At 35.9% G+C, this 72,089-nt stretch overlaps 2 protein-coding genes across 3 annotated transcripts; one reads left to right on the forward strand and one right to left on the reverse strand.

Moving 5' to 3' along the window:
- Positions 1-9,755: 9,755 nt before the first annotated feature.
- LOC110793554 (uncharacterized) lies at positions 9,756-22,015 on the forward strand. The gene is made up of 15 exons (XM_021998438.2): positions 9,756-10,112; positions 10,566-10,806; positions 12,114-12,200; positions 12,290-12,380; positions 13,395-13,461; positions 15,568-15,610; positions 16,268-16,439; positions 16,557-16,655; positions 17,577-17,639; positions 19,725-19,863; positions 20,442-20,643; positions 20,893-21,008; positions 21,149-21,188; positions 21,367-21,525; positions 21,609-22,015. The coding sequence occupies exons 1-14, from the start codon at positions 9,978-9,980 to the stop codon at positions 21,522-21,524; spliced, it is 1,653 nt and encodes a 550-aa protein (XP_021854130.1). The 5' UTR covers positions 9,756-9,977; the 3' UTR covers position 21,525; positions 21,609-22,015.
- Positions 22,016-24,069: 2,054 nt separating this feature from the next.
- On the reverse strand, positions 24,070-32,894 carry LOC110793555 (uncharacterized). Of its 2 annotated transcripts, none has more exons than XM_021998439.2 (6): positions 32,475-32,894; positions 28,658-28,849; positions 27,890-28,006; positions 27,659-27,808; positions 24,698-24,756; positions 24,070-24,434 (listed from the first exon to the last, which is right to left on the reverse strand). In XM_021998439.2, exons 1-6 carry the CDS (start codon positions 32,652-32,654, stop codon positions 24,299-24,301), a joined length of 834 nt encoding a protein of 277 aa, XP_021854131.1. In that variant the 5' UTR covers positions 32,655-32,894; the 3' UTR covers positions 24,070-24,298. The 2 variants fall into 2 exon arrangements, with proteins under 2 accessions (XP_021854131.1, XP_021854132.1); XM_021998440.2 differs by having other exon boundaries at positions 28,658-28,872; positions 32,475-32,615.
- Positions 32,895-72,089: the final 39,195 nt, after the last annotated feature.

A 72,089-nucleotide genomic window follows, 5' to 3' on the forward strand; every position in this document is an offset into this window, starting at 1 on the left:
TACCAAAGAACTGCAATACTTTATCTACTTAGTACCAATGTTAATTATATCTTAAAAGTAAATTAATTAGGATTATAGTTTTAAGATGATTTCATTATATTTTCCGTATTCTTAATGACTTGATTATGAGTATGTTCTTTTTATTGTGTATCCATAAAGTACTTTAGGGATCTACGGATTACTTTGTATAAGAGAAAACGAAACCATAATTTATACGGAGTGATACCATAATTTATACGGAGTGATAATTATCACTCCGTATAAGATTAGATTGCATCGGACACAAAAATAAGTTTAAAAAATAAAAATAATGGAATCAAACAAAATTTACAACTTCACAACCATAAGACAATCACCATACATAAACTATAACTAGTATTTCGACCCGTGTAATGCACGGTAGTAATTTGTAAAGTTTTATAAGAATTTACATAGTTATATTGCTCGACATACAATAACTTAGATATTATGAAATTTTAAATTATTTATATGCATTCGTAAATTTTTGCTTAATGTAAGTTATAAATATAAAATAAATATAACCACATTATGTACTCCCTCTATATTTATTTAAGGGACACACTTGTCTTTCGTCCGTATTTATTTAAAAGATACACTTGTCATATTTAGTAACTTATCAACTCCACCATCTAATTAATCTATCTAGTATATCCTATGTCCAACCACCCTATTAAATAAATAATTTCATAACTACACCCCACCCCCAACCCCCTAAAATGACATGGTCCCCGCTTGTTTTACTTATTAAAATATCTACCCAACCCAACTTGCTTTATTACTTTATTTCATTCAATTTCTTCTTATCTGTGTCCGACCAAGTGTATCTCTTAAATAAATACGGAGGGAGTATGTGTTAAGGTTATTACTAAGTTCATCTAACAACATTTAGTGAGAACAATCGATCAAAGGTGATGATAATGTAACATATAATCTTACGTCAATAGAAAAACAAACGGTTATTAAAATAATCATAATAAATTGACGAAAATTGATAGTTAGCCATACAAAAAATAATAGACATATAAAGTAAAACACACATTACTTTTGTAAATGTGTGATTATATATAGTTTATTGTGCAAGTGATGTAACGAAAATAGTTGTTAGTCAATTTATTTATAAGGAGTAAATTGAAGATGAGAGGCTGAGGAGTCATCCTGACAGATGTTTAGCTTCTTATGCTTTCTTTTTAGTAAGAAGTAATGTTTACTATGTTATAGTTATGAAATATTAATAACAATTTAACTTAGCTCATCAAGTTATGATTATTTATTTGTATGAATGTCTTTTAGTTTTTTTTTTAGTTTTTTTTTACGGAAGGGTAATATTTTGAGTTTTCCCTCTTTAAACACAAGGACATGTATATTAATAATGATGTCTTTTGATTTTTGTCTATTTTTTTTTTCCCTAAAAGAGAAGATTGATGATGTGAAGACACATGTCACATTATAACATATGGTTACTTGTCACATTCTAACCTATGATTTCAGTTTTTAAATACTAGTTATAGATTATATTGGTGAATTGGTGAACTAACACACGTCTATGATGAACAAAAAGAAGCAAATTGTAAAGCTATGGAAAACAAAATTGGAAAAGGCCTAAACATAATAGATAGTTCTGAGACCAATTTGATGGTCTTACTCGAGATGCATTATGTTTTTCTTTCCTGTGAAAAACTTGATTTCTCATTCAATTTATGGGTCATATGATTAAATCTCAAAAATTAGGTCTATTTATAATGTTTATATATAAAAAAAAAACCATACTAATCTTTAAAGTTTTCTGCTCTATTTAAATAAACATTTTGTTATTCCTGATGTTTATCTGATGTTTAGTATTGTATCCTTAATTTGCTTTTATCTTTTATATTAATTTAAAATAAAATTCATATTAATTTTGTGACTGGACATTAATATATATAGTCTATACCTAGGAAGACCATAGATTATTAGATGACATGTGTCATCCCCATCTTTCATCCATTAAGTTGTTCTTTTTTTACTCTTTCTTTTGTTGTTTGATATACGAAGTAGTTTACATCTACAACACCTCTTCCGTTCATTTTCCTCGTTTAACATCAATTCACTATTTGATTCATATAGCCTCTTCCACCCCTTTTGTAATACCCCATATTTTTAGGCATTTTATTAATCATTTTATGCATTTTTTTAATATATATTTTATATTAAATTATTTTAGAGGGAAAAATATTCAAATATTTTGGAGGGAAAATATTCAAATGTCTTAGAGGGAATATTACATTCAAAACTGAATTTAAATTATTATTTTTGGATTTTATTAATTCCTAATTCTATTAGGAATCAATTTTGGAGAAAAGGAGTTCTAATCATCTTAAAATTATTTTATAAATCCGAAAATTATGTTTAGTATTTTATAAAATCAGTTTTATAGTATAAGATATTTATGAGAATGTATTTCGGATTTATTTTGGAAAAATAAGATAATTTTATTTAAAATAGGAATTTAAGAGTTTTACCAATTCAAATTTTCCTAAAAATCCGAAATCTTGGAGAAAAATTCTGAAAATTTCAGGATATATTCTAAATAATGATTCAAGCCTCTGTTTAAATTTCGTGATTTATCTTTTGTATTTCTATTTTAAACAATTTTGAATCTAAACCGAATATCACCAAAATCATGACTAGATTCAGAATCCTATCATAGCTTAAACACCAACCACGGCTATACCTCTTAGGGTTCCATTCTAACTCTAACCCTAATCCTACACCTATAAATACCCCCTACTTCATTCATCATTCCCCACACCAAAAGTTGAGAGTTTTCCCAAGCCCGCTCTTAACTTCTTCTCCCTCTTTGGCTCTAAACCTTCTTACCTAAAACCCTTATACCACCGCCACGACACCCCCGTCGTGCACTCCTTTCCGCTAACGTCTACACCTTGGTGTCGTGACTTCCACACCCCAATTAGTTTCAAAGCTTTCTCTTTTTACGGTCAGTTTTTGCTATTTAAACTCTTCTAAATTAATGCCGTGATTTTTAAAAGTTTATTTTTCAACCATGAGTTCGAAATTTTGATTTATAATACTTTTATTATGCATGCATGACTCATGAATTAAATTTAATGGCATTAGATTTATTTTTATTAATTTAATTGTTCAATCAGGAATTAATTAAGGTTTTATTTATTAATTGTTAGGAACTCGTGAGTGATCTGTAGCAGGATCAAATTTATCTTTGTGTGAGGTGTTATTTAATCAAGGTACGTGTATGTGGCTAGATTATTATATAAATGAAATCTATGTATGGTTTTATTATTAACTTCAAATTATTAATTGTTTTCAAATTGAAAATTGTGAATTAGTGATTTTGAATTGTTTCTTGATTTGTGAAAATTGTTTGAGGATTTTTGAAAGGTTAAATATCTTTATTGATTTTAATATGTTGATGGATTATTTTCAAGTGGTGTTTGAAATAGTTTGTTTGGTTTTGATGAGTTATAAATCTTTATTTCAAAATACGTTGTTTTCTTTAAAAATAATTTTGATTAAATAAAAGGAGGATGATTGGTTTATCATATGGTTGGAATTGGATGGTCTCTCGTGACATTATTGTACTTTTATAAAGTCTCAAGGTGGAATGGATTTCATGAAACTTTTATGTTCATACGCATCACTTGTTATGTAAGTCGAGGGTCACTTGTTGACTATTATTTTGGTTAATACCCCAATGTATAGATTTGTGATGGAATAATACCTTGGGGGTGTGCACATTTAGGAAGGAAGGGGAGATAAGAAGAGATGTTTGATTTCCAACCAACCCAAAGAATACTTAATTGCTTTTGCAAATGTAGGGTATTTGTCTGATCCCATAATGCTCGATCACAAACAAGATATGTGTTCACATGTTGTGGTACTGTCATTTCTTGGCGTTCCATGAAACAAACTATTGTAGCTACTTCTTCTAACCATGCAAAAATATTAGCTATCCATGAGCTAGTCGTGAATGTGTATGGTTAAGGTATGTAATTCAACATATACGAGAAGATTGTAGCATATCCACCGGAAAAGAAGCCCCAACGGTTATGTATGAAGATAATGCAACATGAATTGCATAACTCAAGGAAGGATACATCAAAGGTGATAGAACAAAGCACATTTTACCTAATTCTTCTTCACCCATGAACTGCAAAAGAATGATGATGTACTTCTACAGATTCCTTCAAGTGAAAATTTGGCACACCTATTTACCAAGGCGCTTCCTACAGCTACTTTCAAGAAATTAGTTTACCATATTGGGTTGCGTTGTCTGAAAGATCTCAAGTTATGTAATCATGAGGGGGAGTAGATGCGCGCTGCAATCTTTTTCCCTTAACCATGATTTTTTCCACTGGGTTTACTGGTAAGGTTTTTAATGAGGCAACATCGTCCGCGCATTAGGAAATATTTTACTTTGAGAGAGAATTTTTTTTTTGTATAATGGACATCCAAGGGGGAGTGTTATGAAATATAACTAGTTATTGTCCCGGGCGATGCCCCGGTGATTATATGTAATTTGAGAACTAATCTTGATAAAATTTGAGTTAAATAAAAATAATTACAATAGTTTGATATTAAATACTTACATATAACATGAGATAAATATTTGTGCATAATTTATTTTTATATTTTATTTATGTAAGAGTGATTCAAACATCTTAGTAAACTAAATTTAAATTTAAAATGGAGTAGTCTTTTGTTATGTGTAATACTCTTTTTATTTATTTATCTAGGTAAACTTTCATGAACTGGCCTGTTAAAAAACGTAATTATAAATGAGCCTAAATGATAAAAAAAATTAAGTATAGTTTAGTTTCATAAGAAAATTATTAAAATGTATAATTATGGTAGGCATTAAAGTTTTAATACAAGGTATTAATACACATAACTTATATGTTTATTTATGTGAGGGTGATTCAATATAAAATTTGGTTAAACATCTTAGTAAACTAAATTTAAATTTAAAATGGAGTAGTATTTTGTTATGTGTAATACTTTTTTTTATTGCTGTAGGTAAACTTACATGAACTGGCCTCTTAAAAAACGTAATTATAAATGAACCTAAATTAAAATGTAAATGAAAAAAAAAATTAAATATAGTTTAGTTTCATAAGAAAATTATTAAAATGTATAATTATGGTAGGCATTAAAGTTTTAATACAAGGTATTAATACACATAACTTATATGTTTATTTATGTAAGGGTGATTCAATATAAAATTTTGTTAAACATCTTAGTAAACTAAATTTAAAATTAAAATGGAGTAGTATTTTGTTATGTGTAATACTTTTTTTTTATTGCTCTAGGTAAACTTACATGAACTGGCCTCTTAAAAAACGTAATTATAAATGAACCTAAATTAAAATGTAAATGAAAAAAAATATAATTAAGTATAGTTTAGTTTCATAAGAAAATTATTAAAATCTAATATACATATATAAAGGAGGCATATTTGCTGAAAGATTAGAGCGCCACCTAGGATTAATAATGGTTTCGTCCAATGAAAAATAAGATTTCTAATTTTTTTTTGAATTAAAAAAAATCAATTGCCACATAGATATTTTAATTAATTAATTATTAATATATACAACTCCATCGAAAATCAAACACTTTAATAATTAAAAAATAATCGATTGCCACTTAGATAATTAATTAGGTGCCACATAGATATTTTAATTAATTAATTAATTACTAATATATACAACTCCATCTAAAATCAAACACTCTAATAATTAAAAAATAAATCTAAAATAAAAGTCATACAAAATAAAACAATAATCTAAAATAAAACAAATAAAATTCAATTTAAAATCAAACATTAATCCAATATTAGAGCGCCACGTAGAAAAATCTAATGGTTTCGGCTAATGAAAAATAAGATTTCAAAATTAATTTTGAATTAAAAAAGTCGAGTGCCACGTAAAGAAATTATTAAGTGTCACGTAGATATTTTTTATTAATTAATTATTAATATTACGCATATACAATTTTATCCAAAAACAAACACTCTCATAATAAAAAAAAATCTAAAATGAAAATCAATGCAAATCAAAAACTAATATAATCTAATATATAAAAGTGGTATATACATAGGATTTTTATTTAAACATTAACAATTTAATAGAATTCGTTCATCGCGCGGGCTAAAATCTAGGTATATATATAAAGGAGGCATATTTGCTGAAATATTAGAGCGCCACGTAGGATTACTATTGGTTTCGGCCAATGAAAAATAAGATTTCTAATTTATTTTTGAATTAAAATAATCGAGTGGCACGTAGATATTTTTATTAATTAATTACTAATATATACAACTCAATCCAAAATCAAACACTCTAATAATTAAAAAAAATCTAAAATAAAATTCATCAAAAATCAAACACTAATCTAAACTAAAATTCAACCCAAAATCAAACACTAATCAAATTAATGCTAGAGTGCCACGTAGAAAATCTAATGGTTTCGGCCAATAAAAAATAAGATGTCGAAATTACTTATACAAAACCACACACTCTAATAATTAAAAAATACATCTAAAATGAAATTCAATCCAAAATAAAAAACTAATCTAATAAAAAAATATAAAATATAACAGTTGGTATATATAATAATTTTATTTTAACTACACAATTTAATAGAATCCGTGCATCGCACGGACTAAAATCTAGTGTATAATTATGGTAGGCATTAAAGTTTTAATACAAGGTATTAATAAACATAACTTATACGTTTTCGATTGCTTAAATATCATAAGTTGTATTATTGGATTAGTGGTTAAAGTTCTAACTTATGAACATGAAGTCATGGGTTCAAGCATTGATATTTGCATTTCTTCATCTTTTTGTAAGAAAATATTATATGTCAATGTGGCTATGCCATATCACTTGCCATCTAATGAGACATGTGGCGAGATGGCATGAAATGCCATTGAGATTTAATAATAGTATAGATATGGATGCCCGTTATACCCCGTCAATATCTCCGGAATATTTTAGGGTTCAGCGAAATAATATACTCCCTCCGTCCAGGAATACTCGAACCGATTTGACCGGCACAAAGTTTAATGTAATGTAATTGATATATTATTTAATTTGATGGTAGTTGATAGTTGAGTATTTTTTTTTATATAGATAGTGAGAAATATGTCAATTTTTAAAGGGGTAGTGGGAGATGACTCACTTTTTAAAGTTTTTTTTTTTTCTTTAGAGAGTAAGGATATAGGTGAGTCAATGGGTAAGTTTAATATCAATAAAAGTTTGCCATTTATAGAAATAATGCGAGTAATTGGGGACAACTTTATAAGAAAAGTGGTGTAAAATATTCCGGGACGGAAGGAGTACACAACACTATTCTCTCTTGTCTATTTTGTTTATTCACAACAAAAATCGATTCAAAAGGTCTTGTGCGCACAAGGTGTACAATAAATTTATTGTACACCAAGATAACTTTAAAATTTATTGTACACCAAGATAACTTTAACCCTTTTTTTTGTAACTTTAACCTAGTTTTGATTAACTTTTATATTAGTAAAAAAAATTTAATAGATAAATATTTTAAAGGGTTAAATGATTAATTTTATACATTATTAGTTATTTTGAAGAAATTAATTTTACTAAAATGAAAAAATTTACGGATTTTTCATGAAATACCCCTCAATTTTCACGAAATTCACCAAATGCCCCTCAACTTTCAGAAATTCACCAAATGCCCCTCACCTTTAATATAATGCCCAAACTACCCTTACTAATGACGCTCCGTTAGTCCGCCGTTAGTCCGCCGTTAGCCTACTTTTCTAATTCACCAAATGCCCCTACAATGTAACTTATTTCACCAAATACCCCTATTTTAAAATATAATTCACCAAATGCCCAAATGTAAAAATTACCTTTTTAAAGCCCAACGGCTAGTTTTTTGGGATTGAAAAATAGCCGTAGCTTATTGTTTTAGTATAAATAACCCTGTTCTGAGTGTTTATTTAGTCACCAAATTCTTTTGTTGTAGTTTCATCTCATTTTATGTCATGAGTTATCATTCAAAATCATCATCCACACATAATGAGTCCACATATGTTAGAGTCCCAAATAAAATCTGTTATCGTGGGAGGAAATTTGTCATTCGTAGCTCCGATACAACACTCAATCCACAAAGGGTATACTACAAGCGTGATCCAAGCAACAATGGCGAATATGCTTAATTATGATGTTTTTTATCCATACTACATATTGTTTCAGTATATCTGTCACTATATGAAGTTATTTTTGAATGGTGAATATGATAATTATGATGTTTTTGAATGGTGAATATGCTTAATCTAGTTTGATAAGTGATGTTTTTTTGTGTGTTGAATATGCTTAATCTGTTGCTGATATTTTTAGTACACTTTATTTCTGACACATCTGAAACTATTAGCAGCAGAAATGCTAGATTGATTACAATTTCATGAGGAAGCAGTTTATTTCCCAAATATGGAGTAATTAACAAGAGAAATACGCAACAAGGCAGCACAAGTAAGCATCATGAGTAGCTGCTTCAATTTGTTGTAAAGACAACATAGTAGCACCCCAACTTCCTAGAGGTGCTGCAGGACCTTTAAGCACGTACAAAAACAATTCTTTACCCGGTGTAAATAGATTCGTCAAATATTGCAATCCAAATGTTTTGAACTTTTCATTGGTCTGTTTTTTTTTATCTTGTTTAACAGTTACAACCAATTCACCCAAATCAAAAGCATTCCTGCATTGAATCCCATAATCTCTGTTCAACGCTATAAGACAGTTGTTCATTTTAAAAGCAACAAAGGTAAGCTCTTGTCTTTGGAAGAACTAGGCCAGTGAACAAATAGGTTTATTAATCCGCAACAACTGAATAATCAAGCAATTGTCGAAGAAACACAGCTTCACTATGGCAACTTTTTCAGCAAGTTGGCGTTTGACAGTAGTGTCTTTCGATGTCTAGTCCTATTATGGACATGTGGTTGTCGCTAGAGCTACGGATTTTTGACAGCAACTTCCCCAAACTATGATTAAGCTCAGTTATGGTGTAAACTAATGTTGTACTCGCATCTAATAATAAAAAGACTCTCACTTGTCTTAAAAAAATGGAGAGAGAGAACCCAACCCCAACCAAACCCCAACCCCAACCAATGGACAATTGTTAGCCGGAGAAAACCCAGAAACACCACCAACAAATTAGCACGGAGAACCTGCTTCATCAATTTCCTCCCCCGTAACACCAGCCGACAAGGACTGTTCCATCTTTTCGGTCGACATACACATGCCCAAAAACTAGCCGTTGGGCTTTAAAAAGGTAATTTTTACATTTGGGCATTTTGTGAATTATATTTTGAAATAGGGGTATTTGGTGAAATAAGTTACATTGTAGGGGCATTTGGTGAATTAGAAAAGTAGGCTAACGGCGGGCTAACGGCGGACTAACGGCGTGTCATTAGTAAGGGTAGTTTGGGTATTATATTAAAGGTGAGGGGCATTTGGTGAATTTCTGAAAGTTGAGGGGCATTTGGTGAATTTCGTGAAAATTGAGGGGTATTTCATGAAAAATCCGAAAAATTTATAATTGAAAAATAGATAACTTTTACTTATATATGCTTAACTTTTAAGCATTTTGAGTTAACTCTCCGGTGTACAATATTTATTGTACACCCATTGTAAATAAAAATTTGTGAAATCGATTTATAATTACCCGTTTTCGCGCCTTAGTCTAATTGGGCACAATTAATGATCGGAGAATTCAAGTGACAAACGGCCAAGCAATTTCCCATTACACTTCTTTCTCTCTCCTTCCTTCATCGCCACCGCCCACCAGCAGACTGCACAACCGCAAAACATCGCCGGAATAAACCCACCAGCCTGAAGATTCCCGCCGGTAATAGACTGACCGCGCATTAGATAATTGGTACGTACTAGTGCGCTATTAGAGTTATGGGAGTGATTGAAGATGGGACGGCAAAAGGGTGTTTGCCAAGCGAGGAATTGTTTGCAGTCCATTACCCTGCTTATCCTTCATCCATGTCGCGAGCCGTCGAAACCCTTGGTGGAATTGATGCAATTGCTAAGGTATTTTTTTGAATTTTGGAACCAATTACACAGAAAGACATTAATTAGGGTTCTACAAATAAATCACCTGCTTTGTTTGCTTCATAATATTACTGGACAAGATGTTTTTTAGGATTGGTTGAGATGAAAATCCAAGAATATAGCACATAGAGATTGGTTGAAGATTATGTTCGACTTTTGCAGTAAAATCTAACCGTAATTTTGTAAATCAGTGGAAAATCCGCCCCCGGGTCATCGCTGTGCTGCGTGCCTGCGTCTAGCTACACTAGGAAGGCAGGGAGTATGACAACGTAAAATACTTCTTTATGATAAAAATAGCAAACTTTTTCGTTGACTACCAAATGGGGCATGTTAGTTTTAAATATAGACTATGGAGTACTATTTAGAATTCTGCAAACATTTGAGCAACTTGATGTAATTGATGGTAAGTTTTGCTTTAATTATCATCTGCAGGCTCGAAGCTCCAAGTTAAACAAACTGGAGCTTCGCTTCCGGCCTGAAGACCCATGTTCACATCCCGCTTTTGGCCAGATTCATTCTTGTAATAATTTTCTGTTGAAAATATCCAAGGGTAATCAAAATAATAATTGCTCCAGCAGCCAATCCAAGGATTGTAGTTCCGGAAAATATGAAAACCTTAATGTACTCTCTGCTGAAATTGTTGCTCGAGTCCCGGAAGCTTATACGTTTACTGGTGAGCAGCCTATGATTTCTTTCTCTCTTTGAATCATTTTGTCTCGTTTGAGTTTTAAGACAAACAAAAATTCAATACACTGGGGCATTTATCCCGGTGGAGGGGATAATCTTCTTACGACTGAACTTTTGTGTCCATTTATGTGGAGGAGAAAATACTGAAATCTTAGTGTAAACGAGGCAAAGAAATCTCAATGTATATGTTTGTATCATTGTATGTGTATTGAATACGGATCATCTCACTAATTCACTAAGGGGGGAATGTGTAAATCTATCTTTTGATTTTGTTTTAGCATACATGAGTAGGAAAAAAAATGGAGTACTTCCTCTTTATGTAGTGAGAGAAATTGGAGTACTTATTCATTCATCCATTCACCAGGAAGGAACAAGTTAACATTTAAGCGAGTGGAGGACTAATTTTTATCCATAATAACCTTTGCTTTTGTCAAGAGACACTGAGACAGTGCCAACAATATGAAGAATAGAGGACTAAATGTTGGGATGTTAGTGGTGATGAATTTGTTACACGGAAGAAGTGGGAATACTCCAGTTCGCTGAACTTTCCCTCGATGAGCCAGAGGTGGAAACAGTATACTTCTCAGAAATATGACCTAGTCCAATGAGAATGAGACAGAGATGTTATAATATGACTTAGACATTGTGCTATGTGTGTGTCTGTGTTTATTTCTTTTTATTAATACTATGGTTATATATGACATTCTGAGCTATATTCAGTTTGCATGATTTTCTTAATCCCAGTTTCCTAGTATTTGAAGATTCACCTCCCCCCCCGCTTCCATTTCAGTGTGACACTTGGTCAATCAATATAAGGTTGTCATCCACTTTAATGGTTCCTAATTACCTTGTGACTCTGTATCTTTGCTTATCTAACTTCCTCCTGAAGTACTATAACTTCAGATTATCTCTGACTGTGCCAGCACTCTTCTCAACAGTAGAGACAGAGTTGCCTTAGGTAGAAATGTCTCAACGTATTATATGGTTCTGTTTATGACTTTTGACGATAGATTTGATAAAAAAAGTCCTTTTATAACATCTTTGAACAGTTTTATGTTATGTATATTTTTCTCATCCTTCTTGTTCTGTATATCCATAGCCACCTTGACCTTTTTATCTAAAAAAGCCACCTTGACCTTTTTATCTAAAAAAGCCACCTTGATTTTAGTAGCTGGTGAGTGTTGGACTTATCCATTAACAAATGACAAATAAGGGATGGCTTAATGGTGTTCATGGTGTCTGATTGGATAATGCAGTCATTTTTTTTTCTGATCTTTCCTTTATTTCATGCAGGGATGGTGGATTATCAGCATGTCCTTCCAGTTCATGTTGATGTTGCGCGGAGGAAAGGAAGGTGTGATGAAGTACAGGGACCATTTGGTAAAATTGTTTCCATTTTGAGCAAGGATTAAATTTCTTGTTTTTCATCAATTTATTTGTTTATTTTTCTCAAAATATACTTGTCATAGGAAAGGGAGATCTTGGTGATGCAGAAGATGAAAATCTGATGATGTTGGTACCTTCACTGTTTTCACTGAAAGATGTTCCTGAGAATATTGTGTAAGATCGTCCTACTTTCTATCAACATTCCAAATATGTATTAAAAGAGGAAGTTGAACAAAATTCTTTTGCTGTGAAGTTTCCTGTGGATGCTTGTCATGCATGAGCTAGTTCCTATGTTCTTATCATGAATGTTTTAACTCACATTGTGACAAATAGTGTAGTGATTGCCTATTTTTCAGAGCACCTTTTATTTTTATTTTGAAATATTTTAGATAAGCTAGGATATGGTTAATTTTATGACAATTTGGGACAAGATGCATGATGTATTTGCTGATTCTTTTAGTTGGATTGCCATTAAGTTTTCTTGTCATTGTCATATTCTTCTTGTAACTCTAGTATTGAAACTTCAGGATTCACTTTATGCTGTTTGGTTGCCTATGATCTGTATTCCCTTTGCCCCTTTTTGTTTGACACGGTTTCCATTTATTGATCTTGAAATTATTTCTCCAACGTGGTCCATCTTGAACACGAGTTTGATTTACAAATATATATCTTTGATTTAATGAAGGATGTAAATTCTGTAGAAATAATTGTCAGAAACTATCTACTGTATACTGACTTTCACATACAAGTACCTCATATATCATTCTACTTAAAAAACCCCACCAAATACGTTGTTTTGTAAATGCTACCAAAATATCTTCTTTGTCAGGGGGATCCACTTTTGGCCTTCCCTGGCCAAGCCACTACGCAACCATGCCCTCCCAGCCACCACGTCCACAATAAGAGTATTATTTTAGTCTCTTTCATCTTTAGAGGTTACTCCATAATTTTCTGCTCTGCACTTATATGGGGGTAAGGACAGGATCAGGGTTGTATTTGTTTTCAGCTAAAGAGTCATAAATTCATGGAGTGCTTTGAATGCAATGATACTGGTGCATTATTGTTCTGAGCTGACCATGGCAGTTTTCCATCTTATTATAATTGATGATTTTGCTGAAACTCTGAATGTTAGGGAGTTAATCAAGCCTGTTTGACCTCATTAGTTATGCCTGGTTATTTTTTTTTTAGGTTGAGGCCATCAATCACATTGATTTCCAAAAAGAAACAGGAGGGAGTTGTACAGCATCGGTGGGAGGTACTCTACTTTACTATGTTGCTCCTATTCTTTAATGATGAGAGACGTGACCAGCTGTTAGCTGTATGTGAGTTTTGTGAAGTCCTGTTTTGTTTGATCGTGACTTTTGGTTTTTCCTTTGAAAGCACAAACTAAAGAAAATTAATGTTTGGATTATGAAAGAATATCCTCCTGCAATTAGAAAAGTTCTGAAATTAAAGAGTGTCGTTTAAGTCTCTTGTTCATATGCTAATTTGCAGTCCAAGTAGGTATCATCCTGAATGGTTTAATATTGAAGCATCCGTTCAACATTAGAGTGACCACATCTATGAAGACTGGACAAGCAAGTACATGCCCGCAGCATCCAGTGTATAAAAAGCTCAAGGCAATAGGGGTCTTGCTGCGCCTAGGCGTGCCTTTGGAACACTTCGGTGCGCCTCATTGCAGTGAGGTGCACTGTATAGAGTTCAAAATATCTGACTGAATAGCGTCGTTGATGCGCCTCAGGTGCGCCTCATTGAATGCGCCTCACCTAGAACAAAAAAAAGCGCTTACTAACGCCTAGGCGCGCTTTTTCATACACTGGCAGCAACTTGTAAGTTGCATGGCATGGGGCAATTAGAGGCATATTCGTAGTGTCCTCCTTTCCAGAAAGAAGTTCTTGAAGCAACCTGATGTGTACAGCTACTTACACATGCTCACATTCTGGGGATCATAAGTGGTATTCTAGCCGCTTATATCAATCTCTTATGCACATAATTAGATTCTTGACTCTGTGTACCAGTTCTGGTAACCTAATAGGTCTGAAACGTATTTTGAAATGCTCCGGAATGTTTTGTGGTAAAAGAAGTTTATGGACCTAAAGTCTAAAGTGTCTTAGGCGGGAGGCCCTGCTTTATTTGACACCTCTGGGTCAGGAGAATTCATGATTACTCACAATATCTTCTGATTTCTGGAGATTTTCAAAAAACATCATCTACACTTGCTAGTCACTTCGCTAAAATTTGGAAGCTGAGATTATCTTATGGCTTAGGGTGAGTTTATCCCCAGACTCACCTCCAATCTTCAGACTCTGCCACATCAGCTTTCCACTAACTTTTTCATTATCTAGACTCACACAAAACTCACCCTATTTTTACACATTATCCCCAGACTCACCTCAGACTCACCTAACTCCTAAAACAATATTTTATGTATATTTTTTGGGTACATTTTCCAAATAATATTGAAATTATGTTTTCTTATATACAAACAAAGTAATTTATAATTCGAGAAAAAAATGAAAAAATAAAATAGAAAATGTTAATTTCGAAATTGACATATATTCCGTACTAATTAGAAACAATAATACAACATATTAAATTAAAAAGATCTAGAACATAAATTTAAAGGCAAATGAAACAAAATAATACATAAATTATCAATAATTTAGTTAGCCGCTCCTCCAAAACGTGACCAAATGTGTTCCATCAAGTCATGTTGAAGTTGATGACATTGAGTACGATTACGAATTCGGATATGATTTGCAAAGTATTGTTCCCGGTTTGCATAACCGTTTAAAGTTGCAGAAAAATGAATTAAAAATATAATTAACTTTTTTTTTTGGGTGAAATAAAATAAATTAAGTTTGATGATGTGGAATGATTTGATTGGAGGGAGAAAAAAGTGGAGTCTTAAGTGAGTCTTGAGTGAGTCTTGGATTTTCAAACTCACTTCAAGACTCGGGGTAGTCTTTTACCACATTATCCCAAGACTTAAGCTTAAGACTCATCTTGAGACTCATCTTAAGACTAGGGATAAACACACCCTTAGTTCTACATATATAAGCTGTAGATAGTGTAAAAGAAAAATTTGTGTACTACTTAAACATCCTATAGACTATAGCTGCTTAAGGTATCTATCTGTCAAAATGGCCAAAATCCTTTGATTTTCCTTTTGGGGTGTTGTCATTTTCCTGATGGATGAAATGGAACGATTCTAATACTTGTAAGTCGATGATAACTGCTATTCTAATTTGTGTTTCTGGAAAGACTTGTCCTTGAAAACAACCAGTCCTCTTTATGTTAGTTTGTGACTAAGGTGGATTACGTACACCTAATGACTGATATGCTTTTTTCCTTGATGCAGATGGAGATTGAACCATGTCTAGCTATTGATTTCAATATCAAAGATATCCTCACTTAGTGATAAGTTCCTAAAAGCTTTGAAGTGTATTTACTCCTGTGAGGGTTTGGGGAATTTTATTCATTTTCCATGTGTAAGCTGCTCATTTCTATTACACATACAAAACCTTCATATGCTGGATGACCGCTTAGATTGTTGAGATGGGGTGCTAACTTTTTCGAAGGATTCTTTTCACTTTTTCTACCTCTTCTCGTTCTTGCTGCTTCATATACTTTTTCCTTTCAATTGAGGGAGAGGGGAAAGAGTTTGGTGAGGTCCTTAATCGTTTGTAGTTTTAGGGAATTCCTTTGTCTGATGGTTTCTCTTTGTTTCTCTAGAATATATATGTTCCGGTTGAAGGGATGGGGAGACTTTTGATAGATGTGATTTGGTTTGTCCACCATATTTTGTTCCTTGGTACCCAAGTACATTTTGCTGATGGAAACTTGGTATTACTTCTTTTCTCAACTTTCACTTCCTTAGTTTACATAGTTAAAAGTCAGCTGTTGCTTGTTTGAAATTTGCTATACCAGTGTTTCGTATTCTAAATTGAAATATCTGTATTATTTACCTAATAATGCCACTTAATTGTGTTTTACAATAATTGAAATTACAAATTGCTATCTTTCTTTACCTTTTTCTTAGTAGCACTTAACAATCATACAGATTCCTAAAAGGGTTAAATGGGAGGAATACATATCACGTGGATCAGATCAATGGAAATGGCAAATGATTGTGTCTAACTTGTTTGACGAACGACCCATTTGGCCAAGAAGTTCTATCCATGAACGCTTGTGTAAAGAGGGTCTGAAGTTTGGAGACCATATGCTTAAGAGGTTTATTCTATAATTGTTATCTTAATGCTATCTTTTAATGCTAGTATGGTATGAATTTATAGGTCTATATATGATTTTTCATGTGTGGTTTTTTAATTCTGTTGTTTGACGGTGCAGGCTTCTTTTTCGGAGTGCATACTACTTTGGAAGTGGACCTTTCCATAGGTTCTGGATTAGAAAAGGTTATGATCCTCGCAAAGATCCCGAGTCTCGCATGTAAGAACAAATTTTATAAATTCACTCAATGGTGCTAGATTACTGCCTTTTCCTTTTTTAGTTGCGCAATGGGAGTTTGTTACCCTATTAAACCTATTGAGCTTGCAAGCCGTGGTGAGTCAACTTTCTTGGATGAAGTAGTATAGTTGCCTGACGATGTCCATTTGATGCTGCTCCTAAAACAAAGTCGGTTGCATTTCTATGGTTACCATGTTATGTTATAAATTAGAAATGCATATTTGAGTGTCTTTGTTTACAGGGAACATGCATGTTATTTATTTTGCCTGGTAGATGTATGCATGTTGTATTTCAGGAGCAGTATTTGAATATAAAAAATTGTGATAATAATTTAGTTCATGTCAAAATTCTCTTTAAAAGTACGGTGAAGACAAGAGGATGCAGACGAAGAACGCTGGTTTTTGTATGTCTTCAAAATAATTCATCTTTTGGACCTATATCCTTGCATCTCTCTTAGGGTATAATTGAGAATTTTAGATTTACATTATCTGCACCACACAGTCAGATTTGGGCAACATGTAACTCCCCCCCCCCAAATCCCCCCAACACCCGCTTTGAGGACTGCTCTATACTGCTTTTTGTTTTCATCAGAAAGTATTATGAAGTATATGTTTTCAGAAAACAAAATTAAATCTCATGAGCCATTTATGAATGTTAGCTTGTATTCATAACTCCTTGTTTATAATGAACTGAGCTAGTCATCTTCAACCTGCTTCAGCGTGACATTTTTAAAGCTTTATTTATTCATTTATTGGCCCATTTGAACCTTTAATGTCATTGGGATTTCTTATTTGACAGCAGGATTTTTTATTTTTAATTTCCTTGTCATTTGAACTACTGAAGGAGAGATATTTAAATTCTCGGTGAAATGAATTTTGATTCCGATATTTCAAATTTTGACAGATATCAAAGAATTGATTTCAGGGTTCCCCCATCTTTGAGAGGGTATTGTGATGCGGCTAGTGGGTAAGTTATCTGTTTGATATTTGATAAAGAAGGTTAGTTTTTGTTATGATGCGTAAATTTGGCTTCTGATGTCATTTTGGTGATGAATTATTTAGGGTGATAGGAACTTAACTATATTGTGCATTGTTTAATAAAAAAAAAATCTGTGTGAAAACAACAGAGATAAGATTTTACATTGTGCAGAGTATGCTGAAATAATTTGTGTAGCACTTGGTTAGTAGTAGCTACAAGCCTACAACCTAGATCTTACCCTTGGTCGCAGAATTGCTGAACTAATATACTATTCTTTCTGCACTCTATATTTGCTTCACCTGTTAATAGTTATCCTTTGTATTTCTATGGGGATAGAGAGGAATAGTCATAAGCAAACCTAATTTCATTTTGCTACTCTTAACCAGAAGAGCTCTGAATTTTCTGACGAAGTCTTAGAGAATTACATTCCCCCCTCGGTGTAGATAATGCTCTACTCGTCTACTCTCCCTGTTTCACATTACTTGCAAGTTGCACCATTTCCTTTTTGGGATGTCTTAGATTATTTGTCTCCCACTCACTTTTTTCTCTATTCTTTTTACTCTTCATAAAAAGCGTACCATTTGCTTATGGTACAAGTAAAATGAGATGAAGGTAGTACTGTATTAACACCTGCTAGCTGATATGGATGCTAATTGTATTCTTCATACATTTATATGTCATGTCCCTTGTCGCAGTTGGGTTGCTGTGTGATAATATGGTGGGTTTCCTCTTGGTTATTCCATCTATTAACATCTGAAACTAGTTTAAACGAGGTCAAATGGAAGATAAAAAAGGGTTAAAATGTTCTAGCAGCCGCTAGGTTTTTGGGGATTTTATCATCTGAAGACTAGAGCTGTTAAGTGGGTGAAAAAGGTATTCGCTTCCAGTCAGAGTGAACCCTTCCTTTCTCTAGAGTAGTTTACTCCTTGTTTCTGCTCACAAACGGCGCTGGCTAGTGCCGCTAGTCAAAGGTAAATCAGCCTTATCAGGGGAACGAATTTCGCATAATAAAGTCTGGTCAAAGGAAAGCTCTTTCAAGTCTGCCTTTAGTTTTTCTCGCAACTTCAATCAATGTTGTATAAAAGATAGGTGAATCCATGTTTTTTGTCCTTCAAGTTCCTTGACAAATTTCTTAATTTTTTTTATCTTGAAGGCATAGATGAATAATGAAGGGGAAGCGAATAAGATTTCCAGGGTGCAGTTTATGTCAATGGAACTTAACTACTCAAGTTGTTATTATGTATAGGGGTCTATAACTCATCATGTAACTGAGGAGAAAAATGAGATTGCAAATCAATTAGCAAAAAAGGGCGCAAGGAGGGATGATAGTCTTTATGCGTGTATTTTTGTTTGAGCCTTGATTGGGGCCTATTTTTGGCTTTGAAGCCTCTTTTAATTAAAAACATTCCGTCTTAAAAAATAAAAATAATTCTACCTCTGAATTTGGGAATCAGGTCCTTATTGCATCCTTCCTTATTGCTTGAAAGGGAATTCTTCTACTGAGGGCTTACTGGCTTAGGTGCAGTCGATTGAGAGAGAGAGTCCCCCACCATAGTCAACTGAGGGCTTTGGGTTTTTAATCAGATCAGTCAATGTAATTAATTGATTGAAATAAAATAAAATATACCATATGAGTTATGACATCATTAACGAGCTCAGGTGAGACAAAACCGGCAGAATCCGGTAAGAGGTTGTACTCCCTCCGTATTTTATTAAAGGATACACCATAAACGGCAGTATTTATTAAAGGATACACTTTCCATAAACGGGTTTTCTTTTTTGGCATGTCATGGTCCCCACTTCCAATTATATTAATGTTTCTCTCCTTGTGGTCCCTACACTTACTCACATCATCCTTTTACTACAATAAATAATTCACCCACTACCCCACTTTCATCTTATTTTAATAAATTCAACTCACTCTCCTAAAACTAAGTGCCGGTCAAAGTGTATCCTTTAATAAATTACGGAGGGAGTATTAGTTAAGGTAATGTGGTTGTAAGTCAGAAAGTGACCTGATTGAAAGATAGTATGACAAACTTTCTTTTTATCTTGTGGACATTTATTTTACAGAAAGAAGCATAATTGGGAGGATTTATGCACATTTCGGGTTTTTCCTTACAAATGCCAGACATATTTTCAACTTTCTGAACTTGCCGATGATTATGTTCAAAACGAGATACAAAAACCTCCGAACAACACTATTTGCACTGTGAGTTCCTTCCCTAATATTTTGTTGATAGAGGTGTATTTATATTATTTCCTAGTTCATCTATATAACTTCCAGGTCGCTAGCTACTCATCATTTGCTAAAACGCATACCTTGTTGCAAAATTTGCAATGCTTTTAAAGACTTAAATTATGGTACCTTATAGGAATTTTTAATTTCTTTAGTTTTCATCAGATTGCTCAGCGTCCTAGTTGGTTCGATGTTTAAATGTGGACTAAAAGCTGAAGCATATATTTGGAGAACTCCAATGTTTTTGCAGTGTCAGATTTGTTATTTATGCATTATCAGGTGAGCTTTAATTTTGAAGCCACCTGAATGGATTCATTAGGATGAAATTATCCACAAACAGCCAGAGAAAATCAGTTTTATATTGGAGGTTTTGCTTTGTAATTTACTGATAGCTTCCAGCACCCTTTTCTAATCACTGTTTTCCTGATTCCATATTTTCTATAGAACTACTGCTCAAGGAGTGAATTATTTCCTGTTCATATATGCATTGCTGATGATGTTTATTGTTTTTCTATCTTATCTTTTCTTAAAATCTCAATGCTTTTATGTAGTGTTCAACGGGGTGGTTCACATCATATGCTCTCGATAGATTAAGATTACGTGTTGCAGTGAGGTTTTTATCAGTGTATCCTCAAGATGGTGCTGAATCTTCGCTAAAAATTGTTTCTGAAAGATTCGAGAAGTCAAAAAAGATGCGTTACCAAGTAAACACTCTCAAGCCTGGGGAAGAGGGTGAACTGCAAGTTAATCGAGGTTTGGAATTTTTGTGTGCTGTTTCTTAAGCTTCTTCAGCAGTCCAGAACATATATCTTAGATTATACGAAGTATTCTTTTTGTAACAACTTACTCCCTCCCCTTAACAAAGTGAAAGCTATGCTTTAATCAAAAGTAAAATTTTGTGCTTTCCAACAAGTGAATTGATGCGTCCCAGGTCATTTCTTTTGTAGTTTGTCGGTTTGTCCTGCCCTTGCTTGTCAGATATTGACGAATTTATCATTTCAGAGCTGACTGGCGATGAAGATAAAGCAGATGATGATGACGACGACGATGATGAAGAAAATGAGATTGAGGATGAAGACGGTGAAGAGGAATTGGACATAAATGACACTGTTTACCTGGTGAGACTTAGAAGCTCAATGGTTTTTAGTCCAATTTTGTTCTTCTAAATAGCAGGCTAATTTTGGGTTACGTGGTGTTAGACGGACAACTTTTCCTTATATATCCCCTTCCTGATGGTGTATATTTTGTTCTTTCATAGGATGGAGAGGATGCTGATTTCACCCTGCAGTCTGATTCCTGTATCCACCTATTGTGCTGTTTTTTCAATAGTAGCTTTGAAATCAAATAGTGGTCATGCCTTGCGAAAGTGAAGCCGTGCCAATTCTTACAATTTGATGTCTCTATTTTGGTTGTACATAGATTGTTTCCTCACACATGGTCGTTCAATACCAATTATTTCTCCTTAACATAGTTCAGATTTAGGTACAGAGAACATTTCTAGAAACTATCTGCAAGAACTATTTGAAAGCTTTCCATCTACAGGAGCTTCTACTCAGCAGTTGGATGGTGCAGATGTTGGGGAATATCAGATTTATGAACAAGACAGTGATGGCAACTACTCGGATGATATCTAAGGTTTGAATCTGCACTAATATTCTTGTGCGACAGGTGACAGCTCGTTTTTTTTACCCTAAGATACACTTTTGTATACAATGCAGTGAGAAAAATGAGAATTTAAGCCTAAAAGGTGTTGTTCGTCTGCTTCCTGATTCCTAAATGACAGCTCCATAAATGCAAATTTGATTCTGTTTGCATTTGACGACTTATGTTGACTGTATAAACTCCAGTCCCTCCCTCAACTTTGGCAAGAAATATGGGTTTAAGAAGGGCCTTGGCGTTTTCTGTCAAAAACAGAAGTATTCCTTGTGTACTTTACAAATGTCCAGGTTACAGGTGGTTTTTATTCACCTGCTAATCTGTTAGGGCTGTCAAACCTTATGATAAACTTTTTATTGGTGGTAAATATGCAGTCTTTTAGGGTTGCATATGCGTCGATCGATGTTATTAATGTTTGATTTATGTATTTTTTTAGTATTAAATTTTTTAACTTTACATTGATCTCCAATTTATCGTTTAGTAACTGGTTTACTCCCATATTTTTAAGTAAATCATTTGGTAAAAGATTCAGTGACATCTGAACAAAAGAAGTCTGAGCTGCTTCACTTGTCAAATAGACACCATGCTTATAAAGTTGGTTGTAAATAAGTTCAATTCCAAATCAGAATGGGAAATAAGATACTCCCTCCGTCCCGGAATACTCGACTCGGTTTGACCGGCACAAAGTTTAAGGGACTTGAATTGACTTATTTAATTTAATAGGTAGTAGTTGATAGTGGGGTATTATTTTAATGTAGTTAGTGGGAAATGTGTAAATGGGTGGGGTTGGGGAAGAGTAGGGGTTGAATTTTTAATTATTTTTTGTATGGAGTAGGGGGTAGGTGGGTTAATAGGGGTGGAGTGAGAAATAATATAATATTGTTAGAATATTTTCATTTTTAGAAACAGGTCAAATATTAAGGGATGGCCTGATAAGGAAAACAAGTCAAGTATTCCTGGACGGAGGGAGTACTTTTTAGCATTATTCACAAAATTTATTAGTATAGTTTGTATGTACTTTGTGCAGTACGACTAATTTATTAATATAACCATTGATTTCGTTAGGGAGTAATTTCTAATTTTTCTTTAAAACTATAGCACTACATAAACATATTGCCTAAAACTCGTTAGAAAATAATTTCAGAGCTGTTTTGGAGTTATATTACGGCAGTACAAAAAGAAGGTTGCAAGAAAGAAAATAACCAGCTCGTATAATAAATCCAAGGAAGCTGGATTTTCTTTTTCCTGTAAATATTGCAATTCAACAAACTCTGCCATTTTTTCCCTTAAAAAAAAAAACTCTGCCAATTTTATACTTGTATTCGTAATCCGGCTAATACGAATACAAATATTAATTTTAACCACTAGGGCGGTCCAAGCTCTGCATGGAAGTTCACAGGGAAGCAGCAATTTTTTGCAATTTAATTTTTTCATGATTATTGATGATATTATTGATTTACATTCTAGTTTTTCAGAAATTTGTTGGTCTTTTGTTAAAAGTAGCGGAAATAAGGTAGCCCATGTGTTAGCTCTCCTTCAACCTTGGAGGTTGGGTAACACATATGGGTTGAGGATTTTCCGTAAACATTTTGGATGTCTTTTGATCTATTAATTAACCCTTAATGGGTTTCTTCAAAACAAAACAGGACCTCATTGGTTGTTATAATTACTACGGAGTAATGACTAATTTACTTTAAACTAGGTTAGATCCCGTGCACGAACGGATTTTGATAATTTTTTTCACAAAATATTTAACTGAATATCTCCCCAATTACTGTATAAGTATAACATTTTTTAACATACTCGTTTAAATTTATTCATTTAATACGCATATTTAAAATGTTAATATGATAATTTGACCAAAATATTGAGTGATATATTTTCCATTATTAATATAGCGATTTGACTAAAATATTACCAATTTAGAATAATTATTATTACGTCGTATCTATTATTGCCATGATTTATAAACTAAATTTTGTTTCAAAAGGTCTTGCGCGCAGTTTTTCGTAACTTTAACTTATTTTTCTGTAACTTTTATATTATAAAATTAAAAAGTTGATAGATAAACATTTTAAAGAGTTAAATGATTAATTTATACATTATTAGTGATTTTGAAGAAATAATTTTTATTCAAATGAAAAAATTTATCATTAAAAATAGATAACTTTTACCTATATAAATGTAACTTTTAAACATTTTGAGTCAACTTTTACTCCGGTGTACACTATTTATTGTACCCATTGTAAATAAGAATTTGTGATTTTGTTTCCATACATAAAATAAAACAGATACATTTTTTTTTGAAAAGTGTTTTTTGACGGGGAAAAATCGCAACAGGAATTGACATGTGTCATTCCTGGTATCTCTTTTAGTATATAGTAATAGATAAGTGTAAGATTGACATTAGTTATCGACGGGTACCGAAGGAGTTCCTTCAAATAATTCCTGACTCTTCCGGTCAAAAGCAAGAGAAACTGATTTGTTTGCAAAACAGTAAATACAGCAGCTATACGAAGTATATAGACAAGGAGCGAATGGGTTCCTTCAAATATAACAATCTGTCAAGAAATAATTCAATTGTTTCCCCTACTCTACCATGGATGCTAAACAACCCTTTCTCGCCCAGAATTGAAATTCATCCTCCAGCAAAGTAGCAACAACTATTCACTGCTTTCCTGTTCAATGAAATCTCTCTCTCTTTCCACCTACCAAAATAATCTATGGACAGACAAAAGGATTCCGATTTTACTCAATCTAGGTAGAAGAGAGTTACAATCTTCCGAAGGTTCTTTGCTTCTTGACATGTTTCCATGAGTAGTTTGCTGTCATGGAATGCAAAACAAATGACTTGCTGAACTTGTGAAATTATATCCATGTTGCATAACCTGCAAGTTTAACAGTCATACCAGGTTACACTATCATAATCTGGAAATTGGAAATACAGTTACATATCTCGGTTAATTACATGTTGTCAGTCAAGAGAGGAGAGGTAAATCAAGCATATGATAGCATGCACTAGAATTTTAGATAAATTAAATATGCATAGTAAAGTTACATATCTCGGTTAATTTGAAACCTCTTACTGACTTCTTTACGTGAATTACTAAGACCTTAACGTTGGTAAGCAGATGAGATGAGATTTTTGTACCTGCTTGCTTCTATTAAAGGCAAGTGATCATTGTGAGGCTTCTCTATGACATTCTTCACCTGTGAATCCAAAATTAAAAAAAATTAAAACTGTATAAATGGAACAGAAGAATAAGCTCCACACTGGCTACAGACTTATTTCAGGAAATTTTCGTAAAAGAAACTATAAGATATAAAGTCCACCGGAACTAGAGAAAATAAAATAAAATAAAAAGGAACTCCAATCATATTCTGAGCATGGCCCCCAAAGAGAGGGAGGCTAAAGCCTTAACCACTTCACAAAGAAACTAAATAAGTAAGCAACTTGAGGCTTGATGTTATACTCTCTCTTTCTCAACATCTAACAATAATCATCAGAGTTACACCCCACCACTGAAAATATTTAACAATCATTTCACCAAAATACTCTTTGCTGCATTTTTGCAACAGTGGCGTCTCCCCTAATCGTTCACCAAAATCACTCATTTAAGTTGGTAGTAGCCATTTCCTCATTCATGGGTTTTGACATGGAAACCCCAAAAAGATTAGAAAGAAACCACGCATCCCATTTTTTAAGCCATTTATTTAACTACACAATGCCTTATTCTTCCTTTTCAGAAACCACCAAAAGAACTGGGAGGATTTGCATGCCAAGGAAGAGTGGAGGCTCATAGATGAATTTTAAAACACTTCAAAAAAGTGCATTAGTTCGTTCAGAATTCTTACCATAAGCAAGTCCGCTGAAACTTATCTAAGTTGTTTCAGATTAAGCTGCTCTAAATCTCCTAATTATAGGAATCTTTAACTACTTTTAACATCTCAAACATAATCCATACAAATAACTACAAAAGGGCGAATGAATTTAGAAAGAAAAAGCCAAAGTAAGAAAGACTCTGATTTAGTGCCGCCAGTGATAATTTTCTCCAAAAAGATACAAGTGACATTTCGCATGGTTGATTTTGCAAGTCCATGTATTGCATCCTTCACTTACACAGTGAATAACACTTCATCTTCCATTCATAAATACAAATAAAAGTATTAACATCCCATGACAAACTTTATCAATTAACATAACTACAGCAGAAATTAGAGTAAGCAGAACAAGATTTAGATTGATATTATGGAGTTACAGAAAATAGAGGATAGATTATCAAGCATAGTGGCCTAATTCACTCCCAAATCCCAAGAGCTATAAAAGCTAAAATGACAACTCAACATTTTGAATACCTTTCTCTTTGTGTACACCCCCTTATTTATAGCATTCTCTACCACTTTGTTTGGATAAGAGGAAATGGAGAGAAAGGGAGGGAAGGAAAGAGAGGGGAACAAGCTCCTGTGTTTGGATAAAAGGTTGGGGAAAGGAAGGGAAGGGAGAAGGAGGGAGGGATCAATTTTCCCTCCCTATTTAATAAACACTATCTTTCCAGAATTGGAGAGATTTGGAGAAAAAATGGACCTCACCTCCCCTTTCCCTCCCCTTCTTTTCCCTTCTATCTTGCTATCCAAACCACCATTACCTAATTCGCGGCACCCCCCTACGAACCGCGAATTGGTCGTCCGTACCAATTCGCGGTACCACGACGATCCAATTCGTGGTGGTTCGCGATCTGCATCGCCCTATCGGCGTAACAAATCTGTAACCCTAAATCAAGTGAAGGTCGGGGAAGGCGAGAATAGAAAATTTAAGTTGGGGAATTTGTTTGGGCAGGAAATCCGAGATAAATACACTATGTAATTGTTGTTTTCCTTGTAACAGAAAAACTCAGCCATGGCTGCTCTGAAAGTTCTTCTTTCGACATTTCTTTTGTTCTTGTGCTATCTTCAGTCCAAATTACGATAAAGCCTTCTGTTATTTTTTAATTATTTTAAAATAACAGAAGGCTATTGGGCTGTCTCTTTTCTTTTGTCTTTTGAAAATTGGGCTTTGTCTTCTGTAGTACTTTGTTAGAGTAAATTGAAAATGATTATGACTATGACCAAGAACAAACTTTGACAATTTGATATATATTTTTTGCTAATTTATAATTGGACCGAATATTACAATACTTCGAACCATGATACAAAAGTTTGTACCAGAAAGTACCTAGCGATTCAAAAAGCAACCCACTCGCGAACCGCGAACCCGAACCCGTACCATGTACCGAAGTGAACCGCGAATTAGGTTACTCTGATCTAAACACACAGTAAGTCTCTTTTCTCTCTAACCAACCACCTATTTCCTCTTCAGGCTACCCTTAACGCAATGCCTAAACAACCCCAACCTTACTCCTATTAGGCTATAGTTCATCACACAAACCTTTAACAATGTCCGGATGGGAGTGTGGCACATAGGGAAGCGGGAAAGAATAAAAAGATCTGTTGATACTTTGAGAGATGGTAAGTCAATGACGCTTGAAACGTTTACGAAGACATTCACACTAGTTGCATCACATTCTATCCTTCATTAAAAAAACTTTTTCAGAGGGAGTGGCACGTAAAATACATTAAAAGAAATAAAATAACTACAGCAGTGGTATGCCCCAACCCCTTTACCCTAGACTTCCTATGTTCTATTTTAGATGACACAATTCGACTTTCGGCATTATTCATATAATCTACTTTGACTATCAATCGTGATTTATACTTAAGAAAAAAACTATAATCATGTGGGGTCTTGTTATAATCGTCTCATTGTATAGATTTATAATATCAACTTTTTACAATTTTGCTCCATTGATAATAAAAGATATTAATGATTGAAATATTGCATTGTCAAACGTGATGAAAAAATTGTGTCATCTAAAAAAGAACGGAGGAAGTAATTTGAGTGTTGTACCCTACGATGTTGTTTCCCCATAAATTCCTCCCGCATTTCCTATTGCCCCCCTTAACAACACACACACAAAAGGGACTAACAACACACTGATATAGGGAATTACATGTTATGCGTCAACCATATTATTGACAGGTATATCAAAAGGACTGCAAGGCATTAAATTCTTACTTTAGCCAACAACTCCTGGCTTTCCGGAGACTGTTTTTCCAAACTTTGAGGTAGAATTACAGTAAGCAGTTCCGGTACTTCAGCTCTTAAAGCACCTCTAATGACAGCTGCATTAGTTCCCGAGGCACCAGAGGTATATATGTGGTTTTTCTGCAGAAACAGAATACTTCCATGACTGAGAGAAAACAAATATGAACACCCGAATAAAATGCATAAATTAAGTAGACATACTGTGATAACCATAGCATAGCTAAGTATCTCAATTAGCTCTTGATGCATGAAGCCCATATTTCTGGTTCCAAAAAATCCAATTGATCTTGGCCCTTGCTGCTGAATAGCTAACAACTCCTGCAAAATATTTGGCACAGATGAAATTTTCAAAACAACCAGTAACTAATATTGGCATCACGTAACACAGGGGGACATGCCATACATGAAAACCAAAATAAATAAAACTCCTCTATGTGCCACTCGTGTACAAGTTTCGAAGCTATTGCACCGGAAATTGGTGTTTATCAATCAGGTAGACAGGTACTACTTCAGTCACAGTAGCTACGAATTTAGTGATGAGGAAATGAAATGATAGATGATAGTTTACACAAGTTCAGGAATTTATGATACTGAAACCAGATTTATTCAAAAAAAAAAAGACACGCCTATTTTAACTTAGAGCTAATATAGTCTCAAAAAATGGAGGGTTGCTTACATGGTCCTTTTCCCAGAAGTTTCAGTAGGGAAGGAATAATCTTGCATTTTCTTAGCACCAGAACTGAGAGTGGACTTTTTCTAGTTTTTATTAACTTTAGTTCCATAAACATTTTCAGACTCAAACACACCCAACCCCCACCCTCCCCCCCCAAAAAAAAAGACACGTGGTTGAACAAACTGTGAGGAATTGCATGGTACCAATGAAGAAAAGCATCAGAGTAGTTCCAATAACAAGCTCAAATGTTTAAGAGGGGATCAAACAAAAGGAGATTGCAGTAAAAAGTAAAGGACCTGTATATAATCAACATCACGAACGGGTTTAAACTCGGACACCATTACTGAGCTTGACCCCTCCACAATAGATTGTGCTTGTGTTGGAATTTTAGTGCCAGACTCCTCGTCAGAACCAAACATGCCAGTGACATTATCAATTCCTGTCCTTCCTTTGTCCATGTTCTCAGGATTCCTCAGATTTGCTCCAATCTACTATACCATAAAAACAGTCCCTGGTGGTAAATCATTAGTGAAAACCAAATGTCCACAATGTAAGATGATATATGAAGTCAAGCTGACATGACCCCCAAGGAATGAAACGTTCATCTATTTATTTAAGGCCGGACATACGAATCATATATTCATATTCTGCAAAATGGGAACTCGAGACAATAAAATTGCTCATGTCCACAAGTGTTAGACACGGATATTATGAAAACATCCCATTTTAGGTTCAATATGAACTATCAAGCGTCCATTGTCAGACTATCAAGGATCCAACACGGGTATTTGAGGTGAATGAAGAGTCTTGAGTAACATAATAAAACACACTCTATCTGACTTAGCATTAGAAATGTCAAAAATCGACCCGGCCTAAAAAAACGACCCAAAAATACGAGTCTTGAACAAGAGTTTGTGACATGTAACCCGATTTTATTCGAACCCGAATAACCCAAAAAGTAATGGGTCAAAACCCGAGCGAATCCGTTTTTGACCCAACCAATTAGAAATCGTTGTATTTATAGTAATAAATGAGATTACGAAGTATTTTAAGCACATTAAACACGTTGTTACTATTGTTAGGTGTAATATGATTTTAATTTGAATTATACGTCATTTTATGGTTGAATTGACTAAATATAAACTTATGTATGTAAATTTGTTAATTTATGCACATATTTTGTATATTTATTACCCAAATTAATGAAAATATAATACGCGTTTTAAAATTTCTCAACCCGTTAGGTCGACCCGAACCCAAAAGTTTTGGGTCTTGAACAAGCATTTGTAAACCCGAACCCGAAAGTAATTTTTTACAACCCGACCTGATCTAGCCGTTTGACAGGTCTACTTAGCATACATCTGGAAGCACTTGAATTTAATTAATGTTTTGAACAATTACAAGAAACCAATGCCCAAAATAGGTTACGTAACAAAAAAAGGTCATATTTTAGTAAATGATAAATAGCTAAAGAGAAGAGAAGCCACTGAAAATTGCATCACTCATGAGTCGGTTATCTTTTAACATTGGGTGAATTATAAAAAAAGAAAAACAATGAAACTCCTACTATTCTGAAATATGGAGTGGCAATGTTAGGGAGTCTTCATAGCAAAGTAACAAATGAATAGAGAGTTAAAGTAGCATCACAAAGGGAAATGTCACAGCCTAAAAGACCAAAAATGTCAGGTTCTCTGGACGCTGCTATTCTTTTGGCTTCTGTAACTAAGACCTCATAGGCTCATACAAATATCCCCACCCAAAGCTACCATCTAAAACCATACCTAACTAAGGAAACTTTGCTAAAAAGCCATCATCAAGGAAACAACCAAATTGACCATCAATTGTCATCCAAGCAAAGTATATGGTCCATTATATAGAAAAAAGTTAGTAATTTGCACCCAGCATTCATTCCGCATTTCAAAACTAAGCCAGCGAAATACAAGGAGGTATCACTTATGCAGTATGCAGGAGATTTCAGATAAGACAAATATGCTTGTGTAACACAGATTATTAGATTAACATCCAAACCTATTTTCTAATGAGTAGACAATAACCTATTTTGTCCAGTCAGTGTAAATTGTAGGAATAAAGGCTAGATTTTATCCTATCTACTAATTGCAACAACAACAACAACAACAACAACAACAACAAAAAAAAAAGTTAGACTCGCCAGTTAACCTACAAAGAGCATAAAAAAATAGCTCTAGAGACCCTGGATACCATAAAAGTCAATGTGTACATGACGAAGCAGTAAGCAATATTGTAAATGGCTAATGTGTAGATTTTCTATAAGCACCGGTATCCTGAACAGTACATGTGATTGAGAAAATGAAAAGCTTCACCCGCGATAGTTCTACTCTATTCCATCACTTTCCCTAACCTTATCAACAACAACAAAGCCTTAGTCCCAAAATGATTTGGGGTCGGCTAACATCAGCCTCAAATTCAGCCAAAACTAAAATAGAGATGCAACAGAAATACTTGAGTATCAATCTAAACTCGGAACTCATCAGACATTGCCTCCAACAGTTTAATCTTCCCCTTTAAGCAACCAAATTAGAACTTGATAAAACTAAACAAAGACTTGAATTTGTTGGATATTTTACCAAAATAGCTGACTTGAGAAAATCTATTTCCCACATTGACTAATTCGCAAATTTAATACATACAAACTTATTCCTTACGCGTCATCATAATGCCATAACTCATTAACTCCCCCCAGTTATTCCTCCAATCAACAAAAATGACACTGAAGGCTAGATCTCTAATACTATCCGGCAATGGTTCGCCAACCCTATGGTGGATATATGGGATTTGGAGGAATCAATGCCACCACTTCTTCATTCTAGATGATCATACGGTTATTATTGAGATGGCTGTTGAGGGAAGTTTCCGATAACCTTGGCGCAAACTGATGAACACGATTTCATTTCTGGTTGAACAGGAAACTTGAATTATGAATCCAGGTTGATAATCGCTCAATTCCTTTAACATTCATGGCCGGCATATTCAGAATATGCCCCTCACTTTGTTGGTCATGAAGGTTGTTAGAATTTAGAGTGATTTTCTCTCTCCTATGATCCTATCTATCTTACAACACCAACAAAAGCAGTCCGACCCAGAGAAGGTGAAGGTTGGAGGTAATGATGAACTGATAATGGTGGTACAAACTGCAGGGAGGGAGATGGGTTGAAGTCATGACATAACTGATATACTTTTGAAAAAAAGATTACGGTGTTTGTTTTGGTAATTTTGAGAATTAAAATTACATATTAGCGATTATGGGAAATAGTTTTCCGAAAATATCTAATTCAGTAAAATCTCCGAACTTACATGGTACGGCCACTATAAGAACACACGTGGTGTGATGGTACACCCACCATGGTATCAAAAGGTTATTGAAAGTGTGAAACATATAAAAAAATCACCCAAACTAAGCTAAACATATGCAAATAATACAATCACAAAGGACTTTGATCTCAAAACAAGCAATCACAAAGAACTTTGATCTCTAATATGCACCATCCATGCCATCTAATTTCATGAATATGGGTAAATTTTTTACCTACATTTTAACAGAATCAAACAAGGGTGATATAATTCATCCCACAGGAGAAAATCCCTTAACGCCACCAACATTGGTAAGCTGTGTGACGCCTAGCTCATACAAAAATTTACCATACATCCTGAAGCTTATTTGAAGAAAATCAATTTAAGAAATCTAATCAGAAATCACTCCCAACTTGTAGATTGGCTCGGCAGCATTACCCAAACACTAGCTAGACTAGAATCCAGCTTAATCATTCCAACAAAAACAAGCATCAACCATAATTCAAGTAAACAAACTAACTAACATGTAGCTTCATCGTTGAAATAAAATACACCTTTTTTGAAATAAAATTTCAAAAACAACAAAACCCAATTCAAATCCATCAAAACCCACTTCGCTTATCCAAATATACAGCACGATTATAATTATATAAATAAAACCAATTCCAATTTTCCCTTTTCAAAGAAAAATCCAACACAAACACAATCCATAATTCTAGTGAACAGCTTAATTAACATCTTAAGCACTAAAAACTGCAGAAAATTAAGAGAAAAAGAAATTACCCCAAAACTGAAAGAAGATCTCTTTGGCACAAACCATTTTCGCTGAAATGGAGATGATGCTGAAGATGAAGGGGAAGTAGAACAGTGGGTCCAACTAGGGCTTGAAGAAGAAGAAGCTTTAAAGGGTGGTGTAGATGGTGAGTGAGACAACAACAGCCGCAATGAGGTGGTGGTTGACATGTTTCCCAACTGGTTTTTTTGGGGATTTTTTCCTCAAATTCTCAAAAAATAAAAAATAAAAAATAAAAATGATTTTTTGATTTTGATTATGATTTTCTGGGATTTTGGATACTTTTGATGATGCCAAATTCCAACCCCACTAATTTTTTGAGTGTGTGTTATACGATGAGGAAAGAAAGAAGGCGAATCAAGGAACGAGAAAGATATGCTCCTATGAAAGAAATTATGGGTTGAAAAACCCAAAAAGATGGAAGAAAAAGGGAAATAGGTACCTATGAATAAAAAAATTATTTTGTTGTTGTTGAAGTTTCTTTTTAGTTGGACTTGACTACTCGAGGAGTATCAAGTTCTTAATTTAGTTATTCAATAACATAAAAGTCAAATTTTTTTTTTATTCATATGCTATTTTTTAACTTCATTATAAATATATGACTTAGAATGGAGGTTAAAAGAAGATATGGAGTAGTATTGTTGTAGGGATTTGGTTAAATTTCCAGACTAGTGTTACGGATTATCAAAATTTCTCTCATTTACGGCTTACTCAATCTATATCGTTAGAACAAATATATTGCGAATGAAGTATGACATAGTGCAGTTTTGAGATTTATAAGGAATTAATTGTCTCTTTAGCTCACCCTACTAATTGTATATATTGCGGTTGAATAGTTTTCAAGAATGAAACGAATTTAATATCAGGAGCATATTGCATTAGGGATAGTGGGAAAGTAAATAGTTTAAAGAAAAATAAAATGCAATAAATAATAAAGTGAAAATTTATTTTCGGTAAATTGGTTTTTGTGATTGAAAGTGTGGAATAAAACATTATTTCTTTTTTCACGAGAATCTTCCCAATTAAGAAAGATTGTTCTACTCAATAGGTTGTGCTTTATGGAATACTTCAGTAACGCAACTTCGGCTTACAAAATATATATATATATATATATATATATATATATATATATATTGGTGCGTTCTGTTCAACTTATTTGACTTGAATTTATCTGAACTTATCTGATCTTATCTGAACTTATCTGAACTTATCTGAACTTATCTGATCTTATCTAAACTTATCTGAACTTATCTGAACTTATCTGATCTGAACTTATCTGAACTTATCTGAACTTATTGGAACTTATTGAAACTTATCTGAACTTCTTGAAACTTATAATAAATAATAAATAATAAATAATAAATAATAAATAATAAATAATAAATAATAATAATAAATAATAAATAATAAATAATAAATAATAAATAATAAATAATAAATAATAAATAATAAATAATAAATAATAAATAATAAATAATAAATAATAATAATAAATAATAAATAATAAATAATAAATAATAAATAATAATAATAAATAATAAATAATAAATAATAAATAATAAATAATAAATAATAAATAATAAATAATAAATAATAAATAATAAATAATAAATAATAAATAATAAATAATAAATAATAAATAATAAATAATAAATATAAATAATAAATAATAAATAATAAATAATAAATAATAAATAATAAATAATAATAATAAATAATAAATAATAAATAATAAATAATAAATAATAAATAATAAATAATAAATAATAAATAATAAATAATAAATAATAAATAATAAATAATAAATAATAAATAATAAATAATAAATAATAAATAATAAATAATAAATAATAAATAATAAATAATAAATAATAAATAATAAATAATAAATAATAAATAATAAATAATAAATAATAAATAATAAATAATAATAATAATAATAATAATAAATAATAAATAATAAATAATAAATAATAAATAATATAATAATAATAATAATAATAAATAATAAATAATAAATAATAAATAATAAATAATAAATAATAAATAATAAATAATAAATAATAAATAATAAATAATAAATAATAAATAATAAATAATAAATAAATATAAATAATAAATAATAAATATAAATAATAAATATAGTAATAATATAAATAATAAATAATAAATAATAAATATAAATAATAAATAATAAATGATAAATGATAAATATAAATAATAAATAATAAATATAAATAATAATAATAAATAATAAATAATAAATAATAAATAATAAATAATAATATAATAAATAATAAATAATAAATAATAAATAATAAATAATAATATAATAAATAATAATATAATATAATAATAAATAATAAATAATAAATAATAAATATAATAATAAATAATAAATAATAAATAATAAATAATAAATAATAATAATAATAAATAATAAATAATAAATAATAAATAATAAATAATAAATAATAAATAATAAATAATAAATAATAAATAATAAATAATAAATAATAATAATAAATAATAAATAATAAATAATAAATAATAAATAATAAATAATAAATAATAAATAATAAATAATAAATAATAAATAATAAATAATAAAATAATAATAAATAATAAATAATAAATAATAATAATAAATAATAAATAATAATAATAAATAATAAATAATAAATAATAAATAATAATAATAAATAATAATAATAAATAATAATAATAAATAATAAATAATAAATAATAAATAATAAATAATAAATAATAAATAATAAATAATAAATAATAAATAATAAATAATAAATAATAAATAATAAATAATAAATAATAAATAATAAATAATAAATATAAATAATAAATAATAATAATAAATAATAAATAATAAATAATAAATAATAAATAATAAATAATAAATAATAAATAATAAATAATAAATAATAAATAATAAATAATAAATAATAAATAATAAATAATAAATAATAAATAATAAATAATAAATAATAAATAATAAATAATAAATAATAATAATAAATAATAAATAATAAATAATAAATAATAAATAATAAATAATAAATAACAAATAACAAATAACAAATAACAAATAACAAATAATAAATAATAAATAATAAATAATAAATAATAAATAATAATAATAAATAATAAATAATAAATAATAAATAATAAATAATAAATAATAAATAATAAATAATAAATAATAAATAATAAATAATAAATAATAAATAATAAATAATAAATAATAAATAATAAATAATAAATAATAAATAATAAATAATAAATAATAAATAATAAATAACAAATAATAATAACAAATAACAAATAACAAATAACAAATAACAATAACAAATAATAAATAATAAATAATAAATAATAATAATAAATAATAATAATAATAATAATAATAATAAATAATAAATAATAAATAATAAATAATAAATAATAATAATAATAATAATAATAAATAATAAATAATAAATAATAAATAATAAATAATAAATAATAATAATAAATAATAATAATAATAAATAATAAATAATAAATAATAAATAATAAATAATAAATAATAAATAATAAATAATAAATAATAAATAATAATAATAAATAATAAATAATAAATAATAAATAATAAATAAAATAATAAATACGTAGTAATAAATAATAAATAATAAATAATAATATTAATATTAATAATAATAAATAATATATTATTATTATTATTAATATTGCAACTTATTGGAACTTATTGTAACTTATTGAAACTTATCTGAACTTATTGGAACTTATTGGAACTTATCTGAACGTATCTGAACTTATTGGAACTTATTGAAACTTATTGAAACTTATCTGAACTTATCTGAACTTATTGGACCTAAAACTTATATTTTTAAGGTGAACAGAACACACCCTTACTTGGATGACAAGCATGTGTGAGAGTTAAGTAATTTCAATTTATGGTGTGTAGCTAGTTGCACTTAGAATTAGGTATAGTCAAAGGTATTTTTGCTCATCTGGAAAGTTTTGCTAATTTTTAATATTCCAAATGAGACAAACTGATCAAATGAGCAAAGAGAATCATTATGTCCACCAAACTCTTAGTGTATCCGGCTACAAGATAGATGCGTTCAAATGTCATCAAGGCCCTGTTATGTTCACCTTATTTTCAATTATTTCACGAAAAATAAGTTTTCGGTAAGTTCAGTTAAGTTTAATAAGTTTTGGAAAAATAAAGGGTGACCAAGTATAATTTATACGTAGTAACTTAAAAAAAAATAAGTTCAAAAGTATTTCGTATAATTTATAACTAAAATAAGTTCTGATAAGTTCAGGTAAATTTAGATAAGATAAGTTTAGAAAAATAAGTGTAAATCAGGTGAATATATCACACCTTAAATTGATTTTTGTTGGTACAAGCTTTTATATAAGGCGGTCTTACATAAAAGACCACCTTGATGTCATATAAGTTAAACAATAAAATCAATTAGTTAAGTACTGAAACTAATTAGTTAAGCACTGAAACCAATTAGTTAAACAATAAAACTAATTAGTAAAACACTCGAACTAATTAGTTAAGCAATTGAACCAATTAGTTAAGCAATCAAAGTGGTATTTCCGATAAGGCTGTTTTACACAAAAGTTACCGGTTTGTTGGTGGGCTTTTGAAATTTTTTCTATTTAAATTACGTTGAAGTGGACGAATCAATTCCTTTAGCAAAAACTTAGTTCTATTATTTCTTTTGATAGATACAGTTTTAGTTGGATCTTATAATACGGAGTAATAATTTATAATCACAGTTCCCTCAAAAAAATATATAATCCTACTTCCATAAATATGGCGTAATAATTTATACTCGCTTTTCCATAAAAATATTTTTTGAACATGTTAAGAGAAAGGTACCCCTTTAGAATGTTACTAGTATAATACCCGTACGATGCACGGTTTAGATTAATTTCGAATGAAAATTAAATTATAGTTATTGACAACTGTCATCAATAGTGTTTAAAGATATTCTTCTAACTAAAATTATTATTAGATAGATATGTTATGGCTCCGTCCAATCTCTTATTTTATTTAAGAAAAAAAAAACACAAAGGGTACGTATATAAAATTAGTTTCACCATGTTCATCACCCGTTTCAAAGATTAAAGTCATTTACATCCATTATATCATTTACTTCGATAATCATATCCACCTAATACTCAACAAACCATGTATCTTTATACCCGATCACTTAACACCCACCTATACAATCTAGTTTATTTAGCTACAGATGACTTCAACGCGGGGCGAGTGCGGAGGATTGGTCACTCCATAACTGTACTTGCTTATCTTGTTCCTATCCTCGCCACCCACGATAAATATGATACTCATCCTCATCTCAAACACAATCTCGATCCCACCCTCGCGGGGCACAAAATAAAACTCATCCCGATCCTTCACCCACCCTGAAATCTACACCCGCCTCAAGCTCACCCTTGGTCCGACAAATTTTGTTTGGTATGAGAGTTTTGAATTTTAAAACATTGTTCTATAGTGTTTGGGATCTTAGTTATCTGATTAGGTGATTGAGTAAACGTGCAAAATTATAATATGTAGGTTAGTATTAAAAAAATATTGATATACTTATAATCAATTAGATAAAGGATAATTGAAGCTGTCAGTGCCTACCTACGGCGGATAACCTCATCACCAACATCAGATAAACTTTTCATTCCCATAACCCACAAAACTTATCTCCATACCTAGCCACCTAGGATCGATGATGGGGTCAATCATGTTGAGGGTAAAAAACTTTCCTTCATTCCCGCGTTAGATAACTAAGTTACATATATATGAAATAGTTCATTATCACTTGCATGATTCACGATAAAATTTTAATATCAATTTATGCACTAATTTAAAATCAATCTACTTATTGAGTAATAGTGAAGATGTTTACATATCATTTTAATTAATAAACTATAGTCCTTGTTGGAAATAATAGCGTAGCAAATGCAAAGGGGTAGCAATAGAACAATAGGAGATGTCAAATCAAAGTAACTCACAAGTAGTCACCCCACATAACATCTTCTTCAATTTTATCGTTTTTAGGTGGTAAAAAATAAAAAAAAATTAGGTGGTAAAATACAAGTGTTTTTTTTATGTGGTAAAAAATAAAAAAAATTAGGTGGTAAAATACAAGTGTTTTTTTTATGTGGTAAAAAACATTCGATTTTTTAGATGCTAAAAAACACTTTGTCCTAATAAATACGGACTATGAAATTCTATTTAGCACTCCTATTTTCTTCTTTTTTTGAATGTCCAACAATAAAGCAATACAATTAGATAGTGACACTTGTCAGCTCCACACCGATGCATCTTTATATACATGTATATGTTAATAGATTAATAAAATTGCAAATATGTATATGGATTTTGAAATTCTCTTTAACACTCCTATTTACTTATTTTTTGAATGTCCAACAACAAAGCAATACAATTTTTCCCCTTACTCTATTTTGAATTAATTGAATTACTTTTCATAACAAGGGATTTAAATGTTCTTTAAGATATGAATAAGTCATATCCTAACCCGTTCTATGTCCTTTTTTTAATATGTCATTTGTTGTATACAACAAAAAAATTGTAAATCCAATTGGTAATTCCATATATTTATTTTTTTAACTTGCAACAAAGTCTCGCGATACACAACTTACAGAGGAAGTAAAGAGAAAAGTATCAATATAACATATAAAAATTTGAATCACATAATGTGCTATCCTTATATACGTTTAGGTTTCAATTAAATTGTTCGTTTGCATATTTTCTTATTCCTTTTAAACTTGGGCTTTGTTTGGTTGATAGATACAGAGTAGTATATTCTTCATCTAATCTATTTCTATGTTGTGTAATAAAAACATATTTCGCTATCCATACAATAATAGCGGCTATAATATTTCAGTATTAATATACGTCATAGTACACATATTATTGCATGTTCAATTTTTTTGATATAAGATAATATACAGGTTTTCCATAATATTGTATAAGATAATTATTTTTGGACAAAACAATATTTATGTCAAAGGTTGTTGAAATTTATTTTCTGGAAGTTTGTTGAATTTCATATAGATACTCGTTAGTATGTACTTATCAGCAATATTTCAATTTTTATGCAAGTCTATAAAATATGTCTTTTTAAAATTAAGATCCTTATATTATATTCGTACAATATACTCCGTATTGATTCTATCTTCATATTTCTTTTAATATAAAATATGTTCTTACGATATATTTGATTCTCTCTTCATCTTTGTTTTAATAATATTAATTTTTATTTGTAGCACAAAAAAAATACAATAGTACATACTTAAATCAAGGCGATACTATGAAGCATGTTCTAAGCGTGAAATAATTACAACAAAACTATGAAATATGTTACAAGTGTGAAATAATTAGATCAACGAGATTAAGAATGTCATTTATTGTTTTAAGTAAATACATATTCTAAACATTCGTTATGTTAATAAACACTTTATTAAACGATTGTAGTTTAATTAAATTATATTGTAAGAGTATTAAACTATATTCTCTAATCGTAAGAGTGCTTAACATAAGCATGGTTAAATTGCCTATACATTAAATTGATATTTATCAGACAATTGCTCTCTTTTTCTCTCCCCTCTCTGTTTACATAAGCGCGTAATAGAATCTAAATATTAATATTGAATAATATTGACAATTTATATGTCAAAACAAAATTTACAATTTAATAAATAGGCATAACTTGCAATATATAGGCAGTTTAACATAAACAATCTTATTACGATATAATTTAATTAGATTATAAGCTCTATTTACATGTCGTTTACATAAGCAGAGGAATGGAATATTAACTTGTCTATATTTTTTCTATTTTCTAGTTTTACTTAGTATTTTTAGGATGTTTATTATCAACAAAATCTTTAAGATTTATATTGGAAAACAATAATATTTTCTTTAGTTCATATTTTTCCTTAAATAAGACACCTTAAAATAACCAACTTCTCTTTCAACCTTGTTCGGTTGTTCCTCGTGTTTTTTAATCTATTTAGATATGACAAACTATTTGCACAATAGTTTAGATGGTTCAAATTTACTTGAACGTAAATAATTAGCGTGCAATACTTTGCGTTGTTTGATTCTATTAAACAAATGCTATTAAAAAGAAATAGTGTCTTAGTTGTTTGATTCTATTAAACAGGCGTTATGCCGCTATTAATAAAAATAACAAACTTTTCTTTCAACCTTGTTCGGTTGTTACTCGTGTTTTTTAATGTTGAACAATGGAGCTATTTTATGGATTATTGACATTGTTGGTATTGAATTACTTTTTTGTTTTTGATGTTATAGATTGATTTGCATTGGTTTGGATGGTGGTCTTACATCGGGAAGAGTTTGAGAATTGTTTCTTTAAATTGTAGAGAATAATTTTATAAACCGTACTTTGAAAACATACTTCGTAATATGATATTGAACTATAAGCTAAAACATATTTCGTAATATGATAATGAACTGAAATATATATTCCGTATAATTGATTTGTTTGCCGGAAAATATTTTTAGAATGTATATTATCAACAGAATCTTTAGGATTTGTAATCAAAATAAATAATACACTTCCTTAAATAAAATATTCTAATTCCCTCAAAAAAAATTATTATTTTTAATTAAAAAGAGAGGCGAATCAATGAGTTACACTTGTCATCACCACATTGATTTCCTCTCTTTTAGTATATTATATAGATTGTTGTTACTAAACGTCTAAACTCATTCTCTTTTTACATTATAACTAGTATGTGGTTCGGGCGATGTTCCGGTTGCTACTTTGGATAATTAAAAGTTGAGATTTTTTAGCTCAATATTGATCAAAATACATGTAGTCCATAAAGTGAAAAGATCCATTAAGTTTGTCAACTATATAGGTACACTACGTCATTTATCACGCCAGTTAAATTATTTTTCAATTAGACCATCTTATAACTCGATTAATTTATTTTCTAGTGAAACTAAGTGATTCAAATTAATAAACACCATGTTAGATGTATGCAGGGCATTTTTATAGTTGATGCTTATGTGACATCATGCTTAATTCATAGTTTTCCTAATGCTTTATTTTTTTTATTCCAATAATATAGTCTATAGGAAATAAAAGGTATCATAAAGGTTTAATTTTCATGTTAATATGTATTTATAATTTAATATGCATAGAGAAATAACAATTAGTGGTTGGTTAAGATGGTAATGAAAGTTGTTCTCCAAACTTAAGGTTTGGTGTTCGAACCTTATTGTACTGATTTGGTTGTCAATGACATGACTTACCTTGGTTAGTGGGCGACGTGACGTAAACGGAAGAGTTATACGTAGCACATAAATATGATTGACAACACCTTTTAATATATTAGTATAGATTAGTATAGATATGAGTATAGAGCTGTCAAAAACTGACCAGATCCGATAGTTATCTGACCAGATCTTGACCGTTTTCGGGAGTGAACCCGACCAGAATTTTGATTGACCCAATAATTATCCGATCCAGATCCGAAATTACCTGCTACAAAACCGACTTAAGCCCGACTAGATAAGACCCGAACCCGAAATTGAACTCAACATGAACCTGGCCCAAACCGACCTGACCCGACCTGTACCCGAAATGAAAAAATAAACCGACATAACCCGATCTAAAACCAATTCAACCTAAACCCGAGTGATAAAATGACCCGACCTGATCATGACCTCAAACCGAGATGACCCGACCCAAACTCGAATTTTGAAAAATCTTAGTGATTCTCATCTTTAATGATCAATCCATTAAAATCTCATATCATTTCTTAGTATCCTTCACTTAACATTCTTTATATAACAAAATGAACTTATTTTCTATGGTCATTTGTCAACTTAGATGTTTGGTCGTCGCATTCCCTCATTAAAAAAAACATCTCACTTTTATAGTTTTACTCTTACCACATCTACCATCTTTTATAAAATATTTTATCCGTATTTTAATATTCACTACATTTAGATTTTTACACTGTTCACATTTTACTTTAATTATTATTGGTGATATATAGTACCTTGTTAGATTTGTTTTATAGTGTATTTCCAAAACAATAACTTTATAATATAATATAATATAAAATTTATATAACAAAGCTTGAGTACTGAGTAGAAACCAAAACAATCTATGAGGAAAGAAAAGAAATAAGACTAACAACCCTATAGGATTCCCCTAGACTAAGCTTCCCAAAACTAATGCAATCAAACCTCTACATTTTGGAGGTTAGGATTTACAAAGCATCTCAAAAAGCAATATATTGAATGTGTCTAACAATCCTCAAAGCACTAAGCTTACAATCTTTGGAATTTCCTGCAATTCATTTCATTCCAAATATGATAAACTTTTTATATTTTTAGCTTTAAGAGAATTAAAGATATTAATGATTTAAATTGTGCATTGACATGTATGACATGATCAATGATGCAAGTAAAAAAAAAAAGAGGAAGTAGCAAATAGTATTTATACACGCGATGCGTACGTGACATTCTATATATATGAATATTGTAATTTTTTAAAATAAAGTTCACTGAATATATAGTTCTTTAGATAAATGAAAAATCTATTTAAAAGATCATTTCTAAGACTATTTATAGAAAAAATATCATTTCTAAGACTATCATACACTATATAAAAAGAGAATTGAAGGTTTGAGTGAAAAGGTCATTGCTACAGTGCTGTCTTTTCTATAAATGTCTTCAATGTTCTTTTCTTTTTACTCCCTTCTTATCCTATTACTCCGTATGTTGCAACTGCAGGCCAACATCATTTGGCAATATTATGGCCACCTGTCAAAAATATTATACCCCTTTTCATGATCCCATCTTTTTAACTAGTCTTATATGCACGCTATGCGTGCGAGATATAAAAAGCAAAAATTGCGTTATGACAACTAATCACGATAAATAATATGTTAGAAAAATTGTTCAAAATGTTCATATGAATAAAAATTAGCTATAATAATCTCTAAAAAAAGAATTTACATAGTGAAACAATGTAATGCATGTATTATATGACGAAAAATCTAAATTGTAGTATTGACGTAAAGAAGATGGCATAAAGATGAAGCCCATATTTCAGAAATGAATGGAATTGTGTGTTTTGCATTGATGTTAATCACATAATATATACTACTTACATTGCTTGATGGAAGCTTGATTTCTAGGAGTATATTTGACAACTAATATACATGAGTATAAGTAGCTAGCTAATATAGGTAATTATTTGCCGTGATTGATTTACATAATAAAATCAAAGATTATATAGCTAATATAGGTAATTATTTGCCGTGATTGATTTACATAATAAAATCAAAGATTATATAACTAATATAGGTAATTATTTTCCGTGAAAAAACTAATTAATCAGTTTTTTAAAATAATAAATAATCAGATTTACAATAATATGTAAGTGTGAAATACGAAGGGTATTTTAGTATTTCACACGGGGACACGAAAATCGTGATTAAGAAAATAACCCTTCCCTCTTGGCTTATATAATAGAGATAATAAACTTTATTATAATTTCAAATAATCTTTTACTCCTTTTTTTGAATATTAGTCTCCTTTTGACTTTTTTCACCCGTTTCAACTAATATTTAAATATAAATATCTCCAAATACCTACATTAAAAACGTTAATTTTTTTGATATTGTTAAACTACACATTGAGACAAACAAAACAAGATCCCACATGAATATATTTTGAAATACGTATTTGAAAAAAATTAGAAGATTTTCTTCAATTGTGAATAGTGGTATGATTCCAAAAATGACTAATATTCGAAAACGGAGAGAGTATTTAAATAATTAGAATGATTTAATAATAATAAATATAAAATCCTCACGCTTTTATGACGATAAAAATATTAGTTTAATGTAAACTTGTACATATGTTTTATTACTCCCTGATTCGACGTCATCAAGTATAAACTATAAGTTGACCATCAAATGAATTAGTATTGAGATAATTTCTTTGGTAAACAGTGGAGAAACTAAGACCATTAATTAATCTGTTTTTAATTACTGTTTATAAGATACTTTGTCACGAGTCATGAGGCCACGATACCATGTAAATGTTGTGACACCGAATAAAGACATGTAGTGTATAGGGTTTTTTTTTTTTTTTGACGGGAGTGTATAGTTAACTTCTCGTATCCAATTTTAATTTAAAAGTACCTACAGTATAGATAGATAATGAGATCAAAAAGTATAGTACTATGTATCTTGAAAGCAGCAAATACATACAAAAAGTATAAGAACCTATACCAACAATTGAAATGGTGTAATTAATATGTATTGTAAAGCAAATGAATTACTGATTCAAACCTTTAAAAAACGAAGTACGCCCCTATAGTTTAATAGTATGAGTTATGTTACAATGTGACCGGTATGGAGTTTTAGGAAGATGAGTTGGTTTTATTAAAGTAAGATGCAAGTTGGGATATTGGCAATATAATAAACAATTGTAAGAAAAGATAATGAGGTTGTTAAATTATTCAAAGAAAATGACGTGAGAGGAGATAATGGGCACCATAAGAGGAGAGAAATATATTATTAAATGTAGCATAACAAAAATATAATGGTTACTCATACTCCATATTAAAGTACGAGCGCTATAGTAGTTGTAATTCATATTAAAATATGGAAGGAGTATTATCTTAAAGAAGGAGTATTATCTTAAAGAAGGAAAAAACCACATTACATGAGAATTGGGGGACAAAATCAGGTTTTAGAGTATCAAACTATTCTTGGGCTCTCTCGTTAGCAAAATCTTTATCATCTTTTGCTTAGGGAAAGTTTAGAATTTTGTTTTCCGCCCCTGAAAATGTTTCGTAAACTATGACAGTTAAGTGCGATTAACAGTTTATTTTTTATATTTTTTTGTTAATTAGGGTAATTCTCATTAGTTTAAGGCTAATACTTCGTTTGATTTTTGTTTTTCATTTCTGAAGTTGACCTCAGAACTGAATTGTTATCAATAACGTTTGACCTGTGATCTTGGTTGGTAGGGTTGATTTTACCCTTTACATCCAAAGATTTGCCTACAACATTATTTTTCATCTTGTTGTCATTCTTAACACCAGAACACTTATGAGTATGTCCTCCTTCCTTTTTTTTGTCCCCTTCTTTCCTTCCTTTCTTTTTTCCTCCTTCTTCTCATTTTAGACACTACCCTTAAACAACTCCTACTCTTGAACTACTTCAAGTGCATCTTCAACAAAATCTGGAGACCAATCCAATAAAGAAGTGACCTCCTTAAGCTTCAGCTAAAATTCTCGGTTTTGATGGTCAATTTTAAGTGCGTGTGCATGATTCCTGAAAGCTAACTTGAGTTTTTAAGCTCCATAGCTGCAACCGCCCTCCTAAAGAAGGATTTCACATTAACAGGATCATAACACAATACCTATGTGCATACCTGACCTACTTTATCAAAGTCGATCTTTCTCCTTGATAAAACAAGGACCCAAGTTCAGACTAAGCGACACAACAAGACCCAAAAAAGCCGACTTATCCTCATCATTACTCACCAATACAAATGACAAGATCTTGATAGCAAAAGAGTATTTTGAAATAGCCAAACCAGTAACATTATTTTTGTAGAAATTGTTGCCCTCATTCTTCAAACTTCTTACAAAACTAAGAATACAAGTAGGATTTTCAACTGACTAACTATTTTTTCCAAATTGTTAGTGTTAGGTTATGATACATATGACAATACATAAATCATGCGGAAAAACCATAAAGCCAGGAAAGCATATTATTTACACATAATCATTTAGCATAGTATAGATGCCTACACTTTGTAGCGTGCCTTCCCTAGCTGCGCCCGAACCGAACAAGAACAAGTCTTTAGGACTCCAAGTGTCGTCCCTCCGTAGATAGTCCACCGTACGTCCGGATCCGCCTCAAGATTGACCAACTAGAATCGCCCTTAAGGTACTTAGGAATTTTCGGCTATTATTGTGCAAGAGTGTGGCTGAATTTTCTTTCAAAACTTACCCTTTTGAATACTTCAATCGTGTTTATAAATTATGACCCTAGGCCCTTATTTATAGAGGTTTGGAAAGGGAATTGGAATCCTAGTAGGATACGATTTAATTAAACTTAGAATCCTACAAGGACTCTAATTAATTAAATAATCCTAATAGGAATAGGAATTTAATCACACACCAAAATCCTAATAGATTTAGGAATTGTGCATGGACACAAACACACACGCACGGAGCCACGAGGGCGCCCGCACGCGTGCGCTCGGCCCATGCAGCCCACGCTGGGCAGCCTTGCCTTGGCGCGCTGGGCCTGCCTTGCGGTGGGCCTGGCGCTGCCTTGGGCTGGGCGTTGGCGCGCGTCTTTGCTTGCTGGGCGATGGCCTGACTTCGTGCTGGGCCTCGTCCGATGCTTATTCGTACGATATGCTTCCGATTAAATTCCCGGTTCCGGAATTCATTTCCGATACGAACAATATTTAATATTTCCGATTCCGGAATTAATTTCCGTTTCGAACAAATATTTAATATTTCCGTTTCCGGAACTATTTTCCGATTCCGATAATATTTCCGATTCTGACAATATTTCCGTTTCCGGCAATATTTCCGATTCCGGCAATATTTCCATTTCCGATAATATTTTCCGATACGTACCATGTTTCCGTTTCCGGCAAAATCTACGACTTGGATAATATTTATATTTCCGATACGATCCATATTTCCGTTTCTGGCAATATCATCGTTTCCGGAGTATTCATTTCTTGCTTGTGACGATCTTAGCTCCCACTGAAACCAAGATCCGTCGATTCCGAATATCCATAGATAGAGTATTTAATGCCATTAAATACTTGATCCGTTTACGTACTATTTGTGTGACCCTACGGGTTCAGTCAAGAGTAAGCTGTGGATTAATATCATTAATTCCACTTGAACTGAAGCGGCCTCTAGCTAGGCATTCAGCTCACTTGATCTCATTGAATTATTAACTTGTTAATTAATACTGAACCGCATTTATTAGACTTGCATACTTGGACCAAGGGCATTATTTCCTTAAGTCTCCCACTTGTCCTTAGGGACAAGTGTGCATTTCCTAATTCCTTTGTCGCTCGATGCTTGCTCTTGAACATAAGGTAAGAGTTGTCATCCTTATTATGTCCAGAGGTGTTTCTCGGTTTCAGAGTTCAACTGATCAAATAAACAGATAATCATAGCCTATGATTCATCCGAGCACGGCCATGCATTTCACAGTTTCTAGCTCTCCGAGTGGCCTTGTACAACTTTTAAGCATCTCATCCCGATTTATGGGAGGACAATCCCAATCTTGCGATCTTGAGATTAGACTTCGTTTGATAGGTGATTACCTGAGCGTTGCCTTTATAGCCTCCTTTTATGGTGTGACGGTTGGTGAACGTCAAAGCAACCAGTTCTCAAACAAGTAATCTCAAATCACTCAGGTATTGAGGATTTAGTGTCTAATAATTTTAATGAAATTTACTTATGACAGATTTTCATCTCTTACAGTAAAGTTTCATAGGTCTGTCCGATACTAGTCTTCCCAAAGTAAGTATTTATGCAAATGATTATGACATTGCCATGTCCACATAGTTCAAGAAACAGAACTACTAGTCATCTTGCATTCTAGTCGTCTAACGTTTTCTATGCGTCCAATTTTATAGAAAACACCGACCAGGGACCATTTTCAACTTTTGACATCCAAGTTCACTTGATAGACATTTCTTAGTCACATGACTGGTCCTGACAGTCTATCTTGAATATATCGTCAAATTGAAGGGACTCATCATTTAATAAACCACAAATTAAATGGAAAAATGAATTCTATTCATTTATTGTGAATGATTAACCAATAATGTTTTACAAAGATTTAAACTCTAAAACTTTAAAACATTAAATAAGGACATCAAAGCCATTCTCCAATATGCTTGATTCCCATGGCTGCAGTGTGCGAGTTGTGCTTCGCATGCGGCAGAGGTTTAGTCAATGGATCTGATATGTTGTCATCAGTTCCAATCTTGCTTATCTCGACTTCTTTTCTTTCAACGAACTCTCGCAGAAGGTGAAATCTACGAAGTACATGCTTGACTCTTTGGTGGTGTCTAGGCTCCTTTGCCTGTGCAATAGCTCCGTTATTATCACAATACAGGGCTATTGCTCCTTTAATGGAGGGGACTACACCTAGTTCACCTATGAACTTCCTTAGCCATATAGCTTCCTTTGCTGCTTCATGTGCAGCAATGTACTCCGCTTCAGTTGTAGAATCCGCAATGGTGCTTTGCTTAGCACTTTTCCAGCTTACTGCACCTCCCTTGAGGCAGAAGACAAACCCAGACTGTGATCTGAAATCATCTTTGTCGGTTTGGAAACTTGCATCCGTATAGCCTTTAACAATTAATTCATCATCTCCACCATAGACCAGGAAGTCATCTTTGTGCCTTTTCAGGTACTTCAGAATAATCTTGGCAGCAGTCCAATGTTCCTCTCCTGGGTCTGACTGGTATCTGCTCGTAGCACTGAGTGCGTACGCAACATCCGGGCGTGTACATATCATAGCATACATTATTGAACCAATCAATGATGCATATGAAATCCCATTCATTCGTCTACGCTCATCAAGTGTTTTTGGGCACTGAGTCTTGCTTAGAGTTATTCCATGAGACATGGGTAGGTAGCCTCGCTTGGAGTCTGCCATCTTGAACCTATCAAGCACCTTATTGATATAAGTGCTTTGACTAAGTCCAATCATCTTTTTAGATCTATCTCTGTAAATCTTGATGCCCAATATGTACTGTGCTTATCCTAGATCCTTCTTCGAAAAACATTTCCCAAGCCAAATCTTGACAGAGTTCAACATAGGAATGTCATTTCCGATAAGTAATATGTCGTCGACATATAATACTAGGAAAGCAATTTTGCTCCCACTGACCTTCTTGTATACACAAGATTCGTCTGCGTTTTTGATGAAACCAAAGTCACTGACTGCTTCATCAAAACGTATATTCCAGCTCCTGGATGCCTGCTTCAATCCGTAGATTGATTTCTTTAGCTTGCATACCTTTTTAGCATTCTTTGGATCCTCAAAACCTTCAGGCTGTGTCATGAACACCGTTTCTGTTAAAACGCCGTTTAAGAAAGCGGTTTTGACATCCATCTGCCATATTTCGTAATCGTAATATGCAAAAATTGCTAACATTATTCGAATAGACTTTAGCATTGCAACTGGTGAAAAGGTTTCATCGTAATCCACACCGTGGACTTGCCTGTAACCTTTTGCAACCAATCTAGCTTTGAAAACTTCAAGTTTCCCATCCTTGTCCTTTTTAAGTTTGAAAATCCATTTGCTTCCAATGGCTTGGTAGCCATCTGGCAAATCGACCAAATCCCATACTTGGTTTTCAGACATGGAGTCTAATTCAGATTGCATGGCTTCTTGCCATTGCTTGGAGCTAGGGCTCGTCATAGCTTGTTTGTAAGTCGCAGATTCATCACTTTCAAGTAATAGAACGTCATAGCTCTCGTTCGTCAAAATACCTAAGTACCTTTCCGGTTGAGATCTATATCTTTGCGATCTACGCGGGGTAACATTTCTAGACTGACCATGATTCTCACCAGATTCTTCTAAAGATCTCTGAGTTTCATCCTGGATGTCATCTTGAGCATTCTCTAGAGTTTGTTGTTCGACTCGAATTTCTTCGAGGTCTACTTTTCTCCCACTTGTCATTTTGGAAATGTGATCTTTCTCCAAAAAGACACCATCTCGAGCAACAAACACCTTGTTCTCAGATGTATTCTAGAAGTAATACCCCTTTGTTTCCTTTGGATAGCCCACAAGGATACATTTGTCAGATTTCAGATGAAGTTTGTCTGAAATTAATCGTTTGACGTATACTTCACATCCCCAAATTTTAAGAAAACACACATTTGGAGGCTTTCCAAACCATAACTCATATGGAGTCTTTTCGACAACTTTAGACGGAGCTCTATTTATAGTGAGTGCAGCTGTATTTAGTGCATGTCCCAAAAATTCTATTGGAAGTTCGTCCTGACCCATCATTGACCTGACCATGTCTAGCAAGGTCCTGTTCCTCCGTTCCGACACACCATTCCATTGTGGTGTTCCAGGAGGAGTCAATTCTGACAGAATTCCACATTCTTTCAGATGGTCATCAAATCCATAGCTCAGGTATTCACCGCCTCTATCAGACCGCAGTGCCTTAATCTTCTTGCCTAATTGATTCTCTACTTCACTCTGAAATTCCTTGAATTTGTCAAAGGATTCAGACTTATGCTTCATTAGGTAGACATAACCATATCTACTGAAGTCATCAGTGAAAGTGATAAAGTAGCTGAAACCACCTCTAGCATTTGTACTCATTGGTCCACATACATCTGTATGGACTAAACTCAATAGTTCAGTTGCTCTTTCTCCAACTTTAGAGAAAGGTTGCTTTGTCATTTTGCCAAGTAAACATGATTCGCATTTACCATAATCCTCTAAGTCAAATGGTTCTAGAATTCCTTCCTTTTGAAGTCTTTCTAAGCGTTTCAAGTTTATATGGCCTAATCGACAATGCCACAGATAGGTGAGATCTGAATCATCCTTTTTGGCCTTTTTGGTATTTATGTTATAAACTTGTTTGTCGTGATCTAATAAATAAAGTCCATTGACTAATCTAGCAGATCCATAAAACATCTCTTTAAAATAAAACGAACAACTATTGTCTTTTATTAAAAAGGAAAATCCCTTAGCATCTAAGCAAGAAACTGAAATGATGTTTTTAGTAAGACTTGGAACATGGAAACATTCTTCCAGTTCCAAAACTAGCCCAGAGGGCAACGACAAATAATAAGTTCCTACAGCTAATGCAGCAATCCGTGCTCCATTTCCCACTCGTAGGTCGACTTCACCCTTGCTTAACTTTCTACTTCTTCTTAGTCCCTGTGGATTGGAACATAAGTGTGAGCCACAACCTGTATCTAATACCCAAGAAGTTGAATTAGCAAGTATACAGTCTATAACGAAAATACCTGAAGATGGAACGACTGTTCCGTTCTTTTGATCTTCCTTTAGCTTCAAGCAATCTCTCTTCCAATGCCCCTTCTTCTTGCAGTAGAAGAATTCGGATTCAGAAGTGGGTTGACTGACCTTCCTCTTTTCAGACTTGGCGCCAGTTTGCTTAGTTGGGCTGGCCTTGTTTCCACCTTTCTTAGCATTCCTCTTCTTTCCAGATTTCTTGAACTTGCCCCCACGCACCATAAGCATATCTTGTTTATCACTTTTGAGCGTCTTTTCAGCGGTCTTCAGCATACCGTGAAGCTCAGTGAGCGTTTTGTCCAGACTATTCATACTGTAGTTCAGTTTGAACTGATCATACCCGTTATGAAGAGAATGGAGGATGGTGTCTACAGCCATTTCCTGAGAGAATTGCTGATCCATCCGACTCATATTCTCAATGAGTCCAATCATTTTGAGAACATGTGGACTTACGGGCTCGCCTTTCTTAAGCTTGGTCTCAAGAATTTGCCTATGAGTCTCGAATCTTTCGACTCGAGCCAGATCTTGGAACATGTTCTTTAACTCACTGATGATCGTGAAAGCATCTGAGTTGATGAACGTTTTCTGCAGATCTGCACTCATGGTGGCGAGCATTAGACATTTCACATCCTTGTTGGCATCAATCCAACGATTGAGGGCAGCCTGAGTGACCCCGTCGCCTGCGGCTTCGGGCATCGCCTCTTCTAGGACATACTCCTTTTCTTCCTGCATAAGAACTATTTGCAAGTTCCTTTGCCAGTCAAGGAAGTTTTTCCCGCTCAACTTCTCCTTTTCGAGAATTGATCGAATGTTGAATGAATTGTTGTTTGCCATAATTAAAACTACAATTGAAAAGAATAAACAAATAAATAACCATTCACAGTTTCTCTTAATAAACTTAAATTCTAGCATACATACATAATTCAATGTTCATTAAGCATTTTATTCAAGTTATGTGTTCCGGCAGGTGTGAATAAAATGATTCCAAGATCCTAAAATCCATTGAAGAATTAAGCACAGTTTGTCGACTCAATCCTAAAACATCTTAGGTAAGCAAAAACCTTTTGCTAATAGTCTAGAAACTATTTGTGAGGGGGTCGAAAAAGCACGAGGCTAATGCGTGACCTCGTCCCTCGTGGGTGTGACGATTCTTTTTATTCAATCAAGTGTAATTGGATTTCCTGTGAGTTTACACCCAATTGACTAGTAATATAGGAGTCGTCATTCAGTTTTTAACGACAATGAGAAAAACTGACAAAACCCGGTTATCGTGACATAAAGGGAGTGCAATTATGTTTGACCACGACGACCGTAGGTTCCCTTGTGATCCCTGGTGTGGGGATCTCTCAACATACACACGCAAGGTAGAGATTGAGGGTTCGGGGGACTGTAACTACCGAGAGGAGTACTTCGCTCGTCGATAACTCCAGAGGCAGGATATCCTTACTAGCTCAGCATAAATAATTGAAGGGACATGCGTTGACTATTAAACTAATCTGAGTTGATTTTAGCAATATGCAACATATAATACTAGATCGATCGCGATTATCTGATTTAGATTGCATTAAGGGACCTAGCATGATAATCCAATTTCCCGAAAATATTATATTTATTAGGCGTGATAGAACAATCAGATTTAGTTAGTTTAACATTTCATAAAAAGGGTGAGGAAAGCAATTAAATCATCGAGAAGGGGGCACATTACGACGCACCCTTGAGAGGTGCGTCACGGTTCTCAGAAAACTAACCACTTTGACTTTGCTATTTCTCCTTTTTATTTAACGAATCTCAATTATGGGACAGGATACGTTCTGTTCGATTTATGGATCGATTGCGACAGAACGCGTGAACAATTTCGCAGCGTGAGGCTTAGGCTAAGGGTTGGAGTCAATACTCAGAATATATTTGTGTTGTGTGTCCTTTCACGTCGAATTTGGGGCTGTATTTATAGGGAAGAGTTCGTGGAAAGATAGAATTGCAGAGTTCCAATCCATAAAGAATTAGGAAAAAAACACGTACCCAGGTATTTTCAGCGCCCAGGCCTGGGCGCCGAAGATTACGGCGCCCAGAGCCAGGCGTTGAAAATAGGGTCTGGGCTGTTTTCTTAGTCAGATTCGGATTCCTGAAATCCGTAGTGTTTGAGAATTTAATCGAGTCTTTTAGTGCGTATTAACCTTGTGACGGGATGCGTCTGGGCCCGTTACGAACTCTAGGCTCGTTAGGATTTTAATTAATACGTAACTCTTATTTTTGAATCATATTAGGAATAGGATTCTAGCAGTTTTCTATCTCATTTAGGATTTATATTGGAGTGCAACACCTAATTCTGACAGGTTTCTATCTTTTATGACTTGCCACTTTTAGAAGCTACCCTTTACGACATTTACTATTTTTAGCAGGTTTCCATAAATAGCAGTTTTCTATAAATATCAGGTTTCGGGTGAAATGAAAAGGGGAATTGAGATTCATTTATTTTATAGGAGATGCGTTGTCAAGTGGAGATTTATGTTTTCATCATCGAACCTTTCCCTTTCGGGAATGGGGACAAAAGTAGGTGTCTACAGTTAGCCCCCACTTTGACTGAGTCTCGGGATGAGACAATGGTCAAAGTATTAGACGGAGTGCGTCACACAAGCCATGGTGTATGTGACCTGTTTTGCGAGGGTCTTACGAGCCCCCGAGTGATAACATTTGACTTAAGGGTCATCACTTGAAATGTCGACATATCCCTCACGTGCCATTGGGATTTATCAACGGATAGTATAGAATACTCCCTCACTTTGTCATTGGAAGTATCTAAAGAGGCGTAGAAACTCCCTCACTTTGTCATTGGGAGTAACTACAGATGTTTTCGAAATCAAAGCTATAAAGTGTAATTGGGCCTGTCCAAGCCAACCACGAGGTAAAAATGTTTTTTAAAGATTCTCATTTTCAGGGCTAGCTAAACGAGAAAACCCCCTTGTTTTTATGGGACGTAAAACGAAGAAAAATCCAGCACATCGTTCTTTTTTGGAGAAAACGGAAAACCAATCCTTTTAATTTTTGGAAAAGGGGAAACCAGAAAAAGTTATAGCTGCAGCGACTAAGGACCTGCGCGGTTAGTGACGCAGACCCCGCCGGCTAAAGATGGCGAGCCTGTCCGCTAAGGGTGGACACCCCGTCCGATAGAAGTGGACGAATCTGTTTTGAAGTTTGTTTGCTTTTGTTTTTTTTGAAAATAAGGACCTACGCAGCTTGTGACGTAGACCCCGCCGGCTAAAGATGGCGAACCTGTCCGCTAAGGGTGGACACCCCGTCCGATAGAAGTGGACGAATCTGTTTTGAAATTTGTTTGTGCTTTTTGAAAATATGGACCTACGTGGTTTGTGACGTAGACCCCGCCGGCTGAAGATGGCGAGCCTATTTAAAATTTGAAGACTTTATTTTTTTCGAAAACTGAGGACCTGCGCGGCTAGTGACGCAGACCCCGCCCGCTGAGGGTGGGCGAGCCCATTTTGAATTTCTTATTTTGCCTATGTAGAAGGGGATTGCGCGTGCCCGACAGCGAATATTCGCTGTCTGGGAAGCATTTTCAGCGCCCAGCTCTGGGCGCGAGAATTTCTAACGCCCAGAGCTGGGCGTTGAAAATGCGAAGGGGGAGGCTGGTCTTTAAATACGCGGACCGTCTCCTTCCTTTCCCATTTCCACCATTTCGCTCAAACTCTTCACTTCTTTCTACTGATTTTTGCTTGTTTTCTTCACTTTTCTTCACGAATTCTACTCCAAATCACTTCCTAATCTTCCCAATGTAAGTAATTTTCAGTAATTTTGAGCTTTTTTGTCAATTTCAGTATTTTTGTCAAGTATTTTTGTGCATGAAATTGATTTGGGGGTTTTTGATTTTGTGCCCCTTTCCTTCAATTAGATAGTTGGAAATGTTCCACATAACATGTTAATTAGTTTGTGCATGTTAATTTTTACAAGTATGTTGATTTTTGTTGAAATTGGGCATTTTCATGCTAGCCCCCAAGTATACCTACAACTCTTGTATTTTCTTATAATGTAAGTGTTCTTGGTATATTGCTTGCGTTCCTCATAATTCATGAATGACGAATTATGGAAGAATTTTCATTTTGTTGGAGTTAATTAAAAATTTTCACTTAAGGAATTTTTTGCCCGATATGAACTTAGTATCATGTCTTAGGGAACAAAAAATTGTATGACTCCATTTTATGAGCGGAATGCACTCCCTTAGTGATTGGTGTGAGTGCCAGTTTTGTTAAAGGTATAATGCCTTATTGTATTATTGATCAGCATGCCTGACGAGTCGTCACCTCCTCCTGGTGGCCACGAGGAGCGTGGCATGACGCGTCAGTCTACTGGCGCGGGTCCCCTATGGGTGGGCCCTGAGCTCTACGACGGTCGTGATCTGCACTACGACCTAGAGCACCACGTGACTTCCCGCCTTCACGCGAGGAGAGAGACTACGGTTCGCGGCTATGGCGCAGCGACGAGTGAGACCGTTTTTAGCTACCTGAGCTTGGACGCCCAGGCCTTGGTGAGGGCGAGCTCACTGTTTCCGGTGGTTGAGACCTTCTGGGAGATACTGCGGCTTAACATCTCCCTGTCCTTTCTGCGGTCGTTCATGAGGTGGTGGTGGGATACCACCAACACCTTCCATTTTCCTTGGGGCGAGATGACGATCACTCCTGAGGACTACACGGCTTTGACGGGCTTGACCTTTACAGGGAACCCCGTTCGTCTGAGGTCGGATGGCACATCGCCGATTGTTGCTGAGGGTACCAGGCTCCTGGGCTCGTGGATGGGTAGTAGATTACCTTTGTACCAGCCCCGTGGGATACCTTTCGCTGACCTGATGTGGGCTTTAGAGCATGGGGTAGAGGAGTCGCCTTCGAGACAGGCTCGGCTGTTCTACCTCCATTTTATTACTTTTACTTTTCTATCGGGTCCGACTGAAACCTTTGACCCGAGGTGGATAGGCATGGTGGAGGACGTGTCTACACTGGGTGACTATCGCTGGGGAGATTTGGGCTATGCGACGCTTGACGGCCAGATGAGTTTGTCGGTGCGCGACTCGGACCCGAGTAGACGTCACTTTGTGATTACATTAGCGGGAGTGCCGCGTTTGATCGAGGTATGTGCCTAGACTTTCTTTTGTTTTCTCGCTTTTACCGGGCCTCTTTTCTTGATGTTTTATTGTCTTTTCTTTTTTACAGCTGTGGGCCTTTGAGCACTTACCTTGGCTGGCCCCCCGAAAGGGGCAGAGGCCTTTGGAGTACCCTGCCGGTCGTCTTTGGGGTTGGAAGAAGAAGCTGACAGTGCGTCCACCGCCCGATACCGTGTGGGATCTCATTCGGGACGGGAACCCTGAGCATGTGCGGAATCTTATCCTCTATCTTGTATTTCGTCATTCTTTTTATTTTCTATGTGCGAGATCTGACCGTGTTCGTACAAAAACAGGTGATTTGGACCCCATGGCTCTCTTTTAGGGGTACTCATGCTTCGGTCAGGGATAGTTATGCCCTGAGCCAGATGCGGGTCTTGTTCGTTGGCCGCCGGGACCCTGTCTGGTACCTGGGAGAGCGGGTACGTATACAGACGGTCGGGGCTTTTTCGGTGCCTAGGCCTCCGCCAGTGACCATGCTGTCTACTCGCTCGATAGGCGAGTCGTGGAGGGTCCCCTCGAGGACTGGCGTGCCAGCGACGGAGTTGGTGATAGAGGGAGCTAGCTATTACCAGTTTATCCAGGATTCTCTTCGCCTCCCGGAGCCTGGCGCTGTAAGTTGCCCTCTCTTTTCGTATGGATTTTAGTGTTTTCATGCTCGTGCCCATGTGTTTATGTCTACTGTGTTTTGTGCAGGAGTGTCCTGACCCTTCGTTGGGGGGATGGGTGCTTCCCGATGCTCGGATCTCGTATACCGGAGAGAGTGGATCCGAAATTGTGGAGACTTTCCCGGAAGACCGGGTTTTCCATGCTCCGCTCCCTGAGGGAGTACAGGCGGTATGCACCTTTTATTTGTGCACTCTTCTTATATTTTTTTTCTCTCTTTTTTTGTTACTAACATTCCTGTACGTCCAACGCGATGGTGGGGGTGATCAACCGGTTGAAGTCCGCGTTGGTTCGAGCCCGATCTGCACTTTCTTGCAGGAGCCCCCACTCTACTCGGGTAATGTGCCCTCTTTTTTTCTTTTGATCTGTACCTTCTGTTTGGCTTTCTGTTACTCACTCTCTTTTTGTCTTTTCTTGTAGACGGGTGCTGGACGCGCCGGGGCCGACGACGCGGGTCCCTCAGGCCGGGGACACGGTCGTGAGAGAGAGAGGGCACGACATTCACCCCTACGGCATCGCCGTTCCGACGCGGGGGTGAGTTCTTCCGGGGAGAGGTCTGAGCCGGAGCGTAGGCGACGTTCCGTGTCGGTGACCCGAGAGCCTAGCCCCGAGTTGCAGTCACAGCCTCATTTTTGGGGTGATTCTGGCTGGGGGCCCTCATACCACGGGGAGTGGAGTGGATGGACCGGCGAGGCTTGGAGACATGGAGCCGATGACGAGTCTTAGGCTTACCTCCTGTTTTGTACATATTCATTCTTGTATTCCGCATGTATATATATTTTTTTTGCGATTTTTAGTGCAAGAATGTTTTGAGCCTTCCGTGGGCTTTGTTTTAACATATTATAGTAATATTAGCTTTCTAAACCAACGACGAATTTTGAAAAGGGAAAGACTTTCGTAAAAATAATGAGTTCATACAAGAGTGCACACATATTTTTAGACTAACCGACTACTTGGGGTATTACATATGCATGTTCACTATTTTTTTGTTTTTTGCCGACTCGTGCCATACTCCTTTGTTGGGCTTGTTCCTGAAAATTCTTGTGGCTTTGTTTTTCATTCTATTTGGTCTTGCCCGTGCATGGGTTAGGGTATAGTGCCCTTTGCAATATCCTTTCTTCTTGATGCGTTGCATGACTTTATTATTTTTTAATTTTTATTGGACCGAATCCTTGATAAGGATTGCCTACGTATCTTGTCAGAATCAGGTCGCGCGTAGTTCTAGCTTTTGGAATTTTTTGAAAGGGTGTTCATTACACGTCTGCTTCCCCCCCAAGTGTTCGTGGTTCTTTTGATGGTTCGAAAAAGGAGTACGAACACTTGCAGAAGCGGGAGGATAGGTGGCAAGAGAGAATGACGCCCGTTCAAGGGCGAAGGAAATATCGGCGCCTATGCCTGGGCGTGAAAAATAACAGCGCCCAGTCCTGGGCGTTGAAGTTTTGTCCTTCGCTTTTTCTACTTTATCGAGTTTTATGCCGTTTGCTTAGAGTAATGCGCAGAATGTTTGCTTATGAGTCTTAATGTGTTTTATTAGATGCCTTAACTCCGGACTGAATTTTATTAAATATAGTACTTTTTTAATTGGTCTAAGTTCGTGAGGTTAGCGAATTCCGCTCCATCTATGTCAGCTAGTTGGACTGCTCCGCCAGGTAGTATGGTCTTTACAAAATATGGTCCTGTCCAGTTAGGCCGGAATTTTCCTCGAGGGTCCGTAGTAGGTGCGCGGACTTCTTTTAATACAAAATCGCCTTCTTTGATATTTCGAGGTTTGACTCTTTTGTTGAATTGCCTTGCGATGCGCTTTTGATACACTTGCACGTGATGTAAAGCTCTCAACCTCCGTTCGTCTAAAAGGACGAGCTCGTCGTACCTAGCTTGAACCCAATCAGCTTCGGGTAACTTGCTTTCTAGGACGATCCGGAGGGAGGGAATTTCCAACTCGATCGGTTGAACTGCTTCCATTCCGTATACCAAGGAGTAGGGTGTTACTCCAATGGAGGTGCGGATTGAGGTTCGATAGCCCCATAATGCGAAGTGTAATTTGTTGGGCCAATCCTTATAATTTTCGGCCATCTTTTCGATTATGACTTTAATATTTTTGTTGGCCGCCTCTACCGCGCCGTTCATTTGCGGCCTGTAGGGAGAGGATTTATGGTGTTTGACATGATATTTTTCGAGCAGGTCTTGGACTTCGGCCCTAAAGTGGGAACCTTGGTCACTTATGATCTCATGTGGAACCCCGTATCGACAGAATATGTTCTTTTCTAGGAATCGAGCGACATGTTTGGCCGTTAATTTTGCATAGGAGACTGCCTCTACCCATTTAGTGAAGTAATCAATTGCGACTAAAACGTACTCGTGTCCCCCTACGCCTGTTGGTGTTACCTTGCCGATTATGTCTATACCCCAGGTGGAAAAGGGCCATGGAGAAGTGAAGGTGTATAGTTCCGAGGGAGGAAAATGGTTAAGGTTACTGAAGATTTGGCATTTTGGGCAAGTTTTTACAAAGTGATGGCAATCGGTTTCCATAGTGGTCCAATAGTACCCTGAGCGGGATATTTTTCGGGATAGCATTTTTTCGTTCATATGGGGTCCGCACACGCCGTTATGGTATTCTTCCATTAGTCTTTGGGCTTGGTTTTGGTGGACACAAAGTAACTTGATTTTATTCGGCGTGTATTTGTACAGTTCTCCCAGAATTATGCTATATTGTGAAGCGAGGAGGCGTAGGGGCTTTTGTGCTCGCGGGGGGGTGTTTGGGGGGAATTCCCCACTTGTTTTGTAACGAAGGATGTCCGTGTACCATGGTTCTTCTTCGGTGTTTTCAGGTTCGGAGTCCATGGCACAGCAATAAGCCGGCTCTTTCCTTCGCTCGACCCGAAGGGTCATTCCGTCCCATTCATTCGGGATGTTGAGCATTGAAGCTAGCTTCGCTAGTGCATCCGCGAATTGGTTGTCGTCTCTTGGCAAGTACGTATACTCGATTTTTTCAAATTGCTCGACTATTTGGTCTAAGTGAGCTTGATATTTTGAGAGACTAGTGCTTCGGACCTTCCATCTTTTGGATATATGGTTGATTATTAGGGAAGAATCCCCGAAGACTTGTAGATGTTTGACTCCGAGGCTAACTGCGGCCTCTAGCCCAACTATGCAGGCCTCGTATTCGGCGGCGTTGTTTGTGGCCTCGAAGTCAAGTTTGACGGAAATTGGTATATGGGCCCCTTCGGGACTGACTAGGAGAACTCCGACGCCGCATCCTTTTTGGTTGGACGCGCCATCGAAGTATATTGTCCAATAGTCGTCTCGTATCATCAGAAGTTCCTCGTCGGGGAGGAGGTAAGCTTCCGTGGTTTCCTCATTCGTGGCATGCTCGGCCAGGAATTCGGCTACCGCTCTTCCTTTGATTGTTTTTTTTCTGGCATGAATTTTAGGTCGAATTCTGAGAGCATGACTAGCCACCTGGACAGGCGACCATTTAGGGCGGGCTTTTCGAACATGTATTTTAAGGGATCTAGTTGTGACACTATATGAACAGTGTGGGCCAATAGGTAATGTCTGAGTTTTTGGATGCCCAGACGAGGGCGAGGCAGTTTTTCTCAAGTTCTGTGTATCTCGTCTCGTACTGTATGAACTTCTTGCTCAAGTAGTAAATGGCTCGCTCGGATCCATGTACACATTGTGAGAGCATAGCTCCCGCTGCAGTATCCGTGACGGTTAGGTATAGGCGTAAAGGGATTCCAGGCAAAGGCGGGGAGAGGACGGGTGGTTTGCTTAGGTATTCTTTGATTTTATCGAAGGCAGTTTGGCATTGTTCATCCCATTCGACCTTTTCTTCTTTTCTTAATTTTTTGAATATTGGCTCACAAGTCATAGTAAGCTTGGAAATGAACCTACTAATGTATTGCAGCTTTCCTAGGAAGCCCCTTATCTGTTTTTCAGTTTTTGGTGGGGGCATTTCGGTAATGGCTTTGATTTTAGATGGGTCAATCTCGATTCCTCGCGTACTAACAACATATCCTAGCAATTTTCCCGAGGTTACCCCGAACACACATTTTTGTGGATTTAGTCTCATGTTATATTTCAAGATTCGGGTGAAGAACTTTTTAAGTGCCGGGAGGTGACCGTGCCGGTCTTTAGATTTGACGATCATGTCGTCCACATAGACCTCGATTTCTTTGTGTATCATGTCATGGAGTAACGTGGTGGTTGTTCTTTGATAGGTGGCCCCAGCGTTTTTCAAACCAAAAGGCATTACAGTGTAACAATATGTACCCCAAGGGGTAATGAAAGTTGTTTTTTCCATGTCTTCTTCTGCCATGAGTATTTGGTTATATCCGGCGTACCCGTCCATAAAGGAGAGGAGCGCATGCTCTGCGGTGTTGTCTACTAGTATGTCAATGTGAGGTAGAGGGAAGTCATCTTTAGGACTGGCTTTGTTGAGGTCTCGAAAGTCTACGCACATTCGCACTCGTCCATATTTTTTAGCTACGGGGACAATATTGGCCACCCATTCTGGGTAGTTGGAGAATTTTATAAAGCCGGCGTCTAATTGTTTAGTGACTTCTTCTTTTATTTTTAAGGCTATCTCTGGTTTGAGCCGCCGTAGCTTTTGTTTTACTGGCGTCATTTTGGGATCTAGTGGAATTTTATGCTCAGCGATTTCTCGATCTATTCCTGGCATGTCTTTGTAGGACCAAGCAAAGACACCCTCGAATTCCCGCAAAGTGGAGATTAGATCGGCCTTTTCAGTGGGAGTTAAGGTGAGACCAATTTTAATAATTTTAGGATTTTCTTGTGTTCCAATATTTACCGATTCTGTGTCCTCAATTATAGGAGTTTTGAGTTCTTGTTCACTTACAGCTTTTATTAGTTCGGTATATTCTTCTTCTGGCTCTTTTTCGTGCTCATTAGTGGCGAGACATTCTGCATTATTACTCGGATTTTTAAGCGGCACATACTCAAAAGTTTTGTTTATCTTATTAAAGTCATGAAGCATTACATCAAAAAGATCTCCCGGAGTAGAGATTTCCGGGTCTAAACTATTTTGGGGAGGGGTTACAATTTTGCTAGGTTCGGACTCGGAGTAAGACTCGGATTCAGACTCTAATTCTTCGTACATCGGACCCTCTCCCGCAGATATCTTGAACTTCATCCCACGAGCATTAGTCCATTTGAAAGTCTTGCGCCACCCTCGTTGGATTTGGTCATCTTTTGAGGGTGATGGAGCGATCAATTTTGTAGGATCAAACACTTCATCTTGGAGAGCTAATGCCATAATTTCTGTTTCTTTCTTCGCTCTTTTCTTTTCTAACCCAAACAATAGCCCGAAAGCGTGTGAGCTGGGGAGCGTTTTTGGCATAGCATGGTTCTTTGGGGCGAGTGGCCTTTGAGAACGTAAAGGGTCGTGTCCCAGAGCATGCATCTCTTGGGTTTGTGCGACCTCTAGGTATAGATGTTCGGGATATGCTTCTTCCATCACGTTCCTTGATGGCTATCACGGGCAAGTACTCAGGGGCCCTGCATTATTGTTGTGGAGTAGGAGACACATTAGTTCGTTTCGTGAGTCGGTTTTTTAGACATTCTATGACTACCCTTAAGTCGGACTAGTATATTTGGACTGCTATGTGTGCACTTTGAACTCTTTATGTTTTCGAAAATCTCTGCCCGTGTGACATTCATGATTATTTGCATGGTCGACTTTTAGTGTCGAGCATTGCCGTCGTAGGAGGCCTAACAACGACGCAAAGAGTTATTAATTTTTTCGCGAGTCGCTTTTGAAATCGAGTGCTTTTCTTACGCCCTCGTAGCAATTCTTTTTTATGAACATTTTTTTACGCTACGTATTATCCTTTCGCGCGGGCACCGAGGCTGATGCGCCTGACCAGAAGGCCAAGCAGCAACTTCAGCGCCCAGCGAGGGGCGTGAGAAATTCTGGCGCCCAGACAGGGGCGTTGAAAATGCGTCCCTGGCTGGTTCTCGTTTTCTGTCTTCTGTTTATGCGACTTCGATTTGCGTGCTTGCCTAATAACGTCCTTTACGCGTAGGAGCGTTTGTGGGATTCGTTACAGGCCATCCCGAGCGTCGCTTATTTTTGTGGCGATCATTCGGGTTTGCGGAACACGTGTTTCGGTATAACTCTTTGGCAAATTAGTCTATGAATGTTCAGGCAATTTTTAAGGTCGTTGGTTTTCCAGGATAGTTTGTCACACACAATCACATATTTCGCTACACATAACTACATTACAAACATGGATTTGAAAATTAAATATGTCACGTAGTTTATGATAGGCTTCTATGGGTAGTTTATTTGCGCCTGGCTTGGTACCGCTTCTATCGTAGATCCAACACATGCCCCGGTCGAGGTAGTGTCTTCAACAGACGAATTTCGCTCAAGAGGCCAACCCGCAAGTGCAAGCCAAGGGGGCATGCAGGCGAGAGGGACCTAATGAGCGAGCGATTGGGTTCGGGATAGGTGTACTACCTGCACAAGTACCGAGTGGGCAACATGCGCGGCGTATGCACCCCCCTATTGGCGGAAAAAGGTATCCTTAGTCCCAACTCCCGAGGGAGCCGGGATTCGTTATGCGGTTCTGCCCGTTCACATTAATATGCTGATTTTCAGGTCGTCCCAACTTGATGGGGAAATAAACGCGGGGTAGGATCGTTTCACCCTTCGGCTATTTTTATTACCTACAAGCACGAGTATTTCTTTCACTATCCCCAGTGGGGTCGCCACTGTGAGGGGGTCGAAAAAGCACGAGGCTAATGCGTGACCTCGTCCCTCGTGGGTGTGACGATTCTTTTTATTCAATCAAGTGTAATTTGATTTCCTGTGAGTTTACACCCAATTGACTAGTAATATAGGAGTCGCCATTCAGTTTTTAACGACAATGAGAAAAACTGACAAAACCCGGTTATCGTGACATAAAGGGAGTGCAATTATGTTTGACCACGACGGCCGTAGGTCCCTTGTGATCCCTGGTGTGGGGATCTCTCAACATACACCCGCAAGGTAGAGATTGAGGGTTCGGGGGACTGTAACTACCGAGAGGAGTACTTTGCTCGTCGATAACTCTAGGACCTGCGCGGCTAGTGACGCAGACCCCGCCCGCTGAGGGTGGGCGAGCCCATTTGAATTCTTATTTTGCCTATGTAGAAGGGGATTGCGCGTGGGCCCGACAGCGAATATTCGCTGTGGGAAGCATTTTCAGCGCCCAGCTCTGGGCGCGAGAATTTCTAACGCCCAGAGCTGGGCGTTGAAAATGCGAAGGGGGAGGCTGGTCTTTAAATACGCGGACCGTCTCCTTCCTTTCCCATTTCCACCATTTTCGCTCAAACTCTTCACTTCTTTCTACTGATTTTTGCTCGTTTTCTTCACTTTTCTTCACGAATTCTACTCCAAATCACTTCCTAATCTTCCCAATGTAAGTAATTTTCAGTAATTTGAGCTTTTTTATCAATTTCAGTATTTTTGTCAAGTATTTTTGTGCATGAAATTGATTTGGGGGTTTTGATTTTGTGCCCCTTCCTTCAATTAGATAGTTGGAAATGTTCCACATAACATGTTAATTAGTTTGTGCATGTTAATTTTTGCAAGTATGTTGATTTTTGTTGAACTTGGGCATTTTCATGCTAGCCCCCAAGTATACCTACAACTCTAGTATTTTCTTATAATGTAAGTGTTCTTGGTATATTGCTTGCGTTCCTCATAATTCATGAATGACGAATTATGGAAGAATTTTCATTTTGTTGGAGTTAATTAAAAATTTTCACTTAAGGAATTTTTTGCTCGATATGAACTTAGTATCATGTCTTAGGGAACAAAAAATTGTATGACTCCATTTTATGAGCGGAATGCACTCCCTTAGTGATTGGTGTGAGTGCCAGTTTTGTTAAAGGTATAATGCCTTATTGTATTATTGATCAGCATGCCTGACGAGTCGTCACCTCCTCCTGGTGGCCACGAGGAGCGTGGCATGACGCGTCAGTCTACTGGCGCGGGTCCCCTATGGGTGGGCCCTGAGCTCTACGACGGTCGTGATCTGCACTACGACCTAGAGCACCACGTGACTTCCCGCCTTCACGCGAGGAGAGAGACTACGGTTCGCGGCTATGGCGCAGCGACGAGTGAGACCGTTTTTAGCTACCTGAGCTTGGACGCCCAGGCCTTGGTGAGGGCGAGCTCACTGTTTCCGGTGGTTGAGACCTTCTGGGAGATACTGCGGCTTAACATCTCCCTGTCCTTTCTGCGGTCGTTCATGAGGTGGTGGTGGGATACCACCAACACCTTCCATTTTCCTTGGGGCGAGATGACGATCACTCCTGAGGACTACACGGCTTTGACGGGCTTGACCTTTACAGGGAACCCCGTTCGTCTGAGGTCGGATGGCACATCGCCGACTGTTGCTGAGGGTACCAGGCTCCTGGGCTCGTGGATGGGTAGTAGATTACCTTTGTACCAGCCCCGTGGGATACCTTTCGCTGACCTGATGTGGGCTTTAGAGCATGGGGTAGAGGAGTCGCCTTCGAGACAGGCTCGGCTGTTCTACCTCCATTTTATTACTTTTACTTTTCTATCGGGTCCGACTGACACCTTTGACCCGAGGTGGATAGGCATGGTGGAGGACGTGTCTACACAGGGTGACTATCGCTGGGGAGATTTGGGCTATGCGACGCTTGACGGCCAGATGAGTTTGTCGGTGCGCGACTCGGACCCGAGTAGACGTCACTTTGTGATTACATTAGCGGGAGTGCCGCGTTTGATCGAGGTATGTGCCTAGACTTTCTTTTGTTTTCTCGCTTTTACCGGGCCTCTTTTCTTGATGTTTTATTGTCTTTTCTTTTTTTACAGTTGTGGGCCTTTGAGCACTTACCTTGGCTGGCCCCCCGAAAGGGGCAGAGGCCTTTGGAGTACCCTGCCGGTCGTCTTTGGGGTTGGAAGAAGAAGCTGACAGTGCGTCCACCGCCCGATACCGTGTGGGATCTCATTCGGGACGGGAACCCTGAGCATGTGCAAAATCTTATCCTCTATCTTGTATTTCGTCATTCTTTTTATTTTCTATGTGCGAGATCTGACCGTGTTCGTACAAAAACAGGTGATTTGGACCCCATGGCTCTCTTTTAGGGGTACTCATGCTTCGGTCAGGGATAGTTATGCCCTGAGCCAGATGCGGGTCTTGTTCGTTGGCCGCCGGGACCCTGTCTGGTACCTGGGAGAGCGGGTACGTATGCAGACGGTCGGGGCTTTTTCGGTGCCTAGGCCTCCGCCAGCGACCATGCTGTCTACTCGCTCGATAGGCGAGTCGTGGAGGGTCCACTCGAGGACTGGCGTGCCAGCGACAGAGTTGGTGATAGAGGGAGCTAGCTATTACCAGTTTATCCAGGATTCTCTTCGCCTCCCGGAGCCTGGCGCTGTAAGTTGCCCTCTCTTTTCGTATGGATTTTAGTGTTTTCATGCTCGTGCCCATGTGTTTATGTCTACTGTGTTTTGTGCAGGAGTGTCCTGACCCTTCGTTGGGGGGATGGGTGCTTCCCGATGCTCGGATCTCGTATACCGGAGAGAGTGGATCCGAAATAGTGGAGACTTTCACGGAAGACCGGGTTTTCCATGCTCCGCTCCCTGAGGGAGTACAGGCGGTATGCACCTTTTATTTGTGCACTCTTCTTATATTTTTTTTTCTCTATTTTTTTGTTACTAACATTCCTGTACGTCCAACGCGATGGTGGGGGTGATCAACCGGTTGAAGTCCGCGTTGGTTCGAGCCCGATCTGCACTTTCTTGCAGGAGCCCCCACTCTACTCGGGTAATGTGCCCTCTTTTTTTCTTTTGATCTGTACCTTCTGTTTGGCTTTCTGTTACTCACTCTCTTTTTGTCTTTTCTTGTAGACTGGTGCTGGACGCGCCGGGGCCGACGACGCGGGTCCCTCGGGCCGGGGACACGGTCGTGAGAGAGAGAGGGCACGACATTCGCCCCTACGGCATCGCCGTTCCGACGCGGGGGTGAGTTCTACCGGGGAGAGGTCCGAGCCGGAGCGTAGGCGACGTTCCGTGTCGGTGACCCGAGAGCCTAGCCCCGAGTTGCAGTCACAGCCTCATTTTTGGGGTGATTCTGGCTGGGGGCCCTCATACCACGGGGAGTGGAGTGGATGGACCGGCGAGGCTTGGAGACATGGAGCCGATGACGAGTCTTAGGCTTACCTCCTGTTTTGTACATATTCATTCTTGTATTCCGCATGTATATATATTTTTTTTGCGATTTTTAGTGCAAGAATGTTTTGAGCCTTCCGTGGGCTTTGTTTTAACATATTATAGTAATATTAGCTTTCTAAACCAACGACGAATTTTGAAATGGGAAAGACTTTCGTAAAAATAATGAGTTTATACAAGAGTGCACACATATTTTTAGACTAACCGACTACTTGGGGTATTAGATATGCATGTTCACTATTTTTTTGTTTTTTGCCGACTCGTGCCAAACTCCTTTGTTGGGCTTGTTCCTGAAAATTCTTGTGGCTTTGTTTTTCATTCTATTTGGTCTTGCCCGTGCATGGGTTAGGGTATAGTGCCCTTTGCAATATCCTTTCTTCTTGATGCGTTGCATGACTTTATTATTTTTTAATTTTTATTGGACCGAATCCTTGATAAGGATTGCCTACGTATCTTGTCAGAATCAGGTCGCGCGTAGTTCTAGCTTTTGGAATTTTTTGAAAGGGTGTTCATTACACGTCTGCTTCCCCCCCAAGTGTTCGTGGTTCTTTTGATGGTTCGAAAAAGGAGTACGAACACTTGCAGAAGCGGGAGGATAGGTGGCAAGAGAGAATGACGCCCGTTCAAGGGCGAAGGAAATATCGGCGCCTATGCCTGGGCGTGAAAAATAACAGCGCCCAGTCCTGGGCGTTGAAGTTTTGTCCTTCGCTTTTTCTACTTTATCGAGTTTTATGCCGTTTGCTTAGAGTAATGCGCAGAATGTTTGCTTATGAGTCTTAATGTGTTTTATTAGATGCCTTAACTCCTGACTGAATTTTATTAAATATAGTACTTTTTTAATTGGTCTAAGTTCGTGAGGTTAGCGAATTCCGCTCCATCTATGTCAGCTAGTTGGACTGCTCCGCCAGGTAGGATGGTCTTTACAAAATATGGTCCTGTCCAGTTAGGCCGGAATTTTCCTCGAGGGTCCGTAGTAGGTGCGCAGACTTCTTTTAATACAAAATCGCCTTCTTTGATATTTCGAGGTTTGACTCTTTTGTTGAATTGCCTTGCGATGCGCTTTTGATATACTTGCACGTGATGTAAAGCTCTCAACCTCCGTTCGTCTAAAAGGACGAGCTCGTCGTACCTAGCTTGAACCCAATCAGCTTCGGGTAACTTGCTTTCTAGGACGATCCGGAGGGAGGGAATTTCCAACTCGATCGGTTGAACTGCTTCCATTCCGTATACCAAGGAGTAGGGTTTTACTCTAATGGAGGTGCGGATTGAGGTTCGATAGCCCCATAATGCGAAGTGTAATTTGTTGGGCCAATCCTTATAATTTTCGGCCATCTTTTCGATTATGACTTTAATATTTTTGTTGGCCGCCTCTACCGCGCCGTTCATTTGCGGCCTGTAGGGAGAGGATTTATGGTGTTTGACATGATATTTTTCGAGCAGGTCTTGGACTTCGGCCCTAAAGTGGGAACCTTGGTCACTTATGATCTCATGTGGAACCCCGTATCGACAGAATATGTTCTTTTCTAGGAATCGAGCGACATGTTTGGCCGTTAATTTTGCATAGGAGACTGCCTCTACCCATTTAGTGAAGTAATCAATTGCGACTAAAACGTACTCGTGTCCCCCTACGCCTGTTGGTGTTACCTTGCCGATTATGTCTATACCCCAGGTGGAAAAGGGCCATGGAGAAGTGAAGGTGTATAGTTCTGAGGGAGGCAAATGGTTAAGGTTACTGAAGATTTGGCATTTTGGGCAAGTTTTTACAAAGTGATGGCAATCGGTTTCCATAGTGGTCCAATAGTACCCTGAGCGGGATATTTTTCGGGATAGCATTTTTCCGTTCATATGGGGTCCGCACACGCCGTTATGGTATTCTTCCATTAGTCTTTGGGCTTGGTTTTGGTGGACACAAAGTAACTTTATTTTATTCGGCGTGTATTTGTACAGTTCTCCCAGAATTATGCTATATTGTGAAGCGAGGAGGCGTAGGGCCTTTTGTGCTCGCGGGGAGGTGTTTGGGGGGAATTCCCCACTTGTTTTGTAACGAAGGATGTCCGTGTACCATGGTTCTTCTTCGGTGTTTTCAGGTTCGGAGTCCATGGCACAGCAATAAGCCGGCTCTTTGCTTCGCTCGACCCGAAGGGTCATTCCGTCCCATTCATTCGGGATGTTGAGCATTGAAGCTAGCTTCGCTAGTGCATCCGCGAATTGGTTGTCGTCTCTTGGCAAGTACGTATACTCGATTTTTTTAAATTGCTCGACTATTTGGTCTAAGTGAGCTTGATATTTTGAGACTCTAGTGCTTCGGACCTTCCATCTTTTGGATATATGGTTGATTATTAGGGAAGAATCCCCGAAGACTTGTAGATGTTTGACTCCGAGGCTAACTGTGGCCTCTAGCCCAACTATGCAGGCCTCGTATTCGGCGGCGTTGTTTGTGGCCTCGAAGTCAAGTTTGACGGAAATTGGTATATGGGCCCCTTCGGGACTGACTAGGAGAACTCCGACGCCGCATCCATTTTGGTTGGACGCGCCATCGAAGTATAGTGTCCAATAGTCGTCTCGTATCATCAGAAGTTCCTCGTCGGGGAGGAGGTAAGCTTCCGTGGTTTCCTCATTCGTGGCATGCTCGACCAGGAATTCGGCTACCGCTCTTCCTTTGATTGTTTTTTCTGGCATGAATTTTAGGTCGAATTCTGAGAGCATGACTAGCCACCTGGACAGGCGACCATTTAGGGCGGGCTTTTCGAACATGTATTTTAAGGGATCTAGTTGTGACACTATATGAACAGTGTGGGCCAATAGGTAATGTCTGAGTATTTTGGATGCCCAGACGAGGGCGAGGCAGGTTTTCTCAAGTTCTGTGTATCTCGTCTCGTACTGTATGAACTTCTTGCTCAAGTAGTAAATGGCTCGCTCGGATCCATGTACACATTGTGAGAGCATAGCTCTCGCTGCAGTATCCGTGACGGTTAGGTATAGGCGTAAAGGGATTCCAGGCAAAGGCGGGGAGAGGACGGGTGGTTTGCTTAGGTATTCTTTGATTTTATCGAAGGCGGTTTGGCATTGTTCATCCCATTCGACCTTTTCTTCTTTTCTTAATTTTTTGAATATTGGCTCACAAGTCATAGTAAGCTTGGAAATGAACCTACTAATGTATTGCAGCTTTCCTAGGAAGCCCCTTATCTGTTTTTCAGTTTTTGGTGGGGGCATTTCGGTAATGGCTTTGATTTTAGATGGGTCAATCTCGATTCCTCGCGTACTAACAACATATCCTAGCAATTTTCCCGAGGTTACCCCGAACACACATTTTTGTGGATTTAGTCTCATATTATATTTCAAGATTCGGGTGAAGAACTTTTTAAGTGCCGGGAGGTGACCGTGCCGGTCTTTAGAGTTGACGATCATGTCGTCCACATAGACCTCGATTTCTTTGTGTATCATGTCATGGAGTAACGTGGTAGTTGTTCTTTGATAGGTGGCCCCCGCGTTTTTCAAACCAAAAGGCATTACAGTGTAACAATATGTACCCCAAGGGGTAATGAAAGTTGTTTTTTCCATGTCTTATTCTGCCATGAGTATTTGGTTATATCCGGCGTACCCGTCCATAAAGGAGAGGAGCGCGTGCTCTGCGGTGTTGTCTACTAGTATGTCAATGTGAGGTAGAGGGAAGTCATCTTTAGGACTGGCTTTGTTGAGGTCTCGAAAGTGTACGCACATTCGCACTCGTCCATCTTTTTTAGCTACGGGGACAATATTGGCCACCCATTCTGGGTAGTTGGAGACTTTTATAAAGCCGGCGTCTAATTGTTTAGTGACTTCTTCTTTTATTTTTAAGGCTATCTCTGGTTTGAGCCGCCGTAGCTTTTGTTTTACTGGCGTCATTTTGGGATCTAGTGGAATTTTATGCTCAGCGATTTCTCGATCTATTCCTGGCATGTCTTTGTAGGACCAAGCAAAGACACCCTCGAATTCCCGCAAAGTGGAGATTAGATCGGCCTTTTCAGTGGGAGTTAAGGTGAGACCAATTTTAATAATTTTAGGATTTTCTTGTGTTCCAATATTTACCGATTCTGTGTCCTCAATTATAGGAGTTTTGAGTTCTTGTTCACTTACAGCTTTTATTAGTTCGGTATATTCTTCTTCTGGCTCTTTTTCGTGCTCATTAGTGGCGAGACATTCTGCATTATTACTCGGATTTTTAAGCGGCACATACTCAAAAGTTTTGTTTATCTTATTAAAGTCATGAAGCATTACATCAAAAAGATCTCCCGGAGTAGAGATTTCCGGGTCTAAACTATTTTGGGGAGGGGTTACAATTTTGTTAGGTTCGGACTCGGAGTCAGACTCGGATTCAGACTCTAATTCTTCGTACATCGGACCCTCTCCCGCAGATATCTTGAACTTCATCCCACGAGCATTAGTCCATTTGAAAGTCTT

Source organism: Spinacia oleracea, chromosome 3 (genome assembly GCF_020520425.1).
Source record: "Spinacia oleracea cultivar Varoflay chromosome 3, BTI_SOV_V1, whole genome shotgun sequence".
NCBI lineage: Eukaryota > Viridiplantae > Streptophyta > Magnoliopsida > Caryophyllales > Amaranthaceae > Spinacia > Spinacia oleracea.

Bases quoted from the DNA above. Each gene is read 5' to 3' on its own strand.
- LOC110793555 (XM_021998439.2), bottom strand. From the start codon at position 32,654: ATGTCAACCACCACCTCATTGCGGCTGTTGTTGTCTCACTCACCATCT. The intron at 27,809-27,889 runs GTATGTCTACTT...CTGTTTCTGCAG, and splicing joins GCTATGCTATGGTTATCACA to AAAAACCACATATATACCTC. The intron at 24,757-27,658 runs GTAAGAATTTAA...TTGGATTCACAG, and splicing joins GCCAGGAGTTGTTGGCTAAA to GTGAAGAATGTCATAGAGAA.
- LOC110793554 (XM_021998438.2), top strand. From the start codon at position 9,978: ATGGGAGTGATTGAAGATGGGACGGCAAAAGGGTGTTTGCCAAGCGAG. The intron at 16,440-16,556 runs GTTTATTCTATA...TTGACGGTGCAG, and splicing joins GGAGACCATATGCTTAAGAG to GCTTCTTTTTCGGAGTGCAT. The intron at 17,640-19,724 runs GTAAGTTATCTG...TTTATTTTACAG, and splicing joins TATTGTGATGCGGCTAGTGG to AAAGAAGCATAATTGGGAGG.